Below are 71309 nucleotides of genomic sequence, written 5' to 3'. Positions count from 1 at the left end.
TTGTTTTTTTCAGTGCATTTCTAAGGTTTAAAAACAAACCCAGATCTTTTTATCATGCCTAACAATAATGAAGCCCCTGTACCCTTTGATTTTTTCAGTAAATATATATATTCATCGGAAAAAAAACACTGGTTTCAGGGGCGTTATAGTTAGGCTGACATTTCACTCGTACAAAACCAGAGAAATTCAGCAGTTATAGTTAGCTGAGTTAACTATAACTCATGCCCCGCAATGCACTGCTTAGGCCCTCACAGATGACATGGTCAGTGACATCACTAATGACTAGGGGTGGGTGGAATTTGCGTAGTCGCGCTACGCAAAGCTCAGCGAAATGGTAAAAAATCTCTGCGAGCACGCAAAATTTCAGCGAACACGCGGAATTGCTTGTTCTGCCCATTCATGATGTTTTTTTTCCTGTTCGCGAACGCTGTTTAAGTGCTCGGGAAGAAATATCTTGCGAACACGCATTTTGAAAGTGTGAACAAGCAAAAAATTCCGCAAAGTTGAGGATCGTGGAATTTCTTGCAATTCCACGTTCTCCGCTGTAAGCAAAATTACCCAAATTACCCAAATTCCTCGAGCGGAAAAGAATTTACAGCCCAGGCCTACTAATGACATCACTCATGACATCTCAAATGAGATCACTGATGACATCATCTGGTGACTGTGAGTGTTTTTACAAAGTTTGAGTGTTAAATTATATACCAAGGTGTATTGGTGAATCATTGGGTGTATGAGTGCCTGATTGGAAGATTCAGTAGGTGCATGACTGACTGTATATTTGAGTGATTAGATGTCCAGGAAATGTATGGGTGAGTGACTGGTTGTGTGAATGTTTGTATCAGTCAGTTGGTGTCTAAGTGGCTGTATCGGTTGGTGAGTAGGTATATGAGTTGCTGTATGGGTGATTGCTTGGTTGTCTGAGTACCTGTATGGGTGCATGAATGTCTGTGGGTGTGGGGGTGGGTGAGGGTGTGTGTGGCTGCCTGCATGCATGAGTGAGTGGGTGAGTCAGTGGTTGTTTGTGTTCGTGAGTATGTCTGGGAGGGGCTGTATGGGCGAGTATGAGTGTGGCCGTGTCAGGGAGTGAGTATGTGTGTGCTTGTGTCACTGATTGTATAGGTGAATGAGTATGTGTTAGTATCTGTACGAACAAGTGAGTCGGTGTGTATATAATTGAGTAGGTAAGTAAATAGCTGTGTGATTGACTCTGGGTGAGTGAGCAGGTGTGTGAGTTGCTCTATGGGTGACTTACGATGTGTGAGTGGCTGTATGGATGTATGAGTAGATCTGTCAGCGCCTGTATTAGTGAGTGAGTTAGTTATGAATGGCTCTGTGGGTGAATGAGTGGGTGTGTGTAGCGGTATGAATCAGTACGTGGGTGTGTAAGTACTGCTATGGGTGTGTTAATGGTTTTGTGAATGGTAGTGTGGAAGTTGGAGTGGGTGTATAAAAGATTATATTGGGATGTGAGTGGGTGCATGAGAGATGCTGTGAATGAAGTCATCAGTGATGTAATTAGTGATGTCATTTGAGATGTCATCAGTGATGTGATCAGTGATGTCACTGACCATGTCGTTAATGATGTAAATTGTAATGTCATCAGCAGTGAATTGCGGGGCACAAGTTATAGTTAGCTCAACTAACTATAACGGCCAAATTTCTCTGGTTTTGTATTGGTGAAATATTAGCATAACAATACAAAACTCGGCGGCAAGACTCATCCTCGACCTTCCCATATGGACCCACATCGCACAGCATCTCAAGAAGCTACACTGGCTTCCGATCCAGAAGAGATGTCAGTTCAAGATGTTGACCCACGCATACAAAGCCCTACACAACGAAGGACCAGCATACCATCAACAAATGCATGACCTTCCAACAACCGACAAGACACCTACGATCCGCCTCCCTCTTCCTCGCAGACACTCACCCGATCCGCCGAGCCAACAGCAGAGGACGGTCTTCCTCACACCTGGCGGCCAAAGCATGGGACGACCTTCCCCTGCACCTCACGACCACCCCATCACTCCAGCAATTTAGGAAAGTACTCAAGACCAGGCTGCTTGATTGAACCCACCACCATGCAGCAGTTAGCAACTTCACCGCCTTGACACCCTCACAGGTGATTTGTGTCGCTTTATAAATCAATGATTGATTGATCGATAATCATTTTCCACTGAGCCAATTTTCACAGGAACATTTGCTGAAATTTGAATAGTAATGTCTTTATTGCTGATTCCAACAACTTGGACATCATTTCCTGAAAGGGGTAGGTTTGGAATCTCTGTGAGGAGAACCGTGGAACAGGTAGCACCTCTAACGATTAAAAGTTATATTGCGTGGGCATGTATCTCGCCGTGTACAAAAGGGCACTCTGGTCTACCTCTAGGACTGAACCAAGCATGCAATCCTCCTCTCCTATCAGGCACAGTCATTGGGGCTGATCCGGTCCATTAGGAATTCTTAAAGGGTTAGATGTACGACAGTGTTTTGCGGTCGCAAATGGGAATTCGGCCCGTTTGCGACTGCAAAATTGGTCTGCCTCATGTGCAAACCCTATTTTGCAAGTCAGTAACCTATTACCGACTCGCAAAATATGGCTTGCGACTTGCTATTAGGAAGGGGATGCCGTGGGCATCTCTTCCTATTAGTGAGTCTAACTGCAATGTATGATTGTTTTGGAACCGCATTTGAGGTCACAAAACAGTTGCTGTTTTTATTTATTTTTTCTGTGTTTTATATAGCGTGGACATGACCCTATTAGGGTATCAGAGTGCTTCACAGTTCCACACCCTAGAACCTTCGATGGTAGGTTCAATACAAACTTTTAAGCAACAGTAACAAGCGTAAATAATCAGATTGGGCCATTTGTGGTTACTACAACATACATACATGTCCTAACGATTACTAGAGATCTATCTGTGTTAACATGGTCTGTGATCTAGAAGGTATCATAACGGTGTCTGATCTTTTGTTATTTATGGGAGGAACTTGCTCATAAGAAAAGTCTTAGCTTCTTTTTAGAAAACTGTTGTGGACGAGATCTTTCTGATGTTCGGGGGAGTGAGTTCCAGATTCTTGCTTCTTAAGGGAGCCAGTTAAGCGCTTTCAGATGTGGGGTGATGTGGTCAAACTTTCTAGAGCCTGTTATGAGTCTTGTGGCCGCGTTGAGACAGGCTTTTAGTGGAGCTGTTGAAATCTTGGGTAGTCCTGATAAAGTTGTGCATCCATACTCAATCCTCGCGATGACCAATGCCTGGACTGCCGTTTTGAGATCTGATGTAGGAATGAAAGGTTTAAGTTTCCTAAGATAGCTCAGATGGAAGCGGGCAGTTGTAGGCATTGTGCTAATGTGGGAACGTATGTTCAGCTTCTTATCTAGTGTGATTCCAATAGACTTGGTTGAGTCCACTAGCTTTGGAGTACAGTTTAGTGTAGGGATCAACTCTGTCCATTCCATTATCGTCGCTGAGCTTTTCTGGGGAGAAATCAGAAGGAATTCTGTTTCATGCGGGTTGAGCTTGAGATGAGTATTAGTTAGCCAATGAATGATCCTTTTCAGGGCCTGGTTCATGATGTTGATCTCTGCCAATGATGTAATCTTGATATATAGCTGTGCACCGTCTGCATATATATGTAAGGAGATGTTTGCCTGCTGTAGAGTTTCTGTTAGTGGTTTCACGTAAAGACTGAATAGAGATTGGGGTGGTGTTGATCAGATTAGGGGATGAAGCTGATAGCATTTGGTTCACCTTGAATCTTTGCGATCTGTTCTTTAAGAAGGATCTAAACCATTCTAGGACTGTGACCGATAGTCACATCTTTTCCTCCAGCCGGTCTAGAATTTTGTCATGGTTTACCGTGTCAAATGCGGACAAGAGGTTGAGCAGAATTAGGAGGCAAGTTTAGTTGCGGGCTCAGGCAAGAAGAGCGTCATCCACTATGTGCTGAATTGCCGTTTCCGTACTGTGATTTGGTCGAAACCCCGATTGGCAGTCTTTCAGCAGTTTGAATTCAGAAATGTGTTGGCTCAGTTGTTGTTGAACACACTTTTCTAGGACTTTGGTTAGCATGGGGATGTTTGTTACTACTCTGACGTTATTAGGGTCTGAGGGGTTCTCTATAGGTATCTCAGCACCAGGATACCCTCTGGGGGGATTCTGCACTCTACAAATCTGCATAATACATGTCAGCAGTGAATCAGCAGTAAATCAAAGGACATTCTGAGGAGGAGCTTGGCGGGCATCCGTGATGGCCGTGTGAGCACAGCGCTCCCCGGACCCCCGCCGCTCCCGGCATAATATCCTGCATGAATACTGATTTTTCGCGAGGATTTGTATAGAGGACGTTGGGCTGATCTACCTGGACTTTTCAGAACTTTATTTTGACACCGGGTGCCTGAGTTATGGTGAATTGGACTTTTGGGCTCCGCCCTTGAGGTGCGCCCGGGACTGGGTGAGGTTCGGTGGCCGTCTTGGAGTTGAACAACAACGGCAGGGGGATTGGACTTGTGGGTCCCCTTCTTAAGTTTCGGTTTCGATTCTGCCTCTGACTGGGACATCGGTGAGAGGGTCGGGCCAGAGCTGGTTCCAGGACACGCGTCGGCTGTCGGGCCTTTGGCTGGGCTATTCTTCTATTTGGCTGCCCCTCTCCTAGTGATACCCTTGTTGTGGTCCTTTGGTCCCGAGGCCTCCATTTCTGGTGCCCGGTCCGTTGACCCTGGTGAATCTCCTTGTGACGCATCTCCAAAATGGCGGGCAGAGGGGACCGGGAGACGCGCAAGACGAAGACACCTCGGCGCGGGGGTCCGGTCCAATCTAATGTTATGGACCGTTATACCCATTCTAAGGGGTCCCCCGGAGCTGCCCTGCCCGGTCCCAGTGCGTCTGACCACGTTGTGGATGCGTCGACGGAGCCTTCCTTGCAGGACATCATGGGCGCCATTTCTGGCATGAAGGAGTCAATAGGCCAACAGTACGAAACCTTGGCCCACAAAATTGACACCGTGGCAATCGAGGTAAACCTAATTCGAGCCGATCTCACCAAAACGAACGAAAAGGTGAAGTCGTTGGATATCAAATCATCCAGCCTCACGGCGGACGTCTCTGAGATACAGACGGAGATTGGCAATCTCCGTAGGGTGAACGATTTCATGACCCGGCGCTTGGAAGATTTTGAGAACAGGGCACGTCGCTGTAATGTTCGCGTGGTTGGTGTGCCGGAGAACCCAGAACCCCACTCGGTTGATCTCCTGGTTGAAGACCTGATCCAGAACCACCTTTCCCCATCTGGCCTTAGTACATTTTTCGCAGTGGAGCGTGCACATCGTGTTCCGGGGGGCCAGGGTAAGCCAGGCGCCCCGCCGAGACCTATTGTTGCAAAGCTTTTCCACTATAGAGATCGGGACGCTATCCTACAGGCGTCGCGGGTGAAGGGCCCGGTGGCCTTTGAGAATGCCACGGTGAACTTTTATCCGGACTTTTCCCAACAGGTCCAGAAGCAGCGGATGGGATTTCGTGGTGCCAAGAAGCGCCTTAGGGACATGGGGATGCGTTACGCTATGCTCTTTCCGACCAGGCTGCTGGTTGAGTATAATGACCGAACTTTCTTCTTTGATCGGCCGGACGCTGTGAATGACTGGCTAGACTCCTTGCCTAGCCGACCTCCTGAGACTGAGTCCGATGCCCACCCGGGCGGTGCTGAAGGTGGTGTAGAGAGCTGAACATTTCGTTTATGCCTGGTGCCTTGTTTTGAATAACTCTTCCAGGAGTGTATGCCTATGTTCCTCTATTGCTTATGTGATTTGATGTATGTTCTTTTTCTCGTCATTGGTCTTGATCGGGGTGGCGGGTGGGACGGAGCCTTTCCTCCTCCGGGGTCTTTGTGTAGAATAGGGGTTCTTGGGCGACAGGCACACTGCAGGTTGGGGTGGCTTTTTAGCTTTTTGCAGGGGTGCAGGGTGGGGGGTGTTTTCTTGTTGTTTGGGGGGTGGGTGGTTGAGGAGTTCGTTGTTTGTGTGTTCTGTTTTCAAGGCGACTTTATCCTGTATTTGAAGAAGTTTCTGGTGTCATGCTCATTGGTGAGGGGTTTTGGCTTTGTTGGGTGGGATGGGGGGTAGCGGGTTGAGATTTGTTTCGTGGAACGTTAACGGTCTGGGAGATCGTATTAAACGAAGTGTGGTGTTGAAATGTATACGACGTTTATCTCCTGATATTGTTTTCCTGCAGGAGACTCATTTGGTAGGCAATGTTTGTCATGCAATGAATAGGTGGGGCTATCGCCTCGTAGCGCATTCGGGGTTTACCTCGGGTTCTAGGGGTGTGGGTATCCTTGTTCGGGCTTCCCTCCCCCTAGCTATTGATGATGTGATTCAGGATGATCGGGGGCGATATGCGGTCCTTGTGGGTCGCTATGAGGGTCGTGCCCTCTCCTTATTTACTGTTTATGTGCCCCCCGGCTTGCAGACTTCTACCTTTTCAGATTTGGGCCGTGTCTTGTTGGACCTCCCTGATAGTACTCTCTTTCTGGCTGGTGATTTTATTTCGGTGTTCTCCGGTCTCCACGATCGCCACCCCCCTAGAGATACTCCTGCGGCCCAACAGTGGTTGGGTGGATTTTTGGATACCTTTGGCTTGGTGGATTGCTGGAGGCTTTTGCATCCTACTCAGCTTCGATACACCTTTCATTCTGGGGCCCATGGGAGTCTGTCTAGGCTGGATTATTTCCTGATGCCTGCGGCTCAGTCGCCTGCGGTGCGTGAGATTGTACACCTACCCAGGGGTATCTCTGACCACTCTCCGCTCTGGCTTCGTTTTGAGGTTGGAGTGGAGGCAGTGGGCCGGGTGCCTCCCATCAATCCGTGGTACCTTACCTCCCCCGAGACCCGCAGCCTTTTGCTTAAGTCTTTGGACGCGTATTTTCTGGATAACGAGGGGTCGGTTTCCTCAGCTGTGTCCCTATGGGAGGCCTTTAAGACGGTGATTCGTGGGCAGGCCCTCTCCCTTATTGTTGAAGCTAAGAGGGCGAGGAATAGGGAGGTGGTGGATCTTGAGGGAGAGATTTCTGCATTGGAGGATGCTTTGGAATCTGGTGTCACGTCTGCGAAACTCCACGCCCTGGGTCTGAAACAATTTGCCTATAAGTCCATGGTCACGGATGCTGCTAAAGTGATGTTTCGGGAGCAACAGGGTCGTTTGTATGATGTGGGTGACAAAGCGGGTAAATTGTTGGCATGGCTGGATAAGAAGGAGACAGCTAATCGTGTGGTACCCGTGATTCAGTCTTCGAGTGGTGAGAGTGTGACGGACCCGATTGGAATAGTTCACCGTTTTGCTGAGTACTTCCGTGTGGTGTATACCCCTGTGTCTGTGAGAGATGTGGCTGACTCTCGCCTTCTATTGCGTGATATAGCTCTGCCCATTGTTTCCGATTTGGATCGTGCAGCGTTGGATTCCCCCTTTACTGTTGATGAGATAGCTACTGCCATCCGTTCACTCCGTTCGGGCAAAGCATTGGGCCCGAACGGGTTGCCAATTGAACTGTACAAGTTACGTCCCGACAGGGTGGCGCCGTATCTTCGCGCCATGTTTCTGGAGTCCCGGGAAAGGGGTATTCTCCCTTATGATCAGCGACTGGCCACGATAGTTGTCATCCCCAAGGATGGTAAACCGCGGGACCTTTGTTCATCCTATAGGCCCATATCCCTGCTAAATGTTGAACCCAAGGTATTGGCGAAACTCCTGGCGTCCCGCCTCCTGACAGTCATTGGTGGCTTGGTCCATCCAGATCAATCCGGATTTATCCCACATCGCAACACGGCTCTGAACCTACGTCGTCTTCACGGCGCGATTGCGAGGGCGGGGCTTCTGACGGAGCCGGCCATTTTGGCATCGTTGGATGCCTCAATGGCTTTTGACACTGTGGAGTGGCCTTATCTTTGGGCGGCTCTTGAGAAATTTGGTTTCGGGCCTGAGTTTATTGATTGGATCAAGTTATTATATGCGGAACCTCTGGCACAAGTAGTGGTAAATGGTAGAGTTTCGGCCCCTTTCACCCTTGGTAGGGGTACCCGTCAGGGATGCCCCTTGTCTCCGTTGCTTTTTGCACTCGCCTTGGAACCATTGGCTGCTTGGCTTCGGTGGGAACCTTCGCTCAAGGGGATTCGTTGGTCTCCGGACTTTGAGGACTGCGTTTCGCTTTACGCGGACGACATTCTTTTATATCTCACCTCCCCGCGTAAATCTCTGTCTGTTTTATTTGACGTTCTTACTTCATTTGGTGCCAACTCAGGCCTCGTTATTAACTGGGCCAAGTCCTGCGTGTATGTTCTTTCGGGTGTTTTACCCCCATTGCCGAGCAGACTTCCTATCCAGGTGGTCCAGTCTGGCTTCAAATATTTAGGGATTTTTATTACGTTGGACTCCTCGCTCCGATTTGAGCGTAATCTCCTCCCCCCGTTGCTTAGATTGCGACTGGACGTGGCCCGTTGGCGTAGGCTTCCTTTGTCTCCTCTGGGCAGGGCGGCCCTGTTTAAAATGATGTCCTTGCCGCGGTTCCTCTACGCGCTCCAGAACTCCTATGACACTATCCCCAAGACCTATTTCCGAGAGATCGAAAGTCTTCAAAGGCAATTGATTTGGGACGGGCGTCCACGTATTGCCCTCGCGAAACTCACCATCCCTTGGTATGATGGGGGCATGGCGCTCCCCGATATCAAGCGATATTATTGGGCTTCCCAGTTGTCTGCTATTAATCACGTGATGTTTTCACCGGGTCGAAATCCTGCATTCGAGATGGATAGATTCCAGCTGCCGGGTGGGGACTTTAATAGAGCGCTTTATTCTCGATCTGCCGGGCGCCATCTTGTGGGCCCGTCCAGGATTGCAGTAACTGTGTGGCGAGCCGCGAATGTGAGTTTGGGATGGGAGGATCGAATGACACTGGCGACGCCGCTTTATGCCTCGGAACGTTTGGGGTGTCTCTGGTCTACTAAGGGCTTCGACCGCTGGGATATGATTGGGAAATGTAAGGTGGGTGATGTCTGTTCGAAAGGTAGTGTGAAGTCGTTCCAGGCCCTCCAGGCGGAATACGGTTTGAATGGTAGGGAATTTTTTCGTTATCTGCAGGTCTGACACGCCCTCGCCTCAGTCTTGACTCCTGATGAGGCCCTGCCCGAGTCTTCCCCCCTCGAAGATCGTGTCCTTGATGGGCACCTGCCTGATAGCACTATTTCCCTGATCTATAAGAAGCTGATCAATAATCGGGCGGACTTATTGGTCCGACTTCGGGAGGCTTGGGTTGGCGATGGGTTGGAACTGGACGACGAGGATTGGCAATCGGCACTCTCTTCTCCCAAGGAGGTAGCCATTCCTGCCCGTCTCCGTTTGGTTCAACTTAAAATCCTTCATCGAGTGTATGTCACTGGTCCGCGTCTGGTGACGATGGGCTTTTCCTTGGATGGGTTGTGTAAGCGTGGTTGTGGGTCGAGTGCTACCTTTTTACACATTCTTTGGGAGTGCCCGGTCGTGGTGGCTTACTGGACTGCGGTACTTGATGTGATGACGGCTGTGACTGGTGTTGCCCTGCGGCCGGAGCCTCGACGATGTCTGTTGAATGTGTGGGAGCCCACTGACTACTCTGTGGCCCAGACCAGATGGGCTACCTTGGGTTACATGATTGCGAAACGGGATATTGCGCAACTCTGGGGCGCTTCCAGGCCCCCTGAGGTCTCGAAATGGGAGGACAACATGGACTGGTCCATGTTTCGTGAGAAGACTGTTTATGTGGCCAGGGGCAGACCCAGGGCGTGGACGAAGATTTGGGGCCAGTGGAATGAATATCGTGGGGATATCTGTACCCCTCCCCTTGTAGGCACTACTGATGTTGTCCTATCTCCCTAGGCGAGCGTTCCCGGAACCCTTTCATACTGTTTTTTTTTTATTTCCGATTCTCCCCGCTGCTCCCCTCCCCCCCCGACCTTGTTAGAGCCTCAGGGCTCTGGCTATGTTCTCCTGATTGTAGACCATCCCCTCCGTTCTTTGGGCTGACCTTGATTACCATGCATTCGCCTTTTTAGTGTTTGTTTTTCTTTTTGTATAAAATAAAAATTCAATATGCTCTGTGATATGTTGGGAGTAATGCTTTGTGCTGCATTTGTGCCTGACCACGGGTGTACATTTCTAATTCATGCCTTGTGCCTTATTATTAGCGGCCAGCCCGTGAGGTTGTAGGCCCATTCTTGTATTTTTCTATGCTTGCTCAAATAAAGGTTTTTTGGAAAAAAAAAAAAAAAAGGACATCCTGAGGTCAGTCACTTATATATCAGAAAGGTCAATAATAATTCAAGAGTAAGTCAAAGATAATTCAGACTTGTGAGATCTAATTCAGAGTTAAATCAGGAGTAAAATAAAAACAAGGAGTTTCAGCGCTCTGTCCATCATCTCCTTGTGTTTACAATGTTCACCCCGAGTGTGATGGGTATGCCCAGACGTGGGTCCCGTGCTCACTTTGCCACTGGAGTCAAGCTATCCAGGCTGATGATGGCTGAACGCCTGTAACCCGTCCTAGGATGCTTGATTCCGGTCCAGGAAAGACATGGCTTGGCAATTCAGGCTGGACTGTTCCCATGAGGCACAGGGTCAAGGCTGATTTGCATATGGCCATGTCTGACCTATGATGGTGAAGTGAGCTAAAGAACGATGATGCATTCAACCCAGATCTGTGTCTGAAAAGTTTCAGTGCCCCGTCCATCATCTCCTTGTGTTTAAACCAGGAGTAAGTCAGAGCTAAGTCGTAAGTCAAAGGCAATTTAGAGGTACGTCGAATAGAATTCAGACACAAACCAGGTATAAGTCAGAGTTAAGACAGATATAAATTAAGAGCATTTCAGACATAAACCAGAGGTAAGTCAGATATAAATCATGGCCATCTAAACGTAATTCAGAGGTAAGTAAATTAGTATTCAGCGATAAACCAGTGGTACAATTCAGAAGTAAATCGGTTGCGAGTCATTGGTAAGTTAGGTGTAAACCAGATGCAAGTTACGAAAGGAAGTAAGTCAGAGACATGTCAGTAGTAAACCAGGTGCAATTTAGGGGTAAAATAGTGGCAAGTCAGAGGTTTGTCAGATGCAAATGCATCTGTAAGAGGTATGTGTAAGAGGTATGTCACAGGTAAGTTAAGAATATAACACAGGTAAATGAGAGGAAAGGCAAAATTATGTCAAGTAAGTGAGGAGTCATAGATAACTCAGAGGTAAGTCAGAAGTGAGAAGTAAGTCAAGATTCAGTCTGAGGTATTTCATGAGTAAGACTGAGGCATGTCAGAGGGAGTCAGGAAAAATTCTGAAATAAGTAAGAGGTGAGCAAGAGTTAATTCATTAGTAAATCAGAGACAAGCCAGAGGTACGTCGGGAGTAAGTCAGTGGTAAGTAGACCTAAGACAGAGGGAAACCAGAGGTAAATCAGGAGTACTTCAGAGACAAGCCAGATGAAGTCACACCAACGCACAGGAGAATGTTTGAGACGCTCAGGTCAATCCTTCTGGGCGTTCTGGGCTCTGACTCGTTGCACCTGTAGAGCCGTCCTTCCCCAGTACCCAGCATGCATTGTGTATTTTATTTGTGTTATTTATGAACATGGAGTCTTTTTTGTGTTTCATTGTTTTATTTTTCCATTTCATTTTTATTGCTATTAACATGAATAGAGGCCAAGTACATCTATTGTGATAGGATGAAGGCGATGATGAGGAGGAGTCAACATTGACGTCAGACTGGACCTTAGTTCTTCGCCATAATGTCTTTCACCCACGCGGTGTAGTTACACACAGGAGCATAGACACCGGGTTGGTTCTTTACTGCGCAGCCGTCTCCCCAGGACACAACGCCCATCAGCTTACCATCACAGACCATGGGTCCCCCGGAGTCACCCTACAGAGAACACAGAAGAGAATCAGTAAGAGCGCCTGGGGAGAAAGGAAACACCCAAGGAGCTGTAAACAAAGCCACCTTGAACTCCTGGGGTGAAAAAGGCAACACCTGAAAAACTGCAAACAATGTGTCCTGAGGCTTCCTAACTCTGTCTTAAGTCTCCCTTAAGTCTCCCTTAAGTTTGTCTTAAGACAAACCTAAGACAAAATCCTAACTTCTGTGAGTACCAAAAGTAGTAAGTTTAGGATTTTGTCTTAAATTAGTACTGTGAATCGGGTTATTAGTAAACAATCCTTCTAAAGTGTGTCCTGCTCGAAGGGTGGGGTGATGTATGAGCTGCTGCAGTCCTTCTAATGTGACATCAAGGAGCTCCTGTGTGTCCCTGTCATCTAGAATATCAAGATGAAAATTCAGGTCACCCAGGATAGTGAAATATTTAGGTTGGAGACCTAACTCTAATAGCGGATGAACCTTGGTCAAAAAGCTGTTTCTGGGGCCAGGTGGGCGATATATTAGTATTCCATTCAATGTCTCTTGATCAAGAAGAGAGATTTTAAAATGGATTACCTCACATTCTGATGTGGGAACGAATGAGCAATGTGTAGTAAGCTTGTTCCTATGTGTGACGGGGCAGACCAGCATACTAAGGAAAAGGAAGACGATCAAGAGTGGTGGGCGCAAACCGATGTCTTACCCCCTCTTGTCCCCTTTCAGCAGGACTCCTGGCATCCCCAAAGTCAAGCTTCACGAGACGGCGAGGAGAAACAAAGAGCGGGCGCCTTTAACTGGAGCTTCGCGTGTGATGAGACTCCGCCCCCTTTTGACGTAAGTTCGTACTTCCAATTACAAGAGGAGGAGACGCGGAGGAGGGAGGCGGGAGCGAATCTCGAGGAGGACGAAGCGGTGGAAACTTGGAAAGCGAGAGCGATTGAAAGGAGGCAGAGAGACGAAGGAAACAGCGAGGAGGCGAAAGCTGGACCGGCTTCCAGCGCGGACACGCCCGCCCTCACAAGCACTGACCTTCATGTTCCATGTGTGTGTTTGGCACAGTGCACTCTGGGAGCTGTAGTTTTCCCTCACTCCTAGGCCCCTGGTATAGCAAACAGATAGTAGGACGGTTGTCCTGATTCCATTTTTGTTTTCCTTCTTGTTTTGGGTTGCGGTTATCCGGAGACGAGGTGACCAGAGGCTGGGAAAGACCTGGTGACAAGATAGACACCGAAACTGATCCTTTCTTCCCAGAGTCGCCCGACAGACAGAGCAAGACGGATCCCGCAGCCATATTTAGAGAAAGACTCTCTTCTAGACGAGAAAAGGTCTTCGGAAAAAGAAAGCCTTCTTTAAAACGATTTGGTCTGCCGCCTGATACTGATAACCCGCCACACTATGAATAAGAGCAAGCCCCCCCCCTTTTTTTAGGTCGCGCCTGCGATTGCAGGGGCGAAAGCCCCTGCTGTCGCAAAGCGATCTTTTGTAATCATTTCAGTCCTTTTCCCTTTCAAGGACTAGGCAGAGGAGACAACAGACTGTCACGCGCACGCAGCCGTCCGGAATCGGATCAGGTCACGCGCTCCGATCCCGGCCGGCTGTTCACAACACATGCACAGGCAGGCACACACGCAGGCACACACACAGACGCACGCACACCCCCCCCCCCCCGCCCCCCCAAAATCACCGGTAGACGCGTAAGCACTCGCAACACTAAAGGAAGCACTAAAAACCGGAACGTGCAATTATTTCTACAGCTACAGGGGCGCCAGGATTGCCCAAGCTTACCTTCAGAATTATTCATGTGATGCGGAGCTGCTTTGTCTAATTTGAAACCATCATTTTGTAATTCTGGCTCCATGAATAACGAACGTCTCCCCGTTGCAGAAGTGAAACTTACTTCCCGATGCGGTGATGCGTCGAAGCTTCCCATTGGTCATTGAGCGTAGCTGTCCAATTGGCTGTTAACTTCTTGCTCCTAAAGCTCCGCATGATTGTTTGTATTGGAGCAATCCAGCATTTTTGCTTATGAATATGTCCTGGTGTCAGAAAATTACATAAGGACAAACTCGGCATGGGTCTCTGGGGAAATAGGTGTTGGAACCGGGATCCGACGGGCTCCCCCTACTTTCTTGCACTGTTTGTAAACCCAACCACCTATGCTCCTAATTAATCTATGGCAAAGTTCAGGCACGTGGAGGGGGCTTTTTCAGTTCTTGACGTACTACCTGCCAACACCCTTTGATTTCGGTATTCAAACACATGCGAAAACCCCTTTGGTGAGTATTAATCGTTCAGGAGAAAGGCTCATCCTATTCTGTTAATAAATATATAGCTATATAGAGCGTTTAAGTAGAATGTTCTTTACGGCAAATATGTGTTCAGGCACTTAAGAACCAATCTAAGCTGGTACTGGGTTCTCTATCAAATTTTCGGAAATGTGTCGACGAAAAATTCTTCGGAGGCAAAACTTTCAAATTCGGTGCGGGTAAATAACACATGCGACGCCTCTCTGCATGCGGTAAATACTCACGAGACTTGTGTTTCGAGTGTTTGTTTTATTTTTGGATTTATACTTAAAACGGATGGACATGAGAAGAACTATGTTTTCTATGTCTTCTATACCTTGCTGGGCATGTACTTTCTATTGCGATTGTTACCTTGAGAAAGGCTCAATCGTTCCGAAAAGCGCTGGGAAGCTGCTTTGCTGCCATGTGCTCTAATTCCACGCCGCTCTTGAGAGCCCATTGTGAATACTTTTTTTAATATGGATGTTCAGTTGTTCATAATGATTTCTTGATCATACATATGGTAACAAAAATGCTTGTAGCACTTCTTTATTTCAATTTTGTTTTGGCACGAGCCGGAAAAGGAGTTGTGTTTTGTAAGGGATGATTTGAAAACATATCAGCTAGTGCTTCTGCTGTGCATATCTTTTTTTAAAGAAAGGAAACGGGCGTTTTAGAACACATGTATTTATTTTTCACTTTTTTAAGTACCTTTTGTTACGTATTTGCTCGTGGTGTCCGAATGTTTGAGGATAGGTTGTAGCACAGCTGAAGCAGAACCAGGTTCAAGACTGGCGAGAGGTTCAACTCTCCCGTGATTCTGGGAAAATCACTCCATCTCTCCTTCCCGTGCCTAAAAAATTGAATGTGCCCGTCTACAAAGCAGCTGGTGCCCATGTAAAGTGCGCTGATACATTCGGGTCGACTCTACGCTATATAAAACAAAAAGTGAAAAATATTTCGTCGTCCACGGTTGGAAGAGGCCACGTTTTTTAAATGTATTTATTTAAGGGTATTATGAAAAGGAATAGCAATGTCGAGGTTTCTTATTTTTTTCTCCAACTTTTGATCGGTTTTGCTAAAGGAAAGAATTCGAATTGGTGTTGAGACTGTTTGCGTGGAAACCTAAGTAATAACACCAAAAGATACTTGAATGAATATCTAGCAGGAATGAGTAACTCGTACAAATGCGGTCTTTAAAATTTTGGTCGGGTGGGGGTAGATTCAGAAATGTTTATGCAAAGTGTTTGAGTTTTACTATAAAAACAAGCATTGGCATAGCCAATAGGTCTCGTTTTTGGGACCTTATAAGTATTTAGTTGTGCAGCACAATATCCTTGGTGCAACAACATCAACTGTTGCATGGATAAACACTTATAAGGTCCCAAAGGCGAGACCTATTGGCTATGCCAATGCTTGTTTAACTTGTTTATCCTGTCTAACCGCTTTATACCCATGAGGAACTGTGATGTTAAAATCAGGATCAGACGTTTGTTCGCCCCAGGTTTCTGTCACAAATAAAATATCCAATTTATTGTCAGTAATAAATTCTGCAATTTCATACTTGTGTTCAATCAACGACCTAGCATTGATAAGTGCTAACTGGAGCTCTAAAATATTTGTGGCTGAGGTGGCCAGGTTTCTATCAGGTTTAGGCATCACCTGGGAGCGGCTGGAAATTTTAGTGAGACATTCTGGGCATTGCGAGTAATCTGCACTTAACAGTGCTCAGAAGGAGAACAACATGCATGCCTTACTCCTAGGTCATCGAAGGGCGTGGAGGCCCTCCCCCGAATATTTATAATTGTGCTTGATTTTAGTATTTGGTCCAGGAATTCTGGCCCTACACCTGGGCCAGGTGTGGCCTTCGGCACGCCCACTGCACTCGTCTGCTACGTGTCCTATCCAGCCTGCACCTAAATAGGTGCCACTGGATCATCAACTGAAGCGGAAGTGAGGCCCCGGAAGCGCGCGTAGTGAGTGGTCTTCCCTCTGCATCAAGCGGTTGAAACCGCGATGGACCAGGGAAGCCAGGCAATGTGCAAACAACAGGTAATTGCGCGATGCGGCAGCGATATAAAAATTTGAAAGGCAAATGTGCAAGTAGCAGCAACAGTTCAGCATGATACTTAAAAGCCAATAAAAATATTAAAAGAGGAGATCAAGAGGGACAGAGTGACGAAGAGAGTATAATCACCCTGGTGGCTAAAATGTAACTGAGTCACAGCAGTAGGAGACTGTTCCTTTACTGCACTTTTAATGTCTAAGAATGGACTTAGACACTAGGGGTACAGGGCTCATGCACCTGTACTCTCACCACTGGTCTAGTGCACCCAGCTAGAGGGGTGGCTTACCTATGCCAGGGCAGTGGTTTGTAAGGGTGGCACACAGGGATGTGTGCCATGTTGACTCTCTGTTTAGTTCTGCACCAAGACAGGCAGCCTGCAAAGGCAGTGTGTGGGTGTCAGGGTACAGGGCCCCTAAGGGTGGCACAATATGTGCTGCAGCCATTAGATGCCTTCTCTGGTCACAGTGCCCTGGGTACCATTTACCAGGGGCTGACCTGTGGCCAGACATGCCAATTGGGTTTTGCAACAGAACAGCTTAGGGAAGAACACAGGCCCTGGGTACTTGGTTGGCAGGAACCCAGGGCACACTCAGTCAAAGCACATCAGCATTAGGAAAAAAGTAGGGGGCACCCATGCAGAAAGGGGTACTTTTCTACATGCTGGAATTCCTGAGATAGTGGGAGTGTTTTTGTCGGGGAGAAACTGACAAAGCCTCCTCAGACCAGCATTTGTCCACTACTGCAGAAAGGTGAAGCATGACCCATCTACGTGCCTTGGACACAGATGGACAAGGAAGGGTTCAGCAACAAACTTCTCCCATCGATGGACAGGCAGGTGAGTGGATCTTGTGTTTTGACAACAAAACACCACAAGAATAAACTTAGGGGCATATTATCAAGGGGGTTTATCTCTGCTTTTTTGGCTTTAAAAGCCAAGAAAGCGGAGATAAAATTATCTCCCTATTACCTAGCTGTCGCTAACACCAGTTAGCGACAGCTAGTAGGAGATAGCGACCATCTTGGGCCCCACTTTGCATGTCAGTGATATTTATCACTAATGACATGCAAAGTGGGCGTGCCAAGATGTTAGCGACTGGAAACAGTCGCTAACATCGTTATCTCCTATTACCAACTTTTGGAGATATTCGCGCTAAGCACGAATATCTCCAAAAGCTAACACCTGCCCTGAGCAGTTCTTAGCCATGTTATCCAATGGGATGTGGATAACATGGCTAAGAGCATTAGCTCGGTAATGCATGAATATCGCTGACTTTTCAGCGATATTCATGCAGTGCGGCCGTTTTTTATCGCATTTGCGATAAACCTTGGTAATACCAAGGTTTATCTGCGATAAAAATCGCCGCAGCTCAGCGGTAAATTTTTGTCTCTAACCAAGCAATAGCGATAATTATCGCTATTGCTTGGTAATATGCCCCTTAGTTCTAAGTGTTATCAAAAGTCTGCTCAGCAGTCTCATCGGGAGCAGACTGACACAGTGTTTTCTCGAGCCCACATCCCCGCAGTCATGCTGATCAACACTGAGCATTACAGAGCCACATTTAACTCATTTAGACACAAAATATGGGCGACCCCGAGGGAATATTCTCTGACCTACTAGACATAGGAGGATTGATGGTAGAGAGCATGAAACCTGGGGAGACAGTGACCAATTTCCAAGCTAGAATGAGAGAACGATGGGGAAAAGAAACAGGATAGCCCTGGACCGACACGGGTCCCCAGGTTGCATTCTTTTGCAACATCTTCATGAAAGGACAACCCACTGAGATCCAAACTGGACTAGATGGTGTAGCAGGGGTAGGCACTAAACCCTGCAGGAGATACATACCCACATATTGTATTCTTATGGGAAGAAACAGTAGAAGGACACAGAAAAGCAGGAGATGGCTCAAAGAGACACCATCAAGTTGGTCAAAAACAAATTGAAAAAGACCGCACTAAAGGAGTCCGTGATGGCGGCTAGCTCTACATATTGCACTAGTCTTAAAGGGAACCCCAGACGATAGCTGCCCAATCCTATCGGCAGACACCAGGGGGCTGGTCACAGTCAAGCCTCGTGGAATACCACTATTGTCACAAACCAAGTAACATGGTTAGTCGAGGTCGCCTGAAAGCATACTACAAACAAAACAGCATAATCCCAGGACATTCCACACAGAATACCCATCCACAAATCAAGTCCAGAGCAACACCATTGCAGCTTCCAGTCAGCCCCAGGGGAATCAGGCAACCAGTGGCCCGCCACAGCGGGGACCGGATGGCTGGCCATGCTTGTGGCAACAGCCACCACAGACAGATAGCCAAACCCAGCAAGGGCCACAGCCACGACAGGGAGGGGTAACTGTTTGTGGACGTCATGCCTTTGCACAATAAAATACAAACACACAATGGCACAAGATCACCCCGATAGGATGTATCCCCCTCACACCATCGTGCAGGTACAATTCCTTCCATACATCCGCAACAGTCAGTCGATCGGGAATCCACACTAAATCTGCCACTCTGGGTGCCTGCAAGGGCCTAGGCCCCACTCTGCTGCTGGTCTCCCAGGGGTGGGTTGGCTGGCCACACCCCAGGGGTGGGCAGTCTGACAAGGGGACAGGGCGGCCCCCGACCAATGCATGAAAACATGCACCCAGGTCCCTTTGCTTAAGTTACTAGGGCATGCTCAGGATAGAAAGGACCCCATTCTATAAAAAATGTTAGGCCTCCAACAAATGGAGGGCCCCTATTTTAATTCCAAAAAGAGGCAAATGTTCTGGTGTCAGGAGCTGAGCTCCTCACATGCGTATGGTGAGGATGTCCTCAAAACTCCAAAGAAACACAATCTCACGCCCCAGTCTGCAGGAGAAAATCCGTTGAGTCCCTTAACACCACCTGCGTGGCGCAGAGCATGACGAGCCTCAGCGGCACCACCTGAACCTCGTTGGACAAAACAGCAAACAGACCTGAGCCCAGTCATCTCCTTGCAGAACCTTACGGGGGTCCACGGACGACCTTCCAACCACTTCTGGAATTCCTTGTTAAAAGCAGCAATGAACAGGCCGCAGGTAATCGCCCACCGGAACCCGCAGGAGACAGACTAAAAGCAGCCCAAAATTCTCAAACCTTCCAGAAAGAAGGTGTAACCCAATAGCCCAATCCTGTTTAGAGAGAATCTTCGTGCACACCTGGGGGCATATTAGCAAGAACGGCGATAAAATGATTGCTGATTTAGTGGCAGGAAACTGCCGCTAAAGCTGCGATAATGGGCTTGATAATTATCGCCCATAATTCTGGTGTTAACCTGGGCTGTTATGGGAATTCACAAGGGCATATTATCAAGCCCATTATCGCCGTTTTAGCAGCAGTTTCCTGCTGCTAAAGCGGCAATAATTTTATCGCAGTTCTTAATAATATGCCCCCATGTTTTCAATCTTTTCCTGAAATGAGAGAGATGTGTGATGCTACGAATCTCAGTGGGAAGTTTGTTTCGAGCCGACGGGCCTAAGAAGAAGGAGAAGGATCCGCCGCCAGTGTCAGTGCGCCCAATCGTAGGAGTTTTTGGCTAAGACGACATCTGGAGGGAGCATAAAAGCGAATGCGTGCCCTCAGGCATTCAGTCCCTAATGCGTGCCCTCAGGTTGTCAGGCCCGTCTGACTGAGGGCTTTGTGGAACACAACAGGAGTCTTTTAAGATTCTCTTTTTATGGGGAGCCGATGCAGCGCCTTCAGATCTGGAGACAGAAGTAAGAACAGTGCAGAAAGAACCAGGAGAAGTGCAAAATGAGGCAAGAGGTGTGCAGAAAAAAGTACGAGGGGTGCAGAAAGAAGGAAAAGAAGTACAGAAAGAAACAAGAGAATTGCTGAAAGAAGCAACAGAGGTGTAGAAAGATGCAAGAGAAGTGCAGAAAGAGGCAAGAGAAGTACAGAAAGAAGCAAGTTATGTGCAGAAAAAAGCAAGAGCTGTGCAGAAAGAACCAACAGAGGTGCTGAGACAGGTGTGAAGGGTGCAGAAAGAGCAAGAAAAGTGCAGAAAGAGGCAGCAAAGATATAGAAAGAAGCAACAGAGGTACAGAAACAGGCAGGAAAGGTGCAGAAACAGGGACCAGGGGTGCAGAAAGGGGCAAGAGATCTGCAGAAAAGAACAACAGAGGTGCTGAAAGAGGCAAGAGGGGTGCAGAAAAAGGTAGGAGGGTGCACACAGAGGCAAGAGAGGTACAGAAAGAGGCTAGAGGGTGTTGGACTTGGCCCTTCTGGCAGGTTCACCCCTAAACTTTTTGCTTTTAATGGTGATGGTGATTTGTGGGTTCTGCGCACTTTAGCACTGTGTCCCAGTGTAAAGTGCGTGCGCACTCTGAGTGCGTGGAGTAAGGTTGGCCTGCCCTCCCATAGGAATGCATGGGGAATGAATGTGTCCCTGGTAGTTCCTGATGCGTGGGGTGTGCAGGCTCGAGTCTGGTATGTGCAGACTCGTGTGATTGAATGCTGCGAGATGATGTATGCGGCGTGTATGTGTCTAGTGTGGAAGTGCCACTTCTAGATATTGGTGTGTGTGTGCAGTAAGTATGCTGGCGCGTGATTGGCTGAAGCTGGCTGGGGAGCCTGGCTCCAAGAGTTTGTGTGGGTCTGCCCGGTGGTGAGTGTGGAGATTAGCATGCTGATGGCTGGGGAGGAGTGCACCTGTGTCCTGAATGGGGCTGGGCTTTCCCCCCATACAATGCTTGCTCCACCCCCTGTGGTGCGTCTAACGACCCTAGCCCTGCCAGTGAATAGAGAGGGTGGTTGAGCTCATCAACAGTGCTCACAGACCAGCTGCGACTGGTTTTCCCCCTCACCCTGTGCCAGAACAAAGGAGTTAGTGGTATAAGAAGGGGCTGTATCCCCTAACAAAATGTTCTTTCTTGATCCTACTTGAGGGGGGCTGCTGCTGCTGCTGCTGGGGCCAGGAGGAACCGCCACTTGGACTGCCTCCCTGCCTGGAGGGCCAGTGAGCTTGCCCCTGGCCCAGCCTTGCCCCCCCTTCCACGAGGACTAATTGCTGGAGCTTTGCTCTTGCCCCTAGCGCTGGGAGCGCTGTGAATTGTCCTGGAGAGCTGGGAGCGCTTTATTTTTACTTGGACCTTTATTTGTCCTCCAGAGCCTGAGAGCGCTTTATTTGCCTACAGCGCTGTACTCGTCCTTAGCGCTTGAGGGCGCTGTAATTAGTTGCTAGGCACAGGGAGCGCTTTATTTTTCGCTAGCGCTTTGGGAGCGCTTTATTTATCTTTAAAGCCGGTGCCCGCCCGGCATTGCCCCGCAAAATTGTCCCCGCCACCGCCCGGCCCACAGCAGGAAGACAGGCAGGCCGGGGGCGGGACCGAGGTACACCCGGAAGTGCTCTGTTCGAAATCGGAAGCGGACGGGAGCCCACCTCGTGCTCCGGTGAGACGAGGAGAGAGAGGAAACCCGCAGCCTTCTCCTGCAGCCCCGGCCGCCACACCAAGCCTGAGGAGCAGCGCCCGAGCAGAGTACCCGCTGTCCCGGTGAGTAAGGAGGGCTTGTGGGGGCTCCACGAGTGCCACGATGTAGCCGGTCCCAACCCGGCTACAGTTCTGAGCGGGCCCGCCGTTGTGGGCCGCTCTATCAGAGGGGCCATTGCTTTCAGAGTCCCCAGTTGGGGACTCCAACGACCGGGAGCATTTGTGTCGGACCCACGAGGGGCCCGAGGGGGCATTTTACTACTGAGCCCAAGAGGCTCCTGAGCCACATTTGGTAAACGAGCCTGCGAGGATCGAGGCGACATTTCTGTGTTTTTGAGTCCCCCCTGAGAGGGACTCCAAGGAAGCCCCAGGTGTTCACGGCCCCCCCGAGAGGGACCCCACTGATCTCTTGAGAGCCCGAGAGGCCCCAAAGTGCCAGGTGGCCCTGACTTCTACATATCCCCTGTAAATTCTGCCCGTGCCTATTGGCACATTGTAAAGTGTGTGTGTTGGACTTTGGCCCTTAGGGCAGGTTCACCCCTAGACTTTTTGCTTGAAATGGTGACCTGGAGATGGTGATTTTTGGATTCTGCGCACTTTCACTGTGTCCCAGTGGAAAGTGCGTGCGCACTCTGAGTGCATGTGCTGAGCTAGGCCTGCCTGCCCATAGGAATGCATGGGGAATGTATGTGTCCCTGGTAGTTCCTGATGCGTGGGGTGTACAGGCTTGAGTCTGGTATGTGTGAACTCGTGAGAGTGAATGCTGCGAGATGGTGTATGCAGCATGTATGTGTCTAGTAGCGAAGCGCCATTTCTAGACATGGCTGTACGTGTGCTGTGAGGGTGCTGGCGTGTGATTGGCTGGAGCTGGCTGGCATGCCAGGCTCCAGGAAGTCTGGATGGGTCTGCCCGGTGGTGAGTGGGAGATTAGCATGAGTGATGTGTGGGAGGAGTGTACCTGTGTCCTGGATGGGCTGGGTTTTCCCCACACAATGCTGGCTCCGCCCCCCTGTGGTGTGTCTAATGACCCAAGCCCTGCCAGTGAATAGAGAGGGTGGTTGAGGTAAACAGAGTACTCAAGAACCAGCTGCGACTGGTTCCGCCCCCACTCTGCACCCTTGAACAAAGGAATGCACTGTATAAAAATGGGGCTGTGTCCCCACTGAAGTTGTTCTTTTCCAGGATCCTGAGGGGGCTGTTGCTGCTGTCGCTGGGCCAGAGGACCGCCACTTGGGGTGTCTCCCTGCCTGGAGACCCAGTGTGCTGGCTCTGGGCCCAGCCTTGTCCCCCCTGCCTGCCCAAGGACTGCTGGGACTCTGCCCTGCTTGCTGAGGGCACCTGGGAGCGCTTTATTTTACTTATAGCGCTTAAGAGCGCTTTATTTGGCTTGTAGCGCTTGGGAGCGCTGTGCCTTCACCCCAGCGCTGAGAGCGCTTTATTTTGAATTGTAGCGCTTGGGAGCGCTGTGATTGCCCCCTGGCGCTTGGGAGCGCCTTATCGACCTTTTAAAGCGAGTGCCCACCTCGCTGGTTTGGAACATTCGAGCGGCTGCCCACACCGCCTTTACCCCGGGTGAAAAGCACCGCCGCAGCCCGGAGGAAGCAGCCCCGCCTTTCCCCGAGCCGAGGAGAAGCCACGGAGCAGCTGCTGACGTCACCCGGGAGCCGCGCTGCCATTGGTTGTGGCTGCGGGAGGCTCGCCAGGTGACCTGTGCTCTGATTGGTGGAGTGAAGGAAGGCGCTGCCTGCGGGGGCCGCCCGAGGCTCCCCGAGCTGGAGAGGAGCCCCGGACCTGCACCGGAAGCCGGTGAGTCACCAGACACGGGAGGGGCGCCGGGACACATTGTCGGTGTCCGCCCCCCCCCCCTCGGTAGCGCGTCCTCGCGCTTTGTGTTTTGAGCCCAGAGGCTCAGGGCGCACCATTGCCTTGGGAGTCCCCGGGAGGGGGACTCCCGCTTACAGCGCCCCCATTGGTTCAGAGCCCCGAGAGGCTCGTAAAGGCGGCATTTGTTTGTTGGAGCCTGCGAGGCTCAGAGGCAAGTTGTATTCACGAGCCCCAGAGGCTCAGAGGGCATTTGGTGTCTGTGGGGGAGTGGCCCCAGAAGGCCCCACCTTGCCCCCACCTTGTTGTGAGCCCGGAGAGAAGGCTCGAGGCGCCAGATTGGTTTGCGAGCCAGAGAGGCTCAGGGGCCATTTATTTCACGAGCCCAGAGAGGCTCAGGAGACAGTCAGTGGGGCAGAGCCTAGAGAGGCTCCCACGTTGGCCCCATCAATTGCCACACAGCTGCCCAGCACTTCGTGGGCAGCTGCCACGTTTAGGACCCTGGACATTGGACACAGGGCGTCCTAGCCCCAACAAGGCCAGAGGGCCTAGGGACAGTCACAGGTGGTGACTTACGTGAGTTTGGCGCAATTGTACTTTCTATGCACCTCTGAATGTATTGTTTATGCGTCATGTGCCTTTACACCTCTGAATGAATGTTATGCATTGCATCATGTGTTTTCCTCTTACACCCCAACAGGTATTGTAATACATAGGTGGTTGTTTTCTCCCTAGTACAGGTGGTGCTAGTGAGATCCTGGTTACCAGTAGATACTGGTTGTGTGCTATTTTGTGCTAAAGATTTTACATGCAAAAGTGCTATTTCTGAAAGTGCTACTTCTGATTCCTGACAGTGGTCCAGGTGACCCTGTCTTGTAAATAATCCCTTGTAAATTCTGCCCGTGCCTCTGGCACATTGTAAAGTGTGTGTTTTATCTAATGTGTTTTGGTGTAATACAAAGGCTATTTTTATATAACCTTGTGTGGAGTTTCCTTTGTGGTGGGCCTGGGTGTTGTTGCTGGGGTGCGTGCGCAAATACTTAACTTACATCGCCTCCAAGTTTAGCCTTGCTGCTCGCGCCACGTTACCTAGAGGGTGAGTAGGGGTTATGTTGGCGTGTAACTCCCTTGCCCTGACTTGGGTGTGGTGGTCTCTGACTGACTTTGGCGAAAGCCCTGGCCAGCCGGGGATCCCATTTCCAACATTGGCGGCAAGCGGTGAGGATAAGGATTTGTGTTTGCCTTGTACCTTAGTAGCAGCTGGCTGCACCACAAAACTCTGCATTTTAGATGACCACATTTTAGGGGATTGTTTTTGAAATTCCATTGTTTCTTCTCCTGAAGAGTGTCATTTGATTGTGTTCAGTACATTTGTCCCCCGCCCTGCTTCCAGAGTTTGGTACCTGTGTCGCTTTTGGTCAGGTTGAGAAGTCAGGGGTGGTAGAAACTGCCTTACCGATCCGAGGGGAGGGTGTGTGTGGATGAATGGTGTGTTTTCCTGGACGCATGAGTATGAGTTCTCTTTGATAAGGAGATTGTTGAAGTTTTGGAATTGTGTACTCTTACTTCAGATTGTTAAGTCCCCTGTGTTGCACGTGTCTGTGAGCATCTTGCCAAGATGGAGTCTGCTTTTAATGTCTGGGGTCTGTTTTTGCATGAACTGAGAGAGTTTTGCGAAGAGAGAGACATTGCAGTGAATGAGTCAGACACCCAGTCCCAACTTAGGGTTAACCTGATCCAATGGCAGAAGGATGACTTGGAGCGTGAGCACAGTGAGGAGAGGGCCCGGGTCTCACACCATGAGGGTGGTGGGTCAGAGGGGAGCCCTGAAGAGTCTGAGGAGGAGGAAGAAGATGATAGCACAGGGACGCCAGCAGATAGTGAGGACCCCATAGATAGGGAGTCCCTTGCTGGGTCCAGCGTAGGAGGCAGCGCCTCATCCCTTTACCTGTCCCCAGAGGAGCTGGAAGATAGGAGGAGAGAAAGGGAGCACCAGCTGGCTTTAGAAAAGCTCAGGTTGGAGCATGCCCAGGCTATGGCACAGCTGGGCGTTAGAAAGCAACAGCTGGAGGTTAAGAAGCAACAGCTAGAGACCGAGAGGGTCTTAGCGCAGGAAAGGATAGAGGAGGCTGAGAGGGCCGCCACCAGAGGCAAAGTAGCTCTGGAGGGTAGACTATCCCCTGCGCGCAGTGTTGAGTTTCTGGATCCCCCAGGGAGGGTTGAGTCCAGTGGTGGCAGCTATTTAGATTTCAGTGTAGGAAATCCCAGTCCCAGTTCCCCCAGTCTGGAACCTGTTTCCCAAGAGGAGGAGAACAGGTTGAAGTTCAGGGACAGTAGGAAACTGTCTCACCAGTCGTGGGAGAAGTTTGAGGATGAATGTCATGGAGCACTGTGGGCTTGGGTAGAGGTTCACACTGACTCTGATTTTGAGAAACTGTTTGATATGATTGTCAAAGAGCAGGTGCTCAGTGGTTGTTGTCCAGAGTTGTGCCAACACCTGTTGGATTATGGGTCTCCTTGTCCAGAGAAGCTTGCCGCGAAAGCAGACCGCTGGGAGAGGGCCAGAGGTTCTCTAGAGTCCCTAGTGAGTGACTCCAAAAGTAGTGGTTCAGGTATCCTCCAGCCCAGCGTGGTGGAGGAGGCTCAGTGTAGCCCAGCTAGGTCCCAGGATAGCGAGGAGGGTGTAGGGGCTCACTGCCTGGCTCAGTGGAGCAGGAGTGAGGGGGAGACCGAGGTTCCCCAGACGCCCGAAGCCCTGCCTCAGGACTTGGATGGTTTCTTGAGGGAACACCAGGTTGGGGACCTAGGCTGTCCTGTTAGTCCATTTGAGGAGGATCTCCTAGTGTCTAGAGGACCTGGAGCGTCTGTAACCAGAGCTCCTGTGGTTCTAGAGTCTGGCAGTACCGCTCCGGTAGGGAGGGTACAGGAGTCCAGAGTGAGGAGTGATTGGGGGAGTTCCCCAGTGGAAGGACCAGTGGGTCAGGGACTACCCAGTTGGGCTAGGTTCCCGTGTAGTGACCATGGTGACACCACTTCTGGTCTGGGGGATCTTCGCGCACTGTCAGGTGGACAGGGAGCGGGAGATCTGCGCCAGACAGACAGGCACACGACACATGGGCCATGTGTCAGCCTCAGGGGGATTGTGTGTGAGTCCCCAGAAGTCCTGGAGTGCCAGGCAATTGTTCCACCGAAGGTTTTAGACCAGAGGTTGGAAGGCCAGGTTCAGGATCAGCCTGACCTGAAGGGTAGGACGACTGTAACCAGTGTCCTGACCGGTTCTTCTTCCAGAGGAACTTCTCCAGGTGGGAGAGGGCAGACCTCTGGAAGGGGGTGCAGAGGGTGGGAGAGCCCACCTCTGACCCCGGTGCAACCTGAGTGGATAAGTCCTGGGTTGGAATGGCGTTCTAGGGGTACCCCTCGCAGAGGGAGGAGGAACCCTAGAAGAAGAGGTAAGGGGAGGAGAGCCTTCCCTGAGACTCCTGGTCCACCTGAGGTTGTAGGCCCTAGGCTGGAGAACCAGTGGCAGTCTAGTCCTGTCTTGCAGACAGGAAGAGTGGAGAATGGCTCCTATGTGCCAGGGGTTACTACCCCCCGCTCTGCGAATTGGCATGGACCAGTGGCACCTGGGTGGCCCAGGGCCTGGTCCTGGCCGCGGACAACTTGGGAGTACCAGTGGGGTAGCCCAGTTGGTCCAGACAGTGTGTTGAGAAGGAATCCCATGGGTTCACCGTGGCATAGAACAGGAGGGTGTCCCTGTAGTTGCGGGCCCGCGTCCGTGTTCTATCGCCCCAAGCAGGGAAGTCCATCACGGTGGTGATTGTTCTCCCCTGCGTTTTGGCTGGAAGGGGGTTATGTTGGACTTTGGCCCTTAGGGCAGGTTCACCCCTAGACTTTTTGCTTGAAATGGTGACCTGGAGATGGTGATTTTTGGATTCTGCGCACTTTCACTGTGTCCCAGTGGAAAGTGCGTGCGCACTCTGAGTGCATGTGCTGAGCTAGGCCTGCCCGCCCATAGGAATGCATGGGGAATGTATGTGTCCCTGGTAGTTCCTGATGCGTGGGGTGTACAGGCTTGAGTCTGGTATGTGTGAACTCGTGAGAGTGAATGCTGCGAGATGGTGTATGCAGCATGTATGTGTCTAGTAGCGAAGCGCCATTTCTAGACATGGCTGTACGTGTGCTGTGAGGGTGCTGGCGTGTGATTGGCTGGAGCTGGCTGGCATGCCAGGCTCCAGGAAGTCTGGATGGGTCTGCCCGGTGGTGAGTGGGAGATTAGCATGAGTGATGTGTGGGAGGAGTGTACCTGTGTCCTGGATGGGCTGGGTTTTCCCCACACAATGCTGGCTCCGCCCCCCTGTGGTGTGTCTAATGACCCAAGCCCTGCCAGTGAATAGAGAGGGTGGTTGAGGTAAACAGAGTACTCAAGAACCAGCTGCGACTGGTTCCGCCCCCCACTCTGCACCCTTGAACAAAGGAATGCACTGTATAAAAATGGGGCTGTGTCCCCACTGAAGTTGTTCTTTTCCAGGATCCTGAGGGGACTGTTGCTGCTGTCGCTGGGCCAGAGGACCGCCACTTGGGGTGTCTCCCTGCCTGGAGACCCAGTGTGCTGGCTCTGGGCCCAGCCTTGTCCCCCCTGCCTGCCCAAGGACTGCTGAGACTCTGCCCTGCTTGCTGAGGGCACCTGGGAGCGCTTTATTTTACTTATAGCGCTTAAGAGCGCTTTATTTGGCTTGTAGCGCTTGGGAGCGCTGTGCCTTCACCCCAGCGCTGAGAGCGCTTTATTTTGAATTGTAGCGCTTGGGAGCGCTGTGATTGCCCCCTGGCGCTTGGGAGCGCCTTATCGACCTTTTAAAGCGAGTGCCCACCTCGCTGGTTTGGAACATTCGAGCGGCTGCCCACACCGCCTTTACCCCGGGTGAAAAGAACCGCTGCAGCCCGGAGGAAGCAGCCCCGCCTTTCCCCGAGCCGAGGAGAAGCCACGGAGCAGCTGCTGACGTCACCCGGGAGCCGCGCTGCCATTGGTTGTGGCTGCGGGAGGCTCGCCGGGTGACCTGTGCTCTGATTGGTGGAGTGAAGGAAGGCGCTGCCTGCGGGGGCCGCCCGAGGCTCCCCGAGCTGGAGAGGAGCCCCGGACCTGTACCGGAAGCCGGTGAGTCACCAGACACGGGAGGGGCGCCGGGACACATTGTCAGTGTCCGCCCCCCCCCCCCTCGGTAGCGCGTCCTCGCGCTTTGTGTTTTGAGCCCAGAGGCTCAGGGCGCACCATTGCCTTGGGAGTCCCCGGGAGGGGGACTCCCGCTTACAGCGCCCCCATTGGTTCAGAGCCCCGAGAGGCTCGTAAAGGCGGTATTTGTGTGTTGGAGCCTGCGAGGCTCAGAGGCAAGTTGTATTCACGAGCCCCAGAGGCTCAGAGGGCATTTGGTGTCTGTGGGGGAGTGGCCCCAGAAGGCCCCACCTTGCCCCCACCTTGTTGTGAGCCCGGAGAGAAGGCTCGAGGCGCCAGATTGGTTTGCGAGCCAGAGAGGCTCAGGGGCCATTTATTTCACGAGCCCAGAGAGGCTCAGGAGACAGTCAGTGGGGCAGAGCCTAGAGAGGCTCCCACGTTGGCCCCATCAATTGCCACACAGCTGCCCAGCACTTCGTGGGCAGCTGCCACGTTTAGGACCCTGGACATTGGACACAGGGCGTCCTAGCCCCAACAAGGCCAGAGGGCCTAGGGACAGTCACAGGTGGTGACTTACGTGAGTTTGGCGCAATTGTACTTTCTATGCACCTCTGAATGTATTGTTTATGCGTCATGTGCCTTTACACCTCTGAATGAATGTTATGCATTGCATCATGTGTTTTCCTCTTACACCCCTACAGGTATTGTAATACATAGGTGGTTGTTTTCTCCCTAGTACAGGTGGTGCTAGTGAGATCCTGGTTACCAGTAGATACTGGTTGTGTGCTATTTTGTGCTAAAGATTTTACATGCAAAAGTGCTATTTCTGAAAGTGCTACTTCTGATTCCTGACAGTGGTCCAGGTGGCCCTGTCTTGTAAATAATCCCTTGTAAATTCTGCCCGTGCCTCTGGCACATTGTAAAGTGTGTGTTTTATCTAATGTGTTTTGGTGTAATACAAAGGCTATTTTTATATAACCTTGTGTGGAGTTTCCTTTGTGGTGGGCCTGGGTGTTGTTGCTGGGGTGCGTGCGCAAATACTTAACTTACATCGCCTCCAAGTTTAGCCTTGCTGCTCGCGCCACGTTACCTAGAGGGTGAGTAGGGGTTATCTTGGCGTGTAACTCCCTTGCCCTGACTTGGGTGTGGTGGTCTCTGACTGACTTTGGCGAAAGCCCTGGCCAGCCGGGGATCCCATTTCCAACAGTGTGTTTTTATCTAATGTGTTTTGGTATAATACAAAGGCTATTTTATATAACCTTGTGTGAAGTTTCCTTTGTGGTGGGCCTTGGGTGTTGTTGCTGGGGTGTGTGCGCAAAAATTTTAATTCACATCAAGTTTAGCCTTACTGCTCGTGCTACCTTACCAAGGGGGTGAGCAGGGGTTATCTTGGCGTGTAACTCCCTTGCCCTGACGTGGAATTGGTGGTCTCTGACTGACTTTGGCGCAAGCCCTGGCCAGCCAGGGATCCCATTTATAACAAAGGGGTACAGAAAGAAGGAAGAGAATTGCAGAAAGAGGCAATAGAATTGCTGAAAGAAGCAACAGAGGTCTAGAAAGAAGCAAGAGAAGTGCAGAAAGAGGCAAGTGAGGTGCATAAAAAGCAAAACAGGTGCTGAAAGAGGCAAGAGAGGTGCAGAAAGAAGCAAGAGAGGTGTAGTAAGAGGCAACAGACGTGCAGAAAGTAGCAAAAGATATGCTCAAAGAGGCAAGAGAGATGCAGAAAGAGGCATGAGCAGTGCAGAAAGACCGAAAAGAAGTGCAGAAAGAAGCAACAGAGGTGCAAAGGGAGGCACGAGGGGTGCAGAAAGAAGGAAGATAAGTGCAGAAAGAGGCAACAGAGGTGCAGAAAGACGCAAGAAAGGTACAGAAGCAAGCAAGAGAAGTGCAGAAAGAGGTAAGAGAATTGCTGAAAGAAGCAACAGAAGTGCATAAAGAGGCAAGTGAGGTGCAGAAAGAAGCAAGAGCAGTGCAGAAAGAACCCAAAGAGGTGCAAAAAGAGGCAAGATGGGTACAGAAAGAGGTAGAGGAGGTACACAAAGAGGTACGAGAGGTACAGAAAGAGGCAGGAGGATTGCAAAAATAAAGAAGAGAAGTGCAGAAAGAGGTAAGAGTCTTGCTGAAAGAAGCAACAGAAGTGTAGAAATAAGCAAGAGAAGTGCAGAAAGAGGCAAGTGATGTGTCGAAAGAAGCAAGAGCAGAGCAGAAAGAACCAACAGAGGAGCAGAAAGAGGCAACAGAGGTGCAGAAGGAGGCACAAGGGGTACAGAAAGAAGCAACAGAGGTGCTGAAAGAGGCACAAGGGGTGCAGAAAGAAGAAAGAGAAGTTCAGAAACAAGCAACAGAGGTATTGAAAAAAGGCATGAAGTGTGCAGAAAGAGCAAGATAACTGCAGAAAGAGGTAACACGGGTACAGAAAGAGGCAAGAGATGTGTAGAAACAGGCAGGAAAGGTACTCCTCCTGGATACACTGCTGTGTGCTCGCGAGCCAGACATCTCACCACACTGCTGCTGTGATTGCCATGTGCTTCCATGCTGGCAACATGATTTATTTCTGTGTGTCTGTGTGTTCGGAGGTGACTGCACCTCAAGCGGCCCATGTGCGCGAGTACCTGTGTGTCTTTAAGTCTCTGCATGGGTGCCATCAGTGTCCGTTTAGGTGTCGCTCTCTGCGCCTGTTTGCTTGTGCCCGTTGGTACCTCTATGGCCCCGGGTACGAGTTGCGTGGTACTGGTGCAAACTCCACACCTGTAATTGTGGGTGCTGTGCAGCATCATGATGCCAGTGCTCCACAATTACAAGTTAAACCCCATTTACTTCCTGATGTGAGCAGGGGATACATGGGAGCAGGAGGGAGGCTGTGTTAGACAGGGGGAATTGGGTGTGGCGCATGCCCTGCTGTGGACTGCAGAGAGGGACATTAGTTCATGCTCCCCCATGCCACAGAATGGATTTGTCTGGGTAGGACTGTGCTTTTGCCTCAGCCCCTGTCCTAGCCTGCCCAAGAAGAAATTGTGCTTTTATATGAAGGGGACCACCGCATTCAGAAGCTCCTAACTTCCGGATGGTTGTGAAAAAAAACGTAGGTTTTAGGGGTGTTATAGTTAGCTGGACATTTCACTCATACAAAACCATTAAAATTCCTCCAATATAGTAAGTTGTACTAACTATATCTTGCGCGCCCGCAATCCACTGCTGATGATGTCACATTTTTCATCATTCATGACATGGTCAGTGACATCACTGATGACATTGTTACTGTAGTGAATTTTGAACTGTGAGAGACCTACGTGAGACGTATAATATTGAACCATATGCGTGAACATTTCCTCATGTGCCTTGGATTTGTGTGTCATTTCAATGCGTGTTTATTGAAATTGGATTCTGTAAAGCACACAATGTTGATAAGGGGTTTGACATTCATTGATTCATGGAATTCTGCATGAAATTGTTAGGTTTTAGGCTTACGAAGATCGTTGGTCTAATATAAGTCCCCTTTTTTAATTTCACAGCTGATTGATTGGGCATTTTGGTTTGGGCGATTGCAGGCCCGTGGACACTCCTACTTCATAGAGGAATGAGAAAGTGATATTTTGACGCCCTGATCCAATTCTGAATGGTCTGTGGGCAATTTCTGGCTTACAGTAAGTGTAGAGTCCATACCCATAATTATTTTGGTATCTGAAAAATGTATAATTCTAACGGTTGAAACGCCGTCGACGCTTCTGTGGCCATAATTTTATAAAGGACACAGTATTTTTATCTTGTTGTTCCTTTCTGTATCCATTATGTTTATGTGTTAGCCACTGGTATGGCCTGTCAATTCTGTATGTATGTGTTGCCGACATTCCTTTCCTTTTTGAGCATAATTGTTCTTTCTTTTCAGAACACTTTTTAACAAGAACTACAACCTGAATAAAATTCTACTGTTTTTTGTATAAAGTATTGCAAGTGTGTATAGGCTTCTTCTGTCTTTAAAAATTTCTTTCCCCCTTCCCTTATTTCCCCTCGTTCTTTTTTGCTTCACTGATTAAGTTGTTATCAACTTTGAATTGTTGATCTGTATTGTGATTACCTGAACCGCTTGTTTGGTGTAATAATCTGAGGTCCCCTGAGGGCCAACTAGCCCACCAGGTACCTGCAGTATGCGCCAAGGAGCTGTGTTGCAGAGAGGTGTTCAGACGCCACGCCCCCTTTTTACAACACTCTGCAACGCAGCTCCGTGGCGCTTACTGGAGGTACCTGATGGGCTAGTTGGTCCCTAGGGGACCTCTGGATTGAAGAAGAATTAATTCCCCAACTTAAAATGCGCCACAGGGCATGTTATGTTACCTCAAGCCTGGCCCCCTACCTTCACCACTGTGCAAACGCGCCCAGTAGCGCGTTCTAAGTTGGGGGATTAAGTCCCCTTGCATACTGGGGGTCCCCGTGGCCCAACTAGCCCACCAGGAACCTCCAGTATGCGCCAGGGGGCTGCGTTGCAGAGAGGTATAAAAAGAGCGTGACCTCATTACACCTCTCTGCAACGCAGCCCCCTGGCGCTTTTCCAGAGTAGGAACTAAATCCCCTTGAATACTGGGGGTGCCTGAGGGCCAACTAGCCCACCAGTACCCTCCAGTATGCGCCAGAGGGCTGCTTTGCAGAGAGGTGTAAAAAGCGGCGAGGCCTCAGAACACCTCTCTGCAACGCAGCCCCCCGGCGCACACTGGAGTTTCCTGGTGGGCTAGTTGGCCCCCAGGGACCCGCAGTATTCAAGGGGAATTAGTTCCCCCTCTGCAAACGCGCCAGGGGCGCGTTTGCAGAGAGGTGCATTGAGGGGGCATGGCCTACTCCCAATCCCGTTTTTTTAAAATTTACTTGTGAAGCCCCCTTTCTTTTTCTTTTTTTTGGCCCTGGGGACCCCATCCCCCAGGGCCTGACATAAAATGTTTACTTTTTTCAAAAATTTTGGGAAGGGGGCCGTGTGGCCCTCCTCCCGAGGCCTTTTTCTGCCCATGGACCCCATCCCCTGGGGCATGGCCTTTTTAAAAAAAAATATATATATTTTGTAGGGGGGCTGCCTTGCCCCCCTCCTGTGGTGTCTTCTGGTCCCGGGGACCCCATCCCTCGGGCCGTTTTTCAATTTTTTCTTTTTACATTTTTTTTGTGGATGGGGGCCGCGTGCCCCACCTCCGGGGCCACTACTAGCCCCGGGACCCCATCCCCTGAGGCTGGCCCTCCTTGTTGGGGGCAGTGGGGGGGTCCAAAATCCCCCCACGGTGCCAGCCGGCTCCCCGCATCCTGCGGGAGCCGGCATTGCTTTCCTATTTGGAAGAGAGAGCAGGTTTCCTGCTCTCTCCTCCAAAAACCAAAGCAGTTTGCTATGGTAGGGTGGAAGCCGCGAGGCTCCCGCCCTACCATAGCAAACTACAGTGTCCCGGGGGTGGGCACCCCGGGACACTGCAGGAGCCGGACCAGGGTGGTGACGGTCCCCAGGGCCACCACAAGGCTCCAGGAGGGGGGCCACGTGGCCCCCCTCCCAACATTTAAAAGCCCGGGAGGTGGAGGTCCCTGGGGCTGGGGGGTCCGTCATAGACCCCCCAATTAAAAAATGCCCCCCCCAATAGGTATTTTTTTATTTTTTTTAAAAGAAGCCTCGGCTGCGGGGGGTTGGTCGTGAGCCCCACCGCACACATAATGTTAAAGCCCCAGGGGGTGGCGGTCCCCAGTTTTGAGGGGGCCCCCAATATTATATTTTTTAAAAAGCCTTGGAGAGCAGTCCCCGGGGCTGAGGGGCCCCTCTGGGCCCCCCATTGTAATTATCCACTTTTCCCCCGGGATTTGTCCCCCCCGGGGGCTAATTACAAATTTATCAGGCTTCATTTTTTTTTGTGGGATACGCGTACCCTACGCGTATCCCACGATTTAAAAAAAAATTGGGGGTCCTTGTGGGACCCCCTGAGCAGGCCTAGGGGTGCAGGGTGTTTCTACCCTACCCCCTTTGCGCCTTTTACGCACTTGTTTTTCAGTTTTCTTGTGCCTCGGTTCTACCGAGACACAAGATGGCTGCCAACACTTCCTGGTTTGGAATGTTGGCAGGCAGTTAACAGCCAATTAGCATGCAGCTCGTGCTCGTAATGGTATGCGTATAGTCCTCGGATGGTACGCGTACCGTACTTCGTCCATAGATATATCTATGATTTTACTTTTGATTTTCTCAGGAACTACTGCACGGATTTACACCATTTAACAAAAAGCGTAATCTGCGAACGAAACTCTACCTTTTTGTCAAAGTTTGTGTAATTCCGTTCAGCAGTGCGGGCTGTAGCCTCACTTAAAGGTCCCTATGGAAAATTGCAATTTTTTCTCGGCCCCACTCTTGACGAAACACCCCAAAACTTTCAGGATAGGAGCGGAGCGCCCCATCTTCTTGGAGAATTACGCGAAGATTCGTCAACCGGTGCCAAAGTTATTCCAAATAGAATGTTGCGGATTTCCTATGGAAACTAGGTCCTAACTACATCTACTGGCGACCGCCAGTATGTAATATAGATATAGATATATATAGATATATATAACATATGTGCATAGATACATACAAATACCACATGCATACACACATAAATGCATATATACAAATACCACGTGGGAGCGCACATGCAGTCCTTAAACACACAGGGGGGGTGGCGGGGGAGGGATGACATGGACACTGGCAGGTCGAGTCCACATATCCCGCAATTCAAAGCGAGCTGAGGAGGAGAGCTCTCCACAGAGGGAGCAGCTCAACCTGTGTCTAGCAGGTGTATGGGAAAGGAGGTGGACAGGTTCTTGTAGGTGGTTGGTGGGACAGTGGTTGTGTGTCTGTGTGTCTGCATGTGTGCACATGTGTGTGCATGCGTGTGCGCATGAGAGGGCGATGCGCAGGTGTTCATTGGGTGGGTGACGAGGGAGATGTTGATAGGGAGACGATGCGGGAGATGCTCACAGGGAGAGGATGTGGGAGATGCTCACAGGCAGATGATGTGGGAGATGCTCACAGGGAGAGGATGCGGGAGATGCTCACAGGGAGAGGATGTGGGAGATGCTCACAGGGAGATGATGTGGGAGATGCTCACAGGGAGAGGATGTGGGAGATGCTCACAGGGAGAGGATGCAGGAGATGCTCACAGGGAGAGGATGTGGGAGATGCTCGCAGGGAGAGGATGTGGGAGATGCTCGCAGGGAGATGATGCGGGAGATGATCACAGGGAGAGGATGTGGGAGATGATCACAGGGAGATGATGCGGGAGATGATCACAGGGAGAGGATGTGGGAGATGATCACAGGGAGAGGATGCGGGAGATGCTCACAGGGAGAGGATGCGGGAGATGCTCACAGGGAGAGGATGCGGGAGATGCTCACAGGGAGATGATGCGGGAGATGCTCACAGGGAGAGGATGCAGGAGATGCTCACAGGGAGAGGATGTGGGAGATGCTCACAGGGAGAGGATGCGGGAGATGCTCACAGGGAGATGATGCGGGAGATGCTCACAGGGAGAGGATGCAGGAGATGCTCACAGGGAGAGGATGTGGGAGATGCTCACAGGGAGAGGATGTGGGAGATGCTCGCGGGGAAAGGATGTGGGAGATGCTCACAGGGAGAGGATGTGGGAGATGCTCATGGAGAGAGGATGTGGGAGATGCTCACAGGGAGAGGATGTGGGAGATGCTCACAGGGAGAGGATGTGGGAGATGCTCACAGGGAGAGGATGTGGGAGATGCTCACAAGGAGAGGATGTCGGAGATGCTCACAAGGAGAGGATGCAGGAGATGCTCACAGGGAAAGGATGTGGGAGATGCTCACAGGGAGAGGATGTGGGAGATGCTCATGGAGAGAGGATGTGGGAGATGCTCACAGGGAGAGGATGTGGGAGATGCTCACAGGGAGAGGATGTGGGAGATGCTCACAGGGAGAGGATGTGGGAGATGCTCACAGGGAGAGGATGTGGGAGATGCTCACAGGGAGAGGATGTCGGAGATGCTCACAAGGAGAGGATGCAGGAGATGCTCACAGGGAAAGGATGTGGGAGATGCTCACAGGGAGAGGATGTGGGAGATGCTCACAGGGAGAGGATGTCGGAGATGCTCACAGGGAGAGGATGTCGGAGATGCTCACAGGGAGAGGATGTGGGAGATGCTCATGGGGAGAGGGTGTGGAAGATGCTCACAGGGAGAGGATGTGGGAGATGCTCATGGGGAGAGGATGTGGGAGATGCTCACAGGGAGATGATGCAGGAGATGCTCACAGGGAGAGGATGCAGGAGATGCTCACAGGGAGAGGATGCAGGAGATGCTCACAGGGAGAGGATGCAGGAGATGCTCACAGGGAGATGATGCAGGAGATGCTCACAGGGAGATGATGCAGGAGGTGCTCACAGGGAGAGGATGCAGGAGATGCTCACAGGGAGAGGATGCAGGAGATGCTCATGGGGAGCGGATTCAGGAGATACTCACAGACAGAGGATGCAGGAGATGCTCACAGGGAGAGGATGCGGGAGATGCTCACAGGGAGATGATGCAGGAGATGCTCACAGGGAGAGGATGCAGGAGATGCTCACAGGGAGAGGATGCAGGAGATGCTCACAGGGAGGTGATGCAGGAGATGCTCACAGGGAGAGGATGCAGGAGATGCTCACAGGGAGAGGATGCAGGAGATGCTCACAGGGAGATGATGCAGGAGATGCTCACAGGGAGATGATGCAGGAGGTGCTCACAGGGAGAGGATGCAGGAGATGCTCACAGGGAGAGGATGCAGGAGATGCTCACAGGGAGAGGATGTGGGAGATGCTCACAGGGAGAGGATTTGGGAGATGTTCAGAATGTTGACAGTCAGGTTAGCATGCAGGGTTTCATCTCACCTGGCAGGCGTCTTTCCCTCCTTCCAGGTATCCGGCACAAAACATGTTGTCGGTGATTTGTCCGGGGTAGGCTTGATGGCAGGAGGCGCTAGACAGGACTGGCAGATCGAGGCACTGCAGGGCCTTCGGGTACTGAACTGTAAAGGAGACACAGGTTATAGTCAGAGTACAGAGGGGGATAATCTCAAGAACGTGTGATAACCATCGCAAAAAGTAACATAACACAACTTGCAACATCGCAATCTACCGCAGGAAAATTACACGTGTTAACTAATTATTCACAACACGGAGGCACCATGTAAAATGCCCCCAACAACGCCTCAAATGTCCGCGATAAAGTCAATGGGACGCAGCAAAAATGAGAAAAACGAACGCAAAAAAGTTGCGATGAGGCGCTGGCATGATGTGAAAATCTAAACCAGACACAAAGCCGCTGCCAACAGGAAGGCACAGGAGGAGCTGGAGGAAACGTAGGCCACAGTCATCAGTGTGGAGACAGTGCAAGGAGTCTGGAGTCCTGACACAGCTCGGGAGGGTCTGACACAACATCAACAGGGTGAGTAACAACCAGGGACTGGGTGACGGGGGAGACGGGCACAAGGGCACACATGCACAACGATGCGTAGCACACTGCACACCCACAATCACCCAGGGTCATATTCCCCATCTCCGTGGCACACTGCAGCACACAAACATAGCAACAACAGCACTTCCCTTGACAATGTGGCACAAAGTGCAACCCCGACACTGCAGAACATAGGGCACAACGGCTCCGCACATGCGCAGAAACAGGCCAACCACATCTGACAGAGCTGGGAACTGTGAGATGGAAATGTACACGTACAACCTCACATCCGTCATGTGGTCCAAATGTCCACTGTCCCGCATCTAAATCCAGCTCCTCCCAAACAGTCACAATGTACATTGTCACACAGTCTGCGTGTAAACAGGAACAATGCGCCAACATACATGTCAACACAATGACGGTGATGTTTTTGCCCTTGTCCAGCCTATAGGGACGGTGATATCGTTACCCTTGGCAGTCTATAGGGACGGTGATGTTGTTACCCTTGGCAGTCTATAGGGACGGTGATGTCATCACCCTTGGCAGACTATAGGGATGATGATGTCATCACCCTTGCCAGCCTATAAGGATGGTGATGTCATCACCCTTGCCAGCCTACAGGGATGCTGATGTCATCATCCTTGCCAGCCTACAGGGATGGTGACGTCAACCCAAAAGGCTCCACGGGGAATGTCAGCACCATAAAGCTGGTGATATAGTGTCCCGTGGAGGAGGAATGAATACGTTTATTGTTTAGTTAATTAAAATCACAACAATTTGTACAAAGCAACATTAAAACAAATATACATAAAAAAGGGTGTTTCCCGTGTTTGTTCTCTAGAAGAGAAAACTATTTCTTCTCATAACATTTCCATGAGGATGAGTGCTCAGCTCAGCCCTGCCCCTGCCCTGTTGCTTGGGGCGCTTCTCACCTCCAGACGTCCGCAGATTGCCCCAGCCGGACACCAGGCACTGGCTGCCCGCGGCAGGGCAGTTCACGCCCATCCTGATGGGCTGCACCTGAGCGTTGAACTTTGCAGGGGTGGCCAGTTTGACCAGCATGAAGTCGTTGTCCAGGTCGTAGCTGTTGAACTTTGGGTGCATGATGGCCTTGGCCACCTGGAGGCGCTGCTCGGTCCCTTCTGCGCGGGTGGTGTCGTGTTCACCCAGGTGGGCCACCAGTGTCGAAGCTCTAAAGAAGAAAGATGCAGGAAAATATATGAGACCTCTGGGAGACAGCAGCACACAGAGGGAGTGTTGGACCCGGCCTCGTGGCGTGGTTCGCCTGTCCCTCCACACCCTGTGAGCATAGGCCTGTACCCTGAGTCCCCTGTGCAGCATCCCCGTTAGTGTAGCCTGTACCCCGAGCCTGGTCGTCCTACTCCAGTTAATCCCCATAACCCCCGACCAGGCCTGCCTATCCCGTTCCACTCCCGGCTCCGAGCGCCTAACCTGGCATGCCCCACAAGGCCCGGCAGCCAATTTCCCTTCCCGAGATCCCTGTCTCCCTGGGCCTAGCGTGACCCCGGCCCCAGCGAAAGCCAGACTCCAAAGGCGCGCCAGTCCCGGCTGGGGGGTAAAGGGCTCCCCGAGTGTGATAAGCCAGGCAGTTTCGATGGCACCTCCGGCCTCCCCTGAGAGACTGGTATCTGTCACACCTTTGGCCCTCCCCTGTGGGCCAGTTTCGATCGCACCTCTGGCCTCCCCGAGTGCTGGCTCCAGACCCGCTGGGCGTCTGGGAATTCCCGGACCCATCTTTCAAAGGATCAAAGAGCCAACCGCCGGACCTCGCCAAAGACCAGCCCCCAGGGCTTGAGACCTCCGCCTGCGAGGGTCCGGAGATCAAAGAGCCACAGGACTATAACTGGGCCCGCCCGACAACTAGCGGGCAGTTGTATCTTGGGCCTGAAGCCCTGCTGATCTGATCGCGGCTGACCCTAAGAAGAACTCATCTTCAATCGCTGAGCCCTGCTGACGCTGTCGCGGCTCCTTCTTCGCAACAAGGAACTGAACCACCTGAGCCCTGCTGACGCTGTCGCGGCTCAAGCTGAACTCGTAACCATCGGAGCCCTGCTGACACTGTCGCGGCTCGAGCTGAACTCGTAACCATCGGAGCCCTGCTGACGCTGTCGCGGCTCGACCTCTAAGACCACCGGAGCCCTGCTGACGCTGTTGCGGCTCAAGCTTGAACCTGCAACCATCCGAGCCCTGCTGATGCTGTCGCGGCTCCTCAAGAACTCCTCCAGATCGAGCCCTGCTGACCTCGTCGCGGCTCGAGGAGTACTCTGGTCCGGCTAGACCATCGAGACCACCATCACGACCGAGCCGACCCGACAGAGGTGAAGCAGTCGGTACGACCATCATCCCGTATCCCCCGGCTCAAGGATTGAGATCTGTGCGCAGGGTACGCCTCGTATTGACCCAGAGACTTAAAGACTGTCCCGCTTCCCCCTTCCCGAGTCCTCCAAAGACTTCGTGGTCCCTCGACCACTGTGTACATAAGAGTGCTTTCTTCATTTTACTGCTTATATAAAGAACTTGTTATTAGAATCCAACGGTGTGAAGACTGTTCGTGGTGTGGTGGGAGCTCAGGGTGTACGATCCTAGACTCGAAGTCCTCCCCGGTGAGGACCTCACTATAAGACTAGGCAAGTTCTGTGGGAGAGGTGGGTCTTGGGGTGACCGGGTGAGCATAACCTGGTCCTCTGAGATTGCCCCTTCCAACATTCGTGGCAGCATCGCGATAAGAACCTACGTCTAGGGATCGTACAGTACTGACACACTACCCGAACGAAGAACAACCATGAGCCTCACGAACGACAAGACCACCTTCCAGATGGAGCTTCTGGGAGACTATTCACACCGTGAGCTCAAGCAATTCTGCAAAGATCTCCATATCCCGACAACGGGATTAAACACCAAAGAAGACCTTCAACAAGCTTTAACAGCCTGGGTGGAGACTGGAGCCCAACCTCCAGCACCGACAGAAGCCGATGGAGGGGGAGCCCCCCTGATCGAAACCCACGCCCCAGAGCAAGAAAGAGCAGAGTCCCCGACGCGGACTCACAGCACAGAGAGAGGTCTGTCTCGAGAAGAGATGACCGACCGAGAACGCAACCGAAACCACGAGCTAGAACTAGCCCGTCTGAAAATGGAAGGAGAACTCAAGCTGGCCGAGAAAAAGCTAGCCATCGAGCAGCTGCGGCTGCAAGGAGAACTGGAGGAGAAGAAACTCCAGAGAGAACTGGAGGAGAAGAAACTCCAGAGAGAACACGAAGGGAAGAGGCTCCAGCTGGAGCACGAGCGCAGCATGAAGGAGATCGAACTAAAGGCCCGGACCGAAGACAACAGAACAGCGGCAACCCGAGAGTCCGTTCCCCAGGTGGAACCCAAGGTCAACATCCCCAAGGACGAGGTCAAAGAATATTATAAAAACAATGATATCCAGCAATGGTTCAAGGCCTACGAGGTCACCATGACCTCCCACCGAGTTCCGCAGAAAGATTGGGGAGCCGGGCTGTGGGGACGATTCCTGAGTGAGGGGAGAGACACCCTACTCGACCTACCGTCTGCCGAACAGACCTCCTACAGCCACATGAAAGAGGCCCTCCTCATAAGGTACGGGCTCCCCCCAGAAATGTACCGCCAACGCTTCAGAGACTGCAAGAAGATCCCCGGCACCACATGGGTGGAATATGTCAACTTCTACAGCCGGGCCCTGGAAGGGTGGATCAAGGGCAGCAAAGTATCCACCTTCGAGGGGCTCATCGACCTCATTGCCTACGAACATTTGTCCCTGAACTGCTTTGTGGAACTCCGACAGCACCTCCTGGACAGCAAGTTGGCTGACCCCCGGAAGCTGGCCGTCGAGGCCGATCACTGGGTGAGTACCAGAGTACCCCGGGGGCCCGGGGGAGACTCTGGCCGAAATGAACAGGGGACTTCCCGCCAGAGAGGAGGGGGGAATCAGAATAGACAGAGGGGATCCCAGGTAGGGTCCCTAACGCAGTCCCCCCAGAAACCAGCCCGGCACCTCGCCTCCCACAGCGCGCGCAGGGTTTCCCCCAGCTAAGCCAGGGCCCCGAGTCAGCCAAGCCTGCTTCCATTGCCAGCAACCAGGGCACTATGCCAATGACCCCCGCTGCCCTTTGTTCAAGAAGCCTGCCGCTGCAGGGCCCCCAGTGCGCCACATCACCTCAGTAGCCCTAGAAGAGGAGGGGGAAGAGGAGTTCGAGGGAGCTGACCCCGCAGCAATGATGTTAGTCTCCCTGGGTGATAGGGAGATGGTCCCAGGAGCCCCCCTACCCGACAACACAGAGAAGTACCGACAGCAGGTGACTGTCAATGGCCACCACATAGGGGCGCTCCGAGACACTGGGGCCAGTATCACCGCAGTCAAACATCACCTAGTCACAGAAGCCCAGATTGTTCCCCAGATCTCCTGCAGGGTGATCGCCGCTGATAACTCCGTCCGCACCTGCCGGATAGCTCAAGTCCCGTTCGAATGGGGGGGCATCTCCGGAGAGTTACGAGTGGCGGTCCGCTCCGACATGCCCGTGGACTGCCTGCTCGGCAACGATCTAGAGAGCTCCCTATGGCAGCGGGTTGAGAAAAGGACCCACTTGGAGATGGTGGGCCTGCCCGAGTGGGCCTGTGTGAGCACCCGGTCGATGACCGCCCGAGGGGCCACTCCCGAAGGGGCGACCCCAGAGGCAGCACTGGCTATCCCCGAGGACCCCGAGGTCCCTGAATCCTCTGGGACCCCTGAGCTGTTCCCCGGGGAGAGCTTCCCCCCCGACGCAGGTCCCCTCGGCCCTGGCGTCGAACCGACCCCGAGCTTGGACGACCTTCCTGAGCTGGCCCAGTGGCGCCAGGAAGGAGGACCGTCCCGAGAAGAATTCTGCCTAGAACAGACCTCATGTCCATCCTTGGTTGGGCCGCGGCAGCAGGCCGCCGCCCAGGCCGCGGGTGACCAGTCCGGCTCCCACTTTGTCTATTGGGAGAACGGCCTCCTGTACAGCGAACAAAAATCTGCCGAGCTATGGTCAGCCCGAGTGCTGGTGGTACCCCTACGTTTTCGCAGCTTTCTCCTGAACCTGGCCCACGATGTGCCCCTGGCGGGACACTTGGGTCAAGACAAGACATATCACCGCCTAGTCACCCACTTCTACTGGCCAGGCATGCGCTCCGATGTGGAGGCCCATTGTAAGTCCTGCCCCACGTGTCAGTCCAGCGGAAAGAGAGGAGGGAAGCGCAAGGCCCCCCTCCAACCCTTCCCCGTGGTCAGTACCCCCTTTGAAAGGGTGGGAATCGACATCGTGGGCCCCCTCGACCCCCGGACCTCCTTGGGTCACCGCTTTATCCTTGTCTTGGTGGACCATGCCACCCGCTACCCCGAAGCCATTCCCCTCCGAACGGTGACGGCCCCCGTAGTGGGGCGGGCCCTCATGGCCATCTTCTCCCGGGTGGGATTCCCCTGAGAAGTCGTCAGCGACCGAGGGACCAACTTCATCTACAAGTACATGAAGTCCCTTTGGCAACAATGTGGGGTGACGTACAAATTTACCACCCCATATCACTCCCAGGGTAACGGTCTGGTGGAGCGATTCAACCGGACCCTCAAGGGGATGATCATGGGTCTCGAAGAGCCCCTGAGGCGTAAGTGGGACGTCCTCCTTCCCTGTCTCCTCTTCGCATACCGCGAAGTCCCCCAGAAGTCCCTGGGGTTCAGCCCCTTCGAGCTCCTCTATGGGCACCCTGTCAGGGGGCCCCTCAGCCTGGTCAAAGAAGGTTGGGAGACGGCGGCAACAGAGCCCGCTCGCGATGTGTTTCGATACATTCTGGCCCTCCGGAACCAGACGAGGAAGTTCAGAGAACTGGCCGAGGCAAACCTCAAGGCTAGTCAAGAAGAAATGAAACGGTGGTATGACCAGAATGCCACTCTGGTCGAGTTTCAGCCCGGACAGCAGGTCTGGGTGATGGCCCCCGTGGAGCCCTGTGCCCTACAAGACAAGTGGACAGGGCCCTTTAAGGTGGTAGAATGTAAGAGCCAGGTGACTTATCTCATCGATGTGCAGTCCCCCAGGAACCCCTTGAGGCTTCTCCACGTGAACCGCCTCAAGCCCCACTTCGCCCGGTCCGAGTTAAGCTTGCTTCTCGCCACGGACGATGGAGAAGAAGAAGAAACGGAGCCTCTCCCCGATCTCCTGTACGTGAAAGAAAAAGATGGCTCCGTAGAGTGGGTGAGTCTCTCCTCCTCCCTCTCTCCCGAGCAGCGCGAGGACTGTCGCCAGTTGTTGGGACAGTTCTCGGACCTCTTCTCCCTCACCCCCGGCGTCACCAACTGGTGCGTCCACGACGTGGACACCGGGGACAGCCCACCGGTACGGCACAGAGCCTACCGCGTCCCTGACCGAGTCCGGGCCTGTATCAAGGCCGAGGTATCAAAGATGTTAGCTCTCGGGGTGGTCGAAGCCTCTGACAGCCCATGGGCTAGCCCCGATGTCCTGGTTCCGAAGGCAGCCGCACCCGGTACTGTTCCCGAGCAGAGGTTCTGCGTTGACTACCGCGGGCTCAACGCAGTCACCAGAACCGATGCGTATCCCATTCCCCGAGCAGACGAGCTTATTGATCGCCTCAGGGCTGCTCGCTTCCTTAGCACGTTCGACCTGACCAGTGGATACTGGCAGATCGCCCTCACCGAGGGAGCTAAAGAAAGATCCGCTTTTTCCACCCCGGATGGTCACTACCATTTCCGGGTGATGCCCTTCGGGATGAAAAACGCCCCCGCCACCTTCCAGAGGCTGGTGAACCAGGTACTGGCGGGGTTGGAGGAGTTCAGCGCTGCGTATCTGGACGATATCGCAGTGTACAGTACCCACTGGCCCGAGCACCTCCAGCACCTCTGGGCGGTGCTGACGGCCCTGAGAAGGGCCGGTCTCACCATTAAGGCGAGCAAGTGCCAGATCGGACAAGGGTCCGTAGTCTACCTCGGGCACCAGGTCGGAAGCGGCCTCGTAGCCCCCCTCCAGCCCAAGATCGATGCAATCGTGGCCTGGGAGGCCCCTACGACCCAGACGGAAGTGCGGGCATTCCTAGGACTCACGGGGTACTACCGGAGATTTATCAAAGGGTACGGCAGCATCGTGACCCCCCTCACGGAATTAACCTCCAAAAACCAGCCGAAGAAAGTCAGCTGGACCCCCACCTGCCAAGAGGCGTTCGAAACGTTGAAAGACGCCATGTGCACTGCCCCCGTCCTACAGGCCCCCGACTACTCACGAGAGTTTGTAGTTCAGACGGACGCGTCTGAGCATGGCATCGGAGCAGTCCTGTCCCAAGTGAACGAGAACGGCCAGGACCAGCCAGTAGCATTCATTAGCCGGAGGCTACTCCCTCGAGAACAAAGGTGGAGCACCATCGAGCGGGAGGCCTTCGCGGTGGTTTGGGCCCTGAAGAAGCTGAGGCCCTACCTGTTCGGTACTCACTTCCGGGTCCAGACCGACCACCGACCCCTCCGGTGGCTAATGCAGATGAGAGGGGAGAATCCCAAATTGCTGCGCTGGTCCATCTCCCTCCACGGAATGGATTTCACTGTTGAGCACCGGCCTGGTGTTGACCACGCCAACGCAGACGGCCTGTCCCGATTCTTCCGCCTCAGCGAAGAGAACCCCCAAGAGGATGGGTAGTTCTCCCCGCCTTCAGCTGGGGGGGACGCGTGTTGGACCCGGCTTCGTGGCGTGGTTCGCCTGTCCCTCCACACCCTGTGAGCGTAGGCCTGTACCCTGAGTCCCCTGCGCAGCATCCCCGTTAGTGTAGCCTGCACCCCGAGCCTGGTCGTCCTACTCCAGTTAATCCCCGTAACCCCCGACCAGGCCTGCCTATCCCGTTCCACTCCCAGCTCCGAGCGCCTAACCTGGCATGCCCCACAAGGCCCGGCAGCCAATTTCCCTTCCCGAGATCCCTGTCTCCCTGGGCCTAGCGTGACCCCGGCCCCAGCGAAACCCAGACTCCAAAGGCGCGCCAGTCCCGGCTGGGGGGTAAAGGGCTCCCCGAGTGTGATAAGCCAGGCAGTTTCGATGGCACCTCCGGCCTCCCCTGAGAGACTGGTATCTGTCACACCTTTGGCCCTCCCCTGTGGGCCAGTTTCGATCGCACCTCTGGCCTCCCCGAGTGCTGGCTCCAGACCCGCTGGGCGTCTGGGAATTCCCGGACCCATCTTTCAAAGGATCAAAGAGCCAACCGCCGGACCTCGCCAACGACCAGCCCCTAAGGCATGAGACCTCCGCCTGCGAGGGTCCGGACATCAAAGGGCCAATGGACTATATCTGGGCCCACCCGACAGCTAGCGGGCAGTTGTATCTTGGACCTGAAGCCCTGCTGATCTGATCGCGGCTGACCCTAAGAAGAACTCATCTTCAATCGCTGAGCCCTGCTGACGCTGTCGCGGCTCCTTCTTCGCAACAAAGAACTGAACCGCCTGAGCCCTGCTGACGCTGTCGCGGCTCAAGCTGAACTCGTAACCATCGGAGCCCTGCTGACGCTGTCGTGGCTCGAGCTGAACTCGTAACCATCGGAGCCCTGCTGACGCTGTTGCGGCTCGACCTCTAAGACCACCGGAGCCCTGCTGACGCTGTCGCGGCTCAAGCTTGAACCTGCAACCATCCGAGCCCTGCTGACACTGTTGCGGCTCTTCAAGAACTCCTCCAGATCGAGCCCTGCTGACCTCGTCGCGGCTCGAGGAGTACTCTGGTCCGGCTGGACCATCGAGACCACCATCACGACCGAGCCGACCCGACAGAGGTGAAGCAGTCGGTACGACCATCATCCCGTATCCCCCGGCTCGAGGATTGAGAGCTGTGCGCAGGGTACGCCTCGTATTGACCCAGAGACTCAAAGACTGTCCCGCTTCCCCCTTCCCGAGTCCTCCAAAGACTTCGTGGTCCCTCGACCACTGTGTACATAAGAGTGCTTTCATCGTTTTACTGCTTATATAAAGAACTTGTTATTAGAATCCAACGGTGTGGTGTCTGTTCGTAGTGTGGTGGGAGCTCAGGGTGTACGATCCTAGAATCTAAGTCCTCCCCGGTGAGGACCTCACTATAAGACTCGGCAAGTTCTGTGGGAGAGGTGGGTCTTGGGGTGACCGGGTGAGCATAACCTGGCCCTCTGAGATTGCCCCTTCCAACAGGGAACCTTCATGCAAAGATGTACTTGGAACAGAAGGAGCATGGGGAGCATAGGAGATAGGGAGCCTGTTAGCATCTGGGAGCACCAGGGGCACCTGGGGTCGTCTGGGAGCACCTGGGAGCACATGGGAGCTCCAGGGGCGACATGGGAGCACCAGGGGACTCCTGGGAGCACTAGGGGGCACCTGGGAGCAACAGGGGGTACCTGGGAGCACCTGGGAGCACATGGGAAGATCTGGGGGCACCTGGGAGCACCTAGGAGCACCTGGGAGCACCTGGAAGCACCAGGGGACACCTGGGGGCACATGGGAGCACCTGGGGGCACCTGGGAGCACCTGGGAGCACCTGGGGCACCTGGAAGCACCTGGGGGCATCTGGGGCGCCTGGGAGCACCTGGGGGCATCTGGCAGCCTGGGAGGACCTAGGAGCACCTCAGGAGCACCTGGGAGCACCTGGGGACAGCTGGGGCACCTGGGAACACCAGGAGCACCTGGGAGCACCTGGGAGCACAGGGGAGCACCTGGGAGCACCTGGGGGCACCTGGGGGCACCTAGGAACACCTGGGGCACCTAGGAACAAATGGAACACCCGGGGGCACCACCTAGAAGCACCTGGGAGCTCGCGGGAGCACCTGGGAGCACCTGGGAACACCTGGGAGCTCCTGGGGGCACCTGGGAGCACTTGGGGGCCTGCTCTCTGTTCATTCTTTTAACCCCTGTTCCCTGCACCGTGGTACAGTGTCACGTCACAGCTTTAGTTAGTTATGTTTTTTTCAATCGAATTGCAATATATTGTCTCTAGTCATTCCTTTGAGGTCATTTTCACAGTTCACAAACTGTCATCTTTGTATTCTCCTTTCTCGCATTGTCCTGTCAATACCTTCCTTTGTGACACACCAGTGGTCGTAACCAGGCGCTTTATAAATAGTTTAAAAATAATAATAATAATATTAATAAAATAATTTGTGTGGGGGATATCGTTTGGCTAACTAGTTACGTTTATTTGGGAATAAAGCATTCAGAGTGCAGTAAGCTGTTCTGATCTGGTGGCTTTCTGTATATGAAGGTCTAATTCCATTTCCTATTGGGCCACATAGAGATTGCACCAAACGTCAATGTGTATTACTGATAAATCTAATTCTTAGCGGGACAGAAATTTTTTGCTATCTCTAGGCCTGGGTGGTGAACTTTGCTCGGTTCTCGAAGTTTGCAGAGTTTTCTGCACACCACACTCTGCAGAGCTCGCAAAGTGCAGAAAACTCCGCTTCACGATGTGCAGAGGAGTTTTTTCCCCACTCACGCTCGCGATCGCCACGGGTAATTTTGCGATCACGAGCGGTAAGTTGGCGAGCGCGAATTGCCGATCTGGTAGAATTTCTACCTGAGCTGCAGGAATACCAGAACAAACTGCAGTTCACACTACACTCCCTAACTCGTGGAACTTGGCAGAGTTTTTTTGTAAGTTTGCGGAGTTCCTCATAGCAAAACTCTGTAAACTACGCCCAGGCTATCCATACAATAAAAAGTTCTCTATGTACCTCAAGTACATTTTCAAACTAACCTTTCATTTTCTTTTCAACAATCTATTCTCCTTGTCACATGCTTCAATTTATAAGTTCACCAGTGAGGAGGCTACTCGGGAGCCCATCGCTGTTCCCGTTATTTGCAATAAGAAATCTCCCACTGAAAATTTTTTCAGCAGAAATAATATTTATTCTAACATAAGCTTCTTTTTATACAGTACAGATTTACATGGTTTGGTATTGACTACCAAATAACACATAATGTAAACACCAGACATCATTTGAATAACATTCGATTTCAGCTCATAAAATTATTGATCCAATACTGAGAATAGGACATAGGAGGAAATATTTGTCTCAGCGTGAGCCGAAGAAGATTGACATATTAGAATAATTGAATCTGAGGGTGCTGACGAGACGCAAGTGCTTGTATCTATAAGTGACTAAACTAGAATGGAAATAAAATAAATACTTGGACTCAGGTCTTGTAATAGAACATAGGCTTTCAAAATCAATTGAATAAAGAAAAATGGCAAGTAGATGTGGTTTGTATGACCGTAAAATGATATTAACACTAGACTCATAAGGGTTTCAGTGGCCCAAAAGCATGGTTAAAAAGGTCAGAGGAGAAAAAAACTTGCAAGAGTATTTCAAGGCGGGCAGACAACGATAAAGTGGAAATGAACAGAACAAAATCTGTTTAAAGTTTGGAAAGAGGTTGCGTTGAAGGAGGATATGTAAATTCAATAATTTAGGAGAAAGAGGTTCCTGATGAGAATAGCGCTAGATTCCTCAGCCCCCTCGTCACTATATGCCATCAGCCCTCTCTTGTCTTTAGGTCATCAGCCGTCCAGCCCTATCTTGTCTTTAGGTCATCAGCCGTCCAGCCCTCTCTTGTCTGTAAGTCATCAGCCGTCCAGTCCTCTCTTGTCTGTAAGTCATCAGCCGTCCAGCCCTCTCTTTTCTGTAAGTCATCAGCCGTCCAGCCCTCTCTTGTCTTTAAGTCATCAGCCGTCCAGCCCTCTCTTGTCTTTAAGTCATCAGCCGTCCAGCCCTCTATTGTCTTTAGGTCATCAGCCGTCCAGCCCTCTCTTGTCTGTAAGTCATCAGCTGTCCAGCCCTCTCTTGTCTTTAAGTCATCAGCCGTCCAGCCCTCTCTTGTCTTTAAGTCATCAGCCTTCCAGCCCTCTCTTGTCTTTCAGTCATCAGCCGTCCAGCCCTCTCTTGTCTTTCAGTCATCAGCCGTCCAGCCCTCTCTTGTCTTTAGGTCATCAGCCGTCCAGCCCTCTCTTGTCTTTAAGTGATCAGCCGTCCAGCCCTCTCTTGTCTTTAGGTCATCAGCCGTCCAGCCCTCTCTTGTCTGTAAGTCATCAGCCGTCCAGTCCTCTCTTGTCTGTAAGTCATCAGCCGTCCAGCCCTCTCTTGTCTTTAAGTCATCAGCCGTCCAGCCCTCTCTTGTCTTTAGGTCATCAGCTGTCCAGCCCTCTCTTGTCTGTAAGTCATCAGCCGTCCAGCCCTCTCTTGTCTTTAAGTCATCAGCCGTCCAGCCCTCTCTTGTCTTTAGGTGATCAGCCGTCCAGCCCTCTCTTGTCTTTAAGTCATCAGGCGTCCAGCCCTCTCTTGTCTTTAGGTCATCAGCTGTCCAGCCCTCTCTTGTCTTTCAGACATCAGCCGTCCAGCCCTCTCTTGTCTTTAGGTCATCAGCCGTCCAGCCCTCTCTTGTCTCTTAGTCATCAGCCGTCCAGCCCTCTCTTGTCTGTAAGTCATCAGCCGTCCAGCCCTCTCTTGTCTTTGGGTCATCAGCCGTCCAGCCCTCTCTTGTCTTTAGGTCATCAGCCGTCCAGCCCTCTCTTGTCTTTAGGTCATCAGCCGTCCAGCCCTCTCTTGTCTTTCAGTCATCAGCCGTCCAGCCCTCTCTTGTCTTTAGGTCATCAGCCGTCCAGCCCTCTCTTGTCTTTAGGTCATCAGCCGTCCAGCCCTCTCTTGTCTTTAGGTCCTCCCCTCCTCTTGGCTTAATTCCCAGAGTCCCTTCTTTGCTTTATGTCCTCGGCCCCCTCTTGGTGTTCTGTCCTGATGTCTTATAGTTCCTAACAATGCTCAGGATCTCTGCATTTGTTGTACAATATAAACTAAGGAATTGGTCTCCAGACTTATTCCAGACCCCCCCCGAAGGACATGTTAGTCTTTAGACCAGCTCGCTCACAGGGCCACCATCAAGCCCCCTCACCTTGCAAGGGAGCGCACAAGTTCTGGCAACTCGAACACAACAATGCTGACCCCTCAGGGATCATGGAAACTGTACAGTACTTTTTGCTCAGGCACTCGTGCTCACTTTGCCTCAGGGAGATACACAGAATAAAATGCTGGGCACGTTTCCAATAAGCATTAATTGAACCAGTTCCATTGTAATATAACAGAAGAGTACCTTAATAATACACTTTATGGGCTGTGGAAGTGATCCAAATAGGTTCCTAGGCGGGGAGTCGCTTGGACGAAATACATCCGGGCGTGAAGGTTTCCCCTGCCACGAGCCCAGGGGGTATTTTACCCGAGCCTGACAAATCTAACAGTCCCTACGTGTCGGAGGGGTCGCACGTGGAATTCCCAGTGCATCAAATTGCAATCAAGTTGGTAACGTTTTTATTTCACTTCTTTTCTGCCCCCCATGGTTTTGGCGCCTTAGTGAGTGCTTCCCATGAGGTAAGGGTATGTATGGTCCTGAAGAATGCTAGGCTAACTATTGGCCGTTGAGAGCAAGAAACATGTCGACCTTTAATCAGGACATTTGGTTCAAATTAACGTAACCATTCACATGTCCATTTTTCTGCACTATTGTTTTTAATAGAGTTAGTACTACCCCCACATTAAAATTCTGGCTTGGGGAGTAGCCAATACTCTTTTTAATCACGCACTTTTCCTTTGCTACGTAGTTTCTCACGTACTTACCAAAAGGACCCAATGAAGACAACTGGCAACCGACTTCAGTTGGTGCCTTAGGGTTTATTTATTTATTTATTTATTTATTTATTTAATTTGTATAGCGCGTTATAACCACCGGGGTCTCTAAGCGCTGATTGTCCAGATTACATAGTGGGGTTTGGCATTTTACTTGATCTTAACAGTGCACCTAGAGGCTGCTCCGTGCTTGCTTAAACAAAACAGTTTTTAATTTTTTTCTGAAGGCTAACAAATTGCATTCCTTCCTTAGTTCCGGGGCCAGTTTATTCCACAAAGCTGGGAGTGTATTAGAGAAAGCACGTCCCCCCACCGTGGCCAATTTAAAACGGGATTGGGATAAGAAGGTAGCATCCGACGAGCGCAGAGTCCTGCTCGGCGTATAGGGAGATAGGCGGGATTTCAAATATTTTGGTGCATTACCATACAGCGCCTTGTGTACAATACACAATCCTTTAAATACAACCCTCTGCCGAATCGGGAGCCAGTGTAGCTCCTGCATCAGAGGGGACGAGTGGGCCGTCCTGGGTTTCTTGTAGATCAGCCTGGCTGCGTCATTCATAACCCCCTGTAACTTATCCAGCAGCCGCTGGGGTAGCCCTATATACAAGGAATTTCCGTAGTCCAGCCTAGCCAGGATTGTGGCTGAAACCACATGTCTCAAGGTGGAAAATGAGAGTAATGCTGAAATTTTCCTCAGTTGTCGCATCAGGCCAATACAGGTACCCACAACCGTAGTGACTTGTTTTGTCATGGAGAGTTTCTCATCCACGTACAAGCCCAAACTTTTAACTGCGGTCGCCGGTTTCGGTGGCACACCCAGCTCCACAGGCCAGAATTTCTCGTTCCAGGGGTTGCCCGTGATGGAAATGGGCAACACTTCCGTCTTGTCCGGGTTAGTTTTTAAGGAGTTTTTGGACATCCAATTAACCGTGGCTTTAAGTATGTCCTGCAGCCTGGTAGACGCTCCTGGACCGTCGTCCAGCCGGATGATTATCTGGGTGTCATCGGCGTAGTTATATACTAGGCAGTCCATCCTGTTCAGGAGTGCAATTAATGGCTGTAAGTAAATATTAAAGAGTAGGGGTGACAGGGCAGAGCCCTGTGGGACCCCGCAAGTGATAGGCGCGGAGGTGGAAAGCAGGTCCCCCAGCTGTACCCTTTGTGTCCTGCCCTGCAGGAATGATGTAAGCCATGCAAGAGCTGTGCCCCTGATACCAAAAGACCTCAACCGCGACAAAAGTTGATCATGACACACGGTATCAAAGGCCGCGGAGAGATCTAGTAGTACCAGGGCGCTCGGGGTTTTTTTATCAGCCCGACTCCTCAATTCATCCAGGATTGATAGCATGACTAGTTCCGTGCTATGGTTAGCACGGAACCCTGCCTGATTAGCCTCCAGCAGGTTGTTGCTCTCTAGATGTTTTGAGAGCAATACCAACACATGCTGCTCGATCACCTTAGCCAAAAAAGGCAACTGGGAGATGGGACGGAAATTCTTCAAACACTTTGTGTCCGATCCAGGTTTTTTTAGTAGAGGAATCAGGCGAGCCTCTTTAAAAACTAGAGGAACCTGTCCTGTATAAAGGGAAGTGTTCAGCAAATGCAAAACTTCTTCCTCGATGCCTGGTAATGCCAACTTGAACACTTCAGGAGGGCATGGATCCACCAGGGAACCGGATTTAACTCGGTCCGTGATCGTGGATAATTCCTGATTTGATATTGAGGAGAGCTCAACTAACGGTATTATGTCCGGCGGGACAGTGTGGTCAGGTGGGCAAGGACATTCGAGGGGTGTAGTTGCAGCAATTTCTCCCAGAATATCGGAAATCTTGTTCACAAAGAAGTCCTGGAACCTCTGGCAGTCCTCCTGGGTGAACTCAGTGCTTTGCTCTTTGTTTATCCTGAGCTCCGCCAGAACCCGAAAGATTTCCTTCTGTGGATTCCTAGCTGCAGCTATTCTTTCCTCGAAGAAAGCAGCCTTCCTAGTTTGGATGGCTAGTTTATAGGTCGCTAAGGATGACATATAATCTTTCTTGGCAGTGGCGTCATACTCTTTCCGCCATGCACGCTCCTTCCTCCTCACCCCACGTTTCATGTCACGTAGGGAGTCATTGTACCAAGGGGCCCCAGCTCCTCTCTCCACCTTCTTTACCCTACGAAGGGGTGCCACCAAATCAATGGCTCTCCCCAATTTATGGTAGAGATGTCCACCAAGGGCATCAATATTGGCGTCCTGCTCCTTTACTGGAGAAAACTGTTCTAAAAAATACACCATTTTCTCCCCATCAAGGTTTCTCCACTTCCGGGCCATTTTCCAACCTTCCCCCGGCTTAGGCAAGTTGCTATTCAAAAGAATTTTGCCCTTTATTAAGAAGTGGTCAGACCAGGCGCATGGCAAGATCTCTATAGCGCCCTGGACTGGCATAGTGGTCCAGACTAAATCAAGCACATGTCCCTTCTCGTGTGTCGGTCCCTTCACCTGTTGAGTGAAATCCAAGGAGAAAATTGCCTCCTCAATCTGTAGTGCTTGCCCCTCTTTAGGGGATTTTTCCCAATGATAATTGAAGTCGCCGACAACAATCATTTTATCAAATCTTGAGCGCAAATCCTGAACCAATCTAGTAAAAAGAACCGGGAAATCTGGCGAAGCCCAAGGCGGACGGTATACCACCAGGAACACCGTACAAACCACCCCCTGCCTGAGCTTTACCCCCATAATCTCTGCACCCCCCAGGGTTTCGGATAGAAACCTTTCGGCGCGGAGACGGGCCTGATAAAGAAGGGCTACTCCCCCTCCTTTTTTGGCTCCTTCCCTATTGAAGTGGAGTGCCAGATAATTATCTGGTAGGGCCGCTACTAAATCAGGCGCCGAACAATCCTCCAGCCAAGTTTCGGTAAGTGCAAGGGCATCCAGCTCCCCATCTTCCAGTAGTGAAAAGACCTCCAACTTATGGCCCTGCAGAGAGCGTGTATTCAGCACACCAAAATTTAAAGCGTAAACATTGGGGTTGCGCTGTCGCGCTCTTGTGCTCTTAGATGAAATCAACAGGCCCTCCCGAGCCAACAGATGTATGCAGTACTGATCGAGTTGGAACTTACCCAAGTTAAGCTCCAATAGTTCACCTCTAGAATAGGGCAGAGTCGGACCAGGGGTTCTGGCCCCGGGTCCCGGATGGTCACTGATGGGCAAAGATGGGCTCGCCTCTGGCGAGCCTCCGGCGCGCCTAAGGCGCGCCCGCTGCGCGTCACCGCTGCGCGTCATCGGGAGGACGATTAAATAGCACCCAATCGTGCTATGTCTTTAGCAAGAGCTATAACGCCAACAAAGATGGCGTCCCTTGCCGGCACTTCCCCTCCCAAGATGGCGCCTAACCCCCAGTCAAGCTAACGGGCCGCCGAACAGCGGTGCAAATTCCAGAATTATGTGCAGGTATGTCCTAACAAGCCCCACTAGTCACAACACAATCAAAAAACTTTCCCTTTAAAAAGCGCAGATAAAAGCGCACAAGACCGCGCTTCAGGCGCCGAACATGTGGCACAGTTTAAAAATAGAATTTCAATTCCACAAATTAAGTTAAGTATGCACGGAGTCAGTGGCAGTTGTTGGAATTAATTTAAACAGCAAGCGCAGCAGCAGAGTATCAAATAATGCCTCGCCTACACTGGCGCTTACCTGAACAGGGCGAGCGTCTGCTCTGATCCACTTAAATAGCACCCAATCGTGCTATGTCTTTAGCAAGAGCTATAACGCCAACAAAGATGGCGTCCCTTGCCGGCACTTCCCCTCCCAAGATGGCGCCTAACCCCCAGTCAAGCTAACGGGCCGCCGAACAGTGGTGCAAATTCCAGAATTATGTGCAGGTATTCTTTTTCTCACTCACCGAATTTGTCTAACCCACTTCATTTCCCTTTTCCTAAACTTTTGGTGGTGGCCAATGAGAGTTCATCTCCTCTCTGTCTCCTGTATTATTAAGGTACTCTTCTGTTGTTTTGATATATTATTAACGAGGGGTATAAGAGTTGCCTAGTGACCCTTTCTCTCTTGTTGTTTACCTTCACCATTGTAATATAAAACACGTTTGCTGCAACAATCAGTAGCTTAAAAGATTACAAGCGCCAAAAGAGAGAACGGCAGATACATTTATATCTTGGTGCTAAAGCAATGAATATATGCAGGTATATATGAAAACAGTAATCTTTGCGCACTCCTACAATGCGGACCCTACCTAAATATATGTGAGTGTACCTAGCATGTACGTGGGTGCGAAGCCACGATTTCATTACAAGACCGGAGGCTGCCGTTATGCATACCACCTTTTAACGCCACTCCTGCAGCACCTTTAAAGAATCTACATCAGCCAAAACACTAGAAGATTCCCCAAGGAAAGAGCCATCCCGTTACCTGATGGGAGAGAAAGGACCCCGCCTTGGTTACGAGTAGGACACCCTGCAAGGAATGTCAGACCGCTGCGTGCTGAAGTGTCGGCGTGCAGGGACCGCTGTGTCAGGGTCGGCATAGAAACGTCTCCTCTGGTTACCTAGTGAAGGTGCAGGGCTCTTATATAAAAAAAGGCAGCCTCGGGCGTTCTACCACAATCAGTATCTCGTGAGTCCGATTATGAAGATGAACCTAAATCAATAATTGTAACTATGCAAAGTAGCTCCGTCGCCCGAGGATGAAGATGATCTGTTAATCCTGTTATGTACGTCATGTGCAGCGGATTCAGATATGATGCTAAGAATCCTCATGCATAATAAACGAGGCTGGTTTCAAGGAAACTTATCGACATTTATTCAGCGCATAACTGGGTAAAAGGTCAGTGCAAGAACTGACGTAGAGCAAGGTGCGACAAATGTAGGGTAAAGGCCGCTCTGCTACTTACGCCCAGGTTAGGAAACATAAGACTGAGCCCGCTAATGGCTTCATGCTCCCAGTCTCTCTTGTCTTCATGTCTTCACCGCTCTTGGATTGAACTAGGGAGGGGTTTACTCACGGTGCGTAGCAATGGGCCGCAGATATGATCCAGTACTCGTTGATGAGCGAGCCCCCGCACCAGCGGCCCCCACTGGTGGTGAAGTAGACCTGCCAGGGCTGGGAGTGGGGTCTGCAGGTGTAGCCCCCAATAATCTTATCATCGTCTTCCCATGGAGCGGCCGCTGCAAGGAGAAGGCACTGGTTAGAGTCTGAGATGACGGTAGGAGTGTCACAGAGGTGGAGAGACACAGCAGGCCCAATTCACAACGGTAAACTTAGACCAAAAGTCTAAGGGGCAGATTTACAAGGAAGTGCCACAGCGCGGCAACGCAAGCCCTCTGACTGCGCCACGCTGCGGCACTTTCAGAGCACAGGAACGGGACATATTTACAATATATTGCATTCCTGTGCTCTCCCCTGCGCTGGCGCACAAACAGCTGCCAAGTGCCCGTGCAGGCACCCTGGCACCATGGTGCAAGCATGCCTGCATCATGGGGAGGATGGTTTCGAGCAGGGAGGGGCATTTTCCTGCTCAAAAATAATTGCTGCAGCCTCTTCCTCTTACAATGCGTGCCGTAGAATGCAGCACGCATTGAAAGAGGGAAAAACGAGGAGAAATGAAAACATTTCTCCTCGTTGCGCCACGCTACCCCAACCGCTAGGGTGGCGCCGCATTCGGACCCATTTCCAGGTTCACAATTCCTCGTAAATCTGGAGATGTGCCTGATTCCATGCGTGTTGCGTGGGAACCCCCACAGCAACACCCTTGGAACGCCCCTTCCAAGCACAGCGCTGCGTGTGAAGGGGCCGTATTTACAAGGAGAGGAAAAGTCACGCAGGGAGGCTTTACGAGTGCTTGTAAATATGGGGCAATGAAATGCGCCGCCAGTGCGTCACGAAAAGTGGCGCACTGCTGGCGCACAGGGAAGGTAAATCTGCCCCTAACTTTACTACTACTAAACTTAGACTTCTGGTCTAAACTAAAACCTTTGGTCAAAGTTTACTTTTGTGAATCGTGCCTGGGACATAACCTACAGCTCGGGGCGTCTGAGAGCCCGCCTACAGCTCAGGGCGTCTGAGAGCCCGCCTACAGCTCAGGGCGTCTGAGAACCCGCCTACAGCTCTGTGTCTCTGAGAGCCCGCCTACAGCTGTGGGTCTCTGAGAGCCCACCTACAGCTCGGGGTGTCTTGGGACGTATCTACAGCTGGGACGTCTGAGAAGGTATCTACAGCTCGTGGTGTCTGAGAATGTATCTACAGCTCGGGTGTCTGAGAATGTATCTACAGCTCGGGTGTCTGAGAATGTATCTACAGCTCGGGGTGTCTGAGAATGTATCTACAGCTCTGGGTGTCTGTATCTACAGCTCGGGTGTCTGAGAATGTATCTGCAGCTTTTGGTGTCTGGGAATGTGTCTACAGCTCGGGTGTCTGGGAATGTTTCTACAGCTCAGGGTGTCTGGGTATGTATCTACAGCTCAGGGTGTCCGAAAACCCACCTACAGATTGGGGTGTTTGGGAACGTATCTGTAGCTCGGGGTGTCTGTAAATGTATCTACAGCTCAGGGTGTCCGGGAATGTACCTACAGCTCAGGGTGTCTATCAATGTATCTACCGCTCTGGGTGTCTGTGAACCCACCTACAACTGGGAGTCTCAGAGAGCAGCCTACAGCTAGGGGTGTCTGGGAATGTTTCTACAGCTGGGGCATCTGGGAATGTTTCTACAGCTCGGGGTTTCTATGAGCCCACCTACAGCTCTCGGTGTCTGTGAAACCACCTTCAGTTCTGGGTGTCTGTGAACCCACCTCCTGCTCGGGGAGTCTAAGAATGTATCTACAGCTGGGGCATCTGGGAATGTATCTACAGCTGGGGCATCTGGGAATGTATCTACAGCTCGGGTGTCTGAGAATGTATCTACAGCTCGGGGTATCTGGGAATGTATCTGCAGCTCGGGGTATCTGGGAATGTATCTACAGCTCGGGGTGTCTGGGAATGTATCTACAGCTCGGGGTGATTGGGAATGTATCTGCAGCTCGGGGTATCTGGGAATGTATCTACAGCTCGGGGTGACTGGGAATGTATCTACAGCTCGGGGTATCTGGGAATGTATCTACAGCTCGGGGTGTCTGAGAATGTATCTACAGCTCGGGGTATCTGGGAATGTATCTACAGCTCGGGGTATCTGAGAATGTATCTACAGCTCGGGGTGTCTGAGAATGTATCTACAGCTCGGGGTGTCTGGGAATGTATCTACAGCTCGGGGTGTCTGAGAATGTATCTACAGCTCGGGGTATCTGGGAATGTATCTACAGCTCGGGGTGACTGGGAATGTATCTACAGCTCGGGGTGACTGGGAATGTATCTACAGCTCGGGGTGACTGGGAATGTATCTGCAGCTCGATGTGTCTTGGAATGTTATGTTATGTTAAGGGATTTATTGAGCGCGACAGCAACGGGCCATCCCGGCGCTATGTATCTACAGCTCGGGGTGATTGGGAATGTATCTACAGCTCTTGTGTCTGAAAATGTTATCTAGGGCTCGAGTGTCTGGGGCTGTGTCTACAGCTCGGGGTGTCTAGGAATGGATCTACAGCTCGGGGTGTCTAAGAATGTACCTACAGCTCGGGGTGTCTAAGAATGGATCTACAGCTCGGGGTGTCTAAGAATGGATCTACAGCTCGGGGTGTCTGTGACCCCACCTACAGCTGTAGGTCTCTCAGAGTCCGCCTACAGCTGGGGTGTCTGGGAATGTATCTACAGCTCGATGTGTCTGAAAATGTTATCTAGGGCTCGAGTGTCTGGGGCTGTGTCTACAGCTCGGGGTGTCTGGGAATGTTTCTACAGCTTGGGGTGTCTGGGAATGTTTCTACAACTTGGGGTGTCTGGGAATGTGTCTACAGCTCGGGGTGTCTGGGAATGTTTCTACAGCTTGGGGTGTCTGGGAATGTGTCTACAGCTCGTGGTGTCTGTATCTACAGCTCGGGGTGTCTGTATCTACAGCTCGGGGTGTTTGTATCTACAGCTCGAGGTGTCTGTCTCTACAGCTCGGGTGTCTGTATCTACAGCTCAGGGTGTCTGTCTCTACAGCTCGGGTGTCTGTATCTACAGCTCAGGGTGTCTGTCTATACAGCTCGGGATGTCTGTATCTACAGCTCAGGATGTCTGTATCTACAGCTCGGGGTGTCTGTCTCCACAGCTCGGGTGTCTGTATCTACAGCTCGTGGTGTCTGTATCTACAGCTCGGGTGTCTGTATCTACAGCTCGTGGTGTCTGTATCTACAGCTCGGGGGGTCTGTATATACAGCTCGGGGTGTCTGGGACTCACCTGCAGCTCCGAGGAGCGCGAGGAGAACCAGGACTGTCTTCATCCTGTTGAGTAGAGTCGAGAGATGTGGCCCCCGGTGCCAGGCACATATATACCACTATCGCGATAGCTTATCGCCGTCGATGGCCCTGGGGCCGGGCCAGCTGCCCTCTTCCCAGCCAGGATCTATCTCCAGCTGTGGCCCTGAGCCCTGAGAGTGCAACATCTGCTGGCAATGTCATGTTTTCCATGAGGGGCCGAGGCGGGGTGAGAGCCGGGCCTCTCTGCCCAGCTGGAGCTGGACACAGAGACCTGGCGCTGCCCGGGGCCCTGAGAGGGGCACAGACTGTCCGCGATCACCTGGCACTGCCCGGGGCCCTGAGTGGTGCACAGTGGGTCCGATTCACAAAACGAATCTGTGACCAAATCCTAAATTTACTACTTTTGGTATTCACAGAAGGCATTTAGTAGAAGTAAAGTTAGGATTGTGTCTTAAGTTTGACTTAAGACAGACTTAGGACAAACTTAGGACAGACTTAAGACAAAATCCTAACTTTACTACTAATAAAGGCCTTCTGTGAATACCGAAATGAGTAAGTTTAAGATTTTGTTTCAGATTACTTCTGCGAATCGGGCCCAGACTGTCCGGGATCACTTGCACTGCCCAGGGCCCTGCACCCTCTCAGCAAAAATGGACATCAGGTAGTAAAGGCCTAATCCCTTCGACTCAGCACTCACGCAGCGGAGGGCGTATCATGGAAACAAGGACCGCGAGCTCACCCGCAGAGAGAGAGCCCACGTGCTGCAGATGGCGTATCATGGAAACAAGCACCGCGAGCTCACCCGCAGAGAGACAGCCCACGCGCTGCAGATGGCATATCATGGAAACAAGGACCGCGAGCTCACCCGCAGAGAGAGAGCCCACGCACTGCAGATGGCGTATCATGGAAACAAGCACCGCGAGCTCACCCGCAGAGAGACAGCCCACGCGCTGCAGATGGCATATCATGGAAACAAGGACCGCGAGCTCACCCGCAGAGAGAGAGCCCACGCGCTGCAGTTGGCGTATCATGGAAACAAGCACCGCGAGCTCACCCGCAGAGAGACAGCCCACGCGCTGCAGATGGCGTATCATGGAAACAAGCACCACGAGCTCACCCGCAGAGAGAGAGCCCACGCGCTGCGGATGGCGTATCATGGAAACAAGCACCGCGAGCTCACCCGCAGAGAGACAGCCCACGCGCTGCAGATGGCGTATCATGGAAACAAGGACCGCGAGCTCACCCGCAGAGAGACAGCCCACGCGCTGTAGATGGTGTATCATGGAAACAAGCACCGCGAGCTCACCCGCAGAGAGAGAGCCCACGCGCTGCAGATGGCGTATCATGGAAACAAGCACCGCGAGCTCACCCGCAGAGAGACAGCCCATGCGCTGCAGATAGCGTATCATGGTAACAAGCACCGCGAGCTCACCCGCAGAGAGAGAGCACACGCGCTGCGGATGGCGTATCATGGAAACAAGCACCGCAAGCTCACCCGCAGAGAGAGAGCCCACGGGCTGCGGATGGCGTATCATGGAAACAAGCACCGCGAGCTCACCCGGAGAGAGAGAGCCCACGCGCTGCAGATGGCGTATCATGGAAACAAGCACCACGAGCTCACCCGCAGAGAGAGAGCCCACGGGCTGCAGATGGCGTATCATGGAAACAAGCACCGCGAGCTCACCCGTAGAGAGACAGCCCACACGCTGTAGATGGCGTATCATGGAAACAAGCACCGAGAGCTCACCCGTAGAGAGACAGCCCACGCGCTGCAGATGGCGTATCATGGAAACAAGCACCGCGAGCTCACCCGCAGAGAGAGAGCCCACGCGCTGCAGATGGCGTATCATGGAAACAAGCACCGCGAGCTCACCCGCAGAGAGAGAGCCCACGCGCTGCAGATGACGTATCATGGAAACAAGCACCGCGAGCTCACCCGCAGAGAGACAGCCCACGCGCTGCAGATGGTGTATCATGGAAACAAGGACCGCGAGCTCACCCGCAGAGGGACAGCCCACTCGCTGCAGATGGCATATCATGGAAACAAGGACCGCGAGCTCACCCGCAGAGAGAGAGCCCACGCACTGCAGATGGCGTATCATGGAAACAAGCACCGCGAGCTCACCCGCAGAGAGACAGCCCACGCGCTGCAGATGGCATATCATGGAAACAAGGACCGCGAGCTCACCCGCAGAGAGAGAGCCCACGCGCTGCAGATGGCGTATCATGGAAACAAGCACCACGAGCTCACCCGCAGAGAGAGAGCCCACGCGCTGCAGATGGCGTATCATGGAAACAAGCACCGCGAGCTCACCCGCAGAGAGACAGCCCACGCACTGCAGATGGCGTATCAAGGAAACAAGGACCGCGAGCTCACCCGCAGAGAGACAGCCCACGCGCTGTAGATGGTGTATCATGGAAACAAGCACCGCGAGCACACCCGCAGAGAGAGAGCCCACGCGCTGCAGATGGCGTATCATGGAAACAAGCACCGCGAGCTCACCCGCAGAGAGACAGCCCACGCGCTGCAGATGGCGTATCATGGAAACAAGCACCGCGAGCTCACCCGCAGAGAGACAGCCCACACGCTGCGGATGGCGTATCATGGAAACAAGCACCACGAGCTCACGCGCAGAGAGAGAGCCCACGGGCTGCGGATGGCGTATCATGGAAACAAGCACCGCGAGCTCACCCGCACAGAGAGAGCCCACGCGCTGCAGATGGCGTATCATGGAAACAAGCACCACGAGCTCACCCGCAGAGAGACAGCCCACGCGCTGCAGATGGCGTATCATGGAAACAAGCACCGCAAGCTCACCCGCAGAGAGAGAGCCCACGCGCTGCGGATGGCGTATCATGGAAACAAGCACCGCGAGCTCACCCGCAGAGAGAGAGCCCACGCGCTGCAGATGGCGTATCATGGAAAAAAGCACCGCGAGCTCACCCGTAGAGAGACAGCCCACGCGCCGCTGCAGATGGCGTATCATGGAAACAAGCACCGCGAGCTCACCCGTAGAGAGACAGCCCACGCGCTGCAGATGGCGTATCATGGAAACAAGCACCGCGAGCTCACCCGTAGAGAGACAGCCCACGCGCTGCAGATGGCGTATCATGGAAACAAGCACCGCGAGCTCACCCACAGAGAGAGAGCCCACGCGCTGCAGATGGCGTATCATGGAAACAAGCACCGCGAGCTCACCCGCAGAGAGAGAGCCCACGCGCTGCAGATGGCGTATCATGGAAACAAGCACCGCGAGCTCACCCGCAGAGAGACAGCCCACGCGCTGCAGATGGCGTATCATGGAAACATGGACCGCGAGCTCACCCGTAGAGAGAGCCCACGCACTGTAGATGGTGTATCATGGAAACAAGCACCGCGAGCTCACCCGCAGAGCGAGAGCCCACGCGCTGCAGATGGCGTATCATGGAAACAAGCACCGCGAGCTCACCCGCAGAGAGACAGCCCACGCGCTGCAGATGGCGTATCATGGTAACAAGCACCGCGAGCTCACCCGCAGAGAGAGAGCCCACGCGCTGCGGATGGCGTATCATGGAAACAGGCACCGCGAGCTCACCCGCAGAGAGAGAGCCCACGGGCTGCGGATGGCGTATCATGGAAACAAGCACCGCGAGCTCACCCGCAGAGAGAGAGCCCACGCGCTGCAGATGGCGTATCATGGAAACAAGCACCACGAGCTCACCCGCAGAGAGACAGCCCACGCACTGCAGATGGCGTATCATGGAAACAAGCACCGCGAGCTCACCCGTAGAGAGACAGCCCACGCGCTGCAGATGGCGTATCATGGAAACAAGCACCGCGAGCTCACCCGCAGAGAGAGAGCCCACGCGCTGCAGATGGCGTATCATGGAAACAAGCACCGCGAGCTCACCCGCAGAGAGAGAGCCCACACGCAGCGGAGGGCGTATCATGGAAACAAGGACCGCGAGCTCACCCGCAGAGAGACAGCGCAAGGGAGGTCCAGCAAAGTTCAGCGTGTCCCGACGGTCGAAGTGTAGTGGTATCCTCTTGCAGAATCTTGTCCACGTAAAATCTAATGTTCTGTAGCCAGGTAACCCATTTTATACCCACGGGAAAGGGTTGGACTGATTTAGGGACCCTGCTAGGGGAAGGGTAGGACAGAGGGGTGGCTACACCCATGTCCTTTGTCCAGTTTCACACCAGAGCAGGAATAAAGAGCACCCAGAACTGGTTTGAGCTGGACTATGCATGGGGACACCAAATGTGCCCCTCATGCAGACTTTCTGGCACGGACACCGTGCAGCCAACTACCCCCAATACCCTAAACCCTGTCTGGGCGGTGGTCGCTGTGAGAAGTTAGCCTGGCAAATGATTTCCACTATTCTAGTGGGCACCTTGTGTAGTGTAGTTCCTATTATCCCAATAGGCTCTGCGCATTGGAATAATACCTTCAATAGTATAGACCTAGGGCAGAGGTTAACTAGGTCTTTTACTGACGATATTAGACTTAAAGTTTTGTGTTTGCCAGCTAGCTCAGAGTTCACTAGAAACTTTCTCGAATAGGCAAGGAGGAGTTTAACCTCCCTGGATAGACAAGAAGGGATTTAGTTTCTGACAACCATAGAACATGACAACTTTGCTCTCCCCTAATCAAGAGTGTATCTCTAGAGTCGTGTGAAAACAAAAGACCATTTATTTTACTCAGTCAGTTCAGTGCATTCTTAGTTTCACCAGATTGTAGAGAAAAGGAAGAGACAGGCGTGTTCAATAAAAGATGTTATTTATTGATCAGTCTCTTTTCTCGTACAAGAGAAATGAATCGATATTATTGCAATACTTATGGTTAAGTAGAGTGCATACAGTAAAAGCAGAATTATAAAATAATACTGTAAAAGCATTGACATGGTTTCTAAGCCATATGATATTTAAAATGGATAAAATAGATACATACATATATACATTTGACTAATCGTACTCAACTGGTGCTTCTAACCACGCCTACCCCGGTGTACCTGACCTAAGCCTAATACGTGGGCGGGAGTAGATAAGTAGCAGTTTAAGTTAAGTTCGTTTTGCCAAGGGACTGACTCAAGAATTCTCTGCAAGGGGTTATTCAGTTCTGTACCTGAGATCTAGAATGGTTGAGGGCTGGTATCTCTTGTCTTTGGTCTTGATATTCCAGCTGCCTGCAAGGGCTGCTTGGAAGCGCTGGAGCTGGATTTCTTGGCAGGAGAAAGGCAGCGTCTCTCTCTCAGCGCGTCAGGAAGGCGGGGCAGCGCCAGTGGGCTTCGCTCTCTGCTGGGCTCCTCGGCAAGTCTCGCTGCTCCGATCTCGTCACCACCGCGTGTGTTTGCTTAAGGCAATGTCGGTAATATTTATACCTGAAAGGTGCCGAGATTGACGTAAGGATGGACATATATACGTCAATAAGGATGTCATACGAACTGGTCGTTAGCACATTCTTTACTGAAGTTCTCGGTGAAATCAAAACAATGGCTGTAGGGTTTTTCCCAGGTTGTCATAGGTTTGATTTGTTTTGAGAACTCCGTATGCCTTATCAGGGGCTGGAGGAATAGTGCTTGCCTAATTAGATGGCATGCGTTATGACCTAATCAGATAACGCGTTTCTGTGCCGTGGTGTGGCTTAATCAGATAACGGTTTTTGCACCGTGGGATGGCTGCTAGTTAATTATTAACCAGACCAGGGTCAGAAATAGGGGGATCGATACAGAACCTATAGGAATATATCACACCCACTTCACGTAGACTATGTCCATATTTACAAATCTAGGCATAGTAAATATACTAGTAGTGCATGTGTATACCGTACCACCCCAAAATACATTCATATGCATTTTGAAACCATGAAATATACGAAAAGATAATTATATGCACTATATGCACTCAAGTAGTATAATAATGCTAAACCAATTACGCATATTCATACATCATCATTAATAATATAAGAAAATAACACATGAAATGGCTCTTAATACAGAAGAAAAAGTGCGAGACCATTTAATCACAAAATAAAATATTTATGAACATGCCAGAGGGCAGCTAATGTCTCTAAAGTTCCTAAAATAGAAATTTAGTTCTCTAAGAATAGTTTCTACTTTAAGCAGAAGATAAGTGTCCTGAAAAATTGCAAAATATTTTGGGGCTGCTGAAAAATTATGTTCCGCTGTCCGTAAACTGGAGAAAAATTGTCCATGTTACTTTTATTATCAAAGTTGAAGGCCAAATTCAGGGTGTTGGGAACGCCGTGTGCTAGCTTGCTCAAAAGTCATTATTTCTGCTCTGGTGAGAACATCATATCATTTAGACTGTCGAAAAAGCTGTCAACAGCTTCTTGCGAAAGTTCCACTAACTCGGAAAAAGTTGTTACCATGCATTCATGAGCATGATTGCCTTCATTGATGTTTTGATCAGCATAGCTGACAGAAGGTCGTACCTGATCGATGCTGCTTTCATCTCGTACTTCACTACCCCTCAATCGTAGTGGTGAAGTCTCCACGAATGCCGTTATCAGGATTGGTAGCCGCTGGGGACAGCACAATGCATGAGCCGTTACCGGACCCAACAAGGTTTCTGCGTCCATTGGCACATCCGATTGTAGTGTCAGACAGGTGTCCAACACGCATTCTTCTCCGCATAGCAAGCACCTTAATACAGGTAAAACACAACGTTGCCACATCGGTCTAAATGAAAGAAACCAAGTCATGTTTAGGTCTCTAAGCCGGGAAAGTCCAAGGATTTTAGATATCCGGTCCCGGTAGCCAATGGCTAGGATTGTTTCTTCCCTTGTCGCAGGTGTTTTGTCTGTGACACGGTTTGCCATAGCGAACTAACAGGATCTAAAATAGGATCCCTGCCACTAGTCCCAAAAGGAGAGGAAGTCCGCCAAAGATGGAATGGACAAAGTCTGGAAAAATACCCAGGATGGCTTTGAATGGAGTTAAAGCACCCGAAAACAATGCTTTAAATACACTGGAGACACCAGTGGTATCAGAAATATTTAGGATTTCGTTCAGTATTTCTGCGAAATGTATTGGGGAATTAGTTGATAACAGTGAATGAACCTCCGCCGTAGTCCTTGCAACTTGGAGATCATACGTTTCTTTTGATGAAGTTAGCCTGGTCGGCGTCTGGAGGAGCACTGTCTTCATTCTGCTTAAAGTATCAATTCGAATAGAAGCAATTTTCAAATTGGGCCATAACCTTGCCTCCCTGTCTGGTGAAGCGCTGGGGAACAATACCCGTTCACAGCACATGATCTTCGCAGTCGTAGTTATGAGATAAGGAGTCCCGGGCATAAGACTACAGCATCTGCGGTCTACAATTAGAATGTAACTCCCGTTCGATAGTCTCCTAAAGAATGGTTCTATTTGTGTTGCAGGTGCGCCTTGCTGGTGACATGAAAGGTTATTTGAAGACCCTTCACAGGCTCCATGTAAACTAATACCCTGACACAGAAGTTTACCACTTAGTGACATCGCACAATTATTGCCACTAAGAAACACTTTCTGGCCTTTATTACTGACACATGCATGTGAATAGGGCAAGTTCCATGCTGACTTAATGTACCCTTTACCCATCTTTTCATACTGGCCTGCCTGTATATATTTTTGGCAGTACTGAAACCTGAAAGTAGATATTGGAATATTAATTACCCCATGTATTATCCATTCAATGACAGGTCGTTCTGACATTGTCAATGGTAATCTCTCGAGTTTCTCAATGCTCAGGATTGTATAATCAGCACCCTTCTGTGCCATACTGATTTGTTTATCAGTAAGGTTAAAGATATTGAATAGTGACGTTGTGTTGATTAAACGCCAAGGCACATAGCCTGAACGCAGATTTTGTAACGTCCAGCCAAGCTGTACAATAGAACGCAATTGGGACTGACCGTGTTGTAACAACAGTAAGTCTTGCGATATTATGTCGATTGCTGAAGACACAATGCTGTCCAAAGAATATATTCTGGAGGACAGAGTCATTAACCCATTGTCCACTACAGAAAGTGATTTTTCCAAATTAATACGGTCAATTTCCCGTATTCTCTCTGCTGTCTCAATTTGAGTTATTTTCCAGGCTTCGTTATAAGCTGCATATACAGAGGCCGCTATGAAACGTTTTTGACGCTGTTTGCGTGGTCCCATAATGAAATCACGCAAGTCAGCACCTTCAGTAAGTAAAGTTAGGTGTTGCTTAATTTCTGCCAGTGTGGATGTTTGTAGCCATTGAAGGCAGAGCTTGCCCACACTGTACGTAGTAATTATCCTTGGGTGTTGTCTTTGGGAATATCTAGGGTCTGGCCTGGTCAATGTGAACCCCTGTATTTTGTTCAGGAATCTGTCTTGACAGTTATTAGTATCTGTGGGCCAGATCAACCATTGTTTCCAATCAGGATGTGTTCTGTTTTGGTTTAATATATAGTTTACGTCTATCTCATCATCTATAGAGCTATTACTGTTCATTGTTGGCTTTGAAATAGACGGTTTGTTTAAATCTTTGATTTTGGCTAGGCCAAGACAGGTAGTTTGTTGAATAGTGTCATTCAAAAATATAATTTGTTCTGGGATCATGCAGGCTCTAAACAATGATTCTATACCTTGTACTTGCCATTCTTTTGTACCCCAAACAGTTTTTGCTTCAACATTTTTGTTCCAGAAATCAAAACCAAATGTATTCATTTGCTCAAAAAATGAATCTGAATATATCAATTTTGTGTTTGTAAGCATGGTCTTTGTACCTGTCTTATTTGACAATTTGAAATAAAATGTTTCTGCATTACTTGTGTTGAACCCTGAAAAATATGAATATTTGTCAGAAAAAGTTCTTGAGCTACCTTTTGAAGGGGTTGCACAATGTTCCCATTGATTATAATTTAAAACATTTCTAGGTTGTGCAGATTTATGTAGATAATGGTTACCATAGTGGTTGTAGCAGAACATCTCATCGTAATTAGACGAACCCTGCAAATAATCATGTTCTGTAAATTTAGCAGACATCACTAGGTCAGACATCATATCATCAATACTTTCAAAGTCCCAATCATCAGCAAATGAGCTTGGTTTTACAAAGTCACTTAATGAGATCTTAATTTGATGTGGATACTTCAGGATTTCAACCGGACCATAGATTTCATAATCAGTATTGTCCCATGCTACCCCGCCGGGTATAGGATTGGCTGTGAAGTTGACTGAAGAAAGTTCTCTTTTCTCGACGTGTGAAGATGTGTGTGGTTTGAGGACCAAGTTGATTTTCTGGCTTGCTGTGTCCATTTTAGCATATTTTCCCTCAATGAAATGTCCCAAACACAGTACCATGATGAGCCAAAGTATGAGGATAAATGCACCTAAGGCCACCCAGAATTCAATCCATGGAGAAATCAGGTAGGTTTCTTTCAGCTGTTTAAAAAGTTCCTTAGCTTTATCTTTAAAAGTTTTTGTTGATGGCTGTTTCTTAGATTCACTCAGATCTTCAGAGGAATCATCGAAGTTGATGAAGTAGCCGGATGCTGTTCTGTCAATTGTTCCAATTGCTTCTGGATTACTTTTTGTTCTAGAAGTTTCCTTTGTTTCATCAGCATAGTCATATGTTACTTCATTGTAGGTTGGTGTGTCTTGACTAAATGTTTTTATTTGGGTTTTTAGAGGTTTAAGTTCCATTGCTTTGTTGCATAGTCCTTGTTGTTGTTCTGTAGGCATTTCGAATGTGATTAACCTCTTAGTTTGAACCTCTGTATTTGTAGCAAACCTTGGTGTTCTACTACTTATCGGGAGTCCACTTGGCCTACTGTTTGTTATCGGCCACATGATTGTGGTTTTACCAGGTCGATTGATACAACTCTGTTCTCCTTTTTACCAGCAAGGGGCGGTAGTACTACTGATCTTGTCCCGTTGATAGACAAGACAGGAACTGCTTTTCTGTAAGAAGGCCCAAAATCCTTCTTTACCGCGATCTTTTCTCTGACTAGATCCCCGACTTTTGGAATCCAGACAGGTCTCGCTGGGACAGGTGGTTTTTCTTCAGTGGTTGTTGGCTGTTGTTTCAACTTTATGTTGCTCAGGTCTTTCCTTGTTTCGTTTAAGTCCTGCAAAATAGCCAAACGATCTTTGATATCAAAGCTTTTTCCTTTAACCACTGAAGTCTGACTATCAAGATCTAAGATCATCATCCTAGTCCCGAACAATAGTTCGTACGGACTGAATCCCATCAGAGAATTTCTTGGCAGGTTATTTAGACTACGTTGGACACTTATTAGATGTTTGACCCATCCAGCTCCCGAACCTAATACCTTTTCCGTTATAGATAGCTTTATGCCTTGGTTTTTTCTTTACACCATCCCGTATCCCTCAAGAAGGAAGTGAGAAGAGTCCAGCTATGCAATGCTCATTTGGCCATTCCTCCCCATAAGCTTTTAGGGCTTAAAGGAATACTTTAGCCAAACGTAGCATGCTTCTAGCGTATATGCCATTATAGACTCGCAAATCTTTTTATAACAGTCCAGACGTCAGCCGAGTGCTGGGGTCTACATTACAAGTGGAAACTAGTCTTTATATGTTAATTTGACGCATTATTCATACTGGTTTTATTGATTATTGTTTAGCCCTTCTGGAGTGAAACGCCATGGTAATATACCGTTTCTCTCGCCGCTGCGATCTCTGTTACAGTCTGGGCAGTTTTTTACAAAAATGTGGTGACGCAGGCTCATGCCTGGCCACCAGTACACTGATTGTAACTCTTTCAGAGAATCTTTAAGCTTGAGGTGACTAAGACCCTCACCCATATGTGCGTCTGCTATTAACAAGCTTCTCCTGTCCGTGTTTGGAATTACTCTATCCCCCACTCCAGGGATTCGAGCAAAAGGGACGGAGTTTGCATCGATTCTGTATCTATAATTGAGTGGATAGTTGATCGGTAGCGCTGAGCAGTCACCTTTTGATGACGTTTTCACCGCCAGCACTGTTTCACCGTCAATGTATTTTACTGCACGCTTTTTTCTAGCTACGGAAGCCGATTTAGTTGCTACCGCTGTGGCTTTCTCAGCCAATGAATTCCCTGCAACGTGAACGCCATCACGCTGATGACTCAGTGAGTGTATCATGTGAGTCTTTGGTAGTTCTTTCTGTAAAAGAACTATTTGTTTCCAAAGCACTTTTTGCTTTATTGTT

General features: G+C 51.0%; 1 protein-coding gene across 1 annotated transcript; it reads right to left on the bottom strand.

Moving 5' to 3' along the window:
- Nucleotides 1-11646: 11646 nt before the first annotated feature.
- Nucleotides 11647-60189, bottom strand: LOC144766564 (serine protease 1-like). The gene is made up of 5 exons (XM_078650366.1): nucleotides 60127-60189; nucleotides 56824-56986; nucleotides 39094-39353; nucleotides 37597-37733; nucleotides 11647-11929 (listed from the first exon to the last, which is right to left on the bottom strand). The coding sequence occupies exons 1-5, from the start codon at nucleotides 60167-60169 to the stop codon at nucleotides 11780-11782; spliced, it is 753 nt and encodes a 250-aa protein (XP_078506492.1). The 5' UTR covers nucleotides 60170-60189; the 3' UTR covers nucleotides 11647-11779.
- Between the last annotated feature and the right edge of the window lie 11120 nt (nucleotides 60190-71309).

Source organism: Lissotriton helveticus, chromosome 7, assembly GCF_964261635.1.
Source record: "Lissotriton helveticus chromosome 7, aLisHel1.1, whole genome shotgun sequence".
In the NCBI taxonomy this organism is placed as follows: domain Eukaryota; kingdom Metazoa; phylum Chordata; class Amphibia; order Caudata; family Salamandridae; genus Lissotriton; species Lissotriton helveticus.
The sequence above is the reverse complement of the archived record's forward strand: the minus strand, read 5'-3'. Positions and strand labels throughout refer to the sequence as shown.

Bases quoted from the DNA above. Each gene is read 5' to 3' on its own strand.
- LOC144766564 (XM_078650366.1), bottom strand. From the start codon at position 60,169: ATGAAGACAGTCCTGGTTCTCCTCGCGCTCCTCGGAGCTGCAG. The intron at 39,354-56,823 runs GTGAGTAAACCC...TTTCTTCTTTAG, and splicing joins GCGGCCCATTGCTACGCACC to AGCTTCGACACTGGTGGCCC. The intron at 11,930-37,596 runs GTGAGATGAAAC...TGTTCTCTGTAG, and splicing joins GAGGGAAAGACGCCTGCCAG to GGTGACTCCGGGGGACCCAT.